Genomic DNA, 72,089 nt, shown 5'->3' with positions numbered 1-72,089 from the left:
AAATCAACTAATCTAGAAATTGAGTTTTATAAACCACTGAGAGAGCCAGATGTTTCTTCAAAGACCAATATTATATGAAAATATCAATCAGGATAGGTGGATAGCCTTACTAGCCAAAATTTGTCCCTAAAATCAGACTCCTAGATTAAATGAAGACAATGCCAATGCATATTTGTTTTTAAAAAAGAATTAATTTACATAATTTATACCTTTATATAGATCATTTTCATTTTATAAGTTTGTTAATTGAGTGAGCTTATGTGTATTAAGATCCTTTCTCTTTAAAAGCAGAACATAGTTTAGCATCTTTTTGTATGTTCCATATAAACAAAGAAAAATATCTTTTTTAATTACTAAATTTCTGTGAAAAAATGTTATGAAGATGTAGAGATATGCACACAAGCAGGTTATAATTGGTGGAAATTATGAATGCACTGGAGTTTTTTTTTTCCATCAGGAAAAAGAAAACACCACAGCTAATAAAAAAAAATCTGTAAGGGAATCATGTGTGTTTTAACTAGAACTTTACCAAATCTTCACGCATAATATATATAGTAAGAAGATAACATTTATGTTAATTTACTATAGGGGCTCTGCCAGAGTAAACTTACTCTCTAGTTACTTAATAACTGATGGATTGATTATAGACTTTGTACATTAACTCCTAATTCCTTATTTACAAAAGATAAAGTGATTCAATAATTATCAGTTATCGTCACAAAAACTTAGAGAATTAGGTGATGAAATGCCACCTCTTCTAATCAGTCCATAGCAAACCATTAGTCTTCCTATGAAACCTCAGGAAAAAGCCAAAACTTGGGTTCTAAAACAGATGTCAAATTTTCAGGAAATCTGGAATCCAACAATAAAAGAAATGTCGTCTAATGAACGTTAGCAATAGGATGAGGACTTTGAATTGTTTTTGTTTTAATTGAAAAATACAGTATTTTCAGGAAGATGACTACAAGGCTGTTATGAAGACTGTTGGATGGCCACTAGAATGTATTCAGAAATAGGAAGCTCAGGGAGGCAATTCCATTGAACATCTGCATAAGATAATAATGGATATGCATTTTCCATTTATAATACTAAAATTAGGACAAGTGCTTACATCTCCTCTTTCCCAAATACAAAATATTGCTGTATCATACATTCATTAATAAGATTACAAATTATGCTGCTACCAAATAACAGAGTGGGTCTTATTAATTGCGAAGTCCAAAACAGCCACACACAAAGCAATTTTTCAATGGTGCAAGGATGAGCCTCACCAGCAAAATGGTCTCCTCTACTCAAATTCACCCACTCTTCCCCCAAATAAATGCCTCCTCTGCTTGACCATTACCTGAAATTGGACAATTAAGAATCACTTTTACTTTTTTCTTGTCTCCTTTTAGAAAAAATGTAAGAAGTCACATAAGTCATTTACATCTCAAAAAATATTTGTAAAATGCCTGCTAAATGGGAGGCAACATTCAAGGTGCTGGGAATAAGAAAATCAGGAGTATCCCAGTTTTCAAGTTACTTACAGCCAAGTAGGGGGCCCATGTGCTGATGAGTCAATGTAATATGTGTTGAAGGTTGCTATGAAATAGCTCATGGAAGTAACAATGGGACTTTAGAAGAAGTTACACTTCAGTCTTCCTAAGTTAATGACTGCTTCAAAGAACGAGTAGAAACCTAAGGCACACATTGGTGGAAGAAGGGCCATGAAGACAGAAAATACAGAGATGGTGCTTTAGTTTTCTAGAACTCTCATAACAAAGTATTCCAAACCAGGTGGCTTAAAATAACACAGATTTATCATCTTATAGTTCTGGAGGTCTGAAGTCTGAAATGAAGGTGTTGGCAGGGCCATACTCTTTCTGAAACCTGTAGGGGAAAATCCTTCCTTGTCTCTTCTGGCTTCTTGTGCTTGCCAACAGTCCTTAACATTCCTTAAAGATGCACCATTCGATCTCTGCACCCACCTACAAATGGTGTTCTCCCTGGGTCTGTGTGTCTCTGTGTCCAAATTTCCCTCTTTTTATAAGGATATTAGTCACATTGGACTATGGCTCATCCTAATCCAGTTGGTCTCATCTTACTGAATAACATCTTCAAAGATCCTATTTCCAAATAAGGTCATATTTACAAGACCAGAGGGTTAGGGCTTGAGCATGTCTTATTGGAGGACAGAATTCAACTCATATCAGATGCAGAATATGAAGCAAAGCGATTCCAGGCATGTTCTAGGACACAGAGGTGAGAACAGAGCAGACCTGAGGAAGGCTAGTACGGCTGCTGTTTAGAGAACCTATGGGGAAGTGAGGAGAGGAAAGGGCTGCACATTCTCTTTACATCATTACTAGGATCCAGGTACTGTGCTCTAGATATATTTCATCATTTGACCCCCAGAACAACCCTGTGAGTTGGGTCATATTATTATTTCCATTTTATAGAGAAAAAAGATGAGGCATAATGAGGTTAAGTAACTTGCCCAAGGTGGCCAAGTATGTAAAGTTTCAGAGCCGGGCCTCAAACCCAGGCAGCCTATTAATATCTTTTAAGTGCAAGCTATGAGCAAAAGATGGTTACAGGAGCATAAAGATGTGGAAGGTCTTGGGAAAGAGTTCAGATTATCAGAATACTGTGTACTTAGCTTAGGTATGAAGTTGGTTCACTTACTAGTGCTTCCTCCTTTCTACTCACTAGGAAAGTATCAACCTCCAGGAAGACACTATCCAGAGTTGTGCAGAGACAGAATTCATTCCCTTCCTACCCAGGTGCTGGGAAGGATCACACTTCAGCCTCTGATCAAGACATTTGGCCATTTGGCTGCCCAACCTCAGAGGAATCACTGAGGTCTAACTGCCATGTCTCTCATTTCCAATTATCATCAGTCACCACCCAAGCATAAGCTTCCATGGACCCCAATTTGCTGCCACACTATCATCTCCATAATGTACTATACTGTGTCCTATCTGTTCCCCAAATGAAGCAATCTAGTATGGTCTTTTCTTTCCTTCCCCCATGCCCCCTTTGTTTATAGCTCTTCTGTGGCTTCTAACTACCGTTAGAATAAAAATCAAAATTGTCAGCACAGACTGCAAAGACCTGATTAATCTGACCTCAGTTACATATCCAGATTCATCTTTCCCTACTTTGCTTTTCCTCTCTGTATTCCAGCTACCAAGACCTTCTCTCAGCTTCTCAAATATTCTGTATTTTTTCAGCATGCAACCTTTTTGTTCACACTATTCTCTCTGCCTGGAATGCTTTCTCCTTTCCCCAGCCTTTTGCTGGTTATACTTATCTATAAAACTGGGTTCTTGGAAGTACATAACTCAGACTTAATCATACATTGCTGGTGGTGATTATTTAATTTTCTCTCCTGTACCATTCACTTATTTAATCTTTCAAATAAGATTTTTCAACCATCTACTCTGTCTTAGGCTCTGGAGGTATAGCATCAAACAAAAAAGACAAAAAATTCTCTGTCTTCATGGAACTTAAATTTCAGAAGAAGGAGACATGAAAAAAGTTAAGAAAAACATAAATTAACAATCACCCCTGCAGAGGAAATAATCAGAGAATGGGGGAAAGGTGGGCAAGTTACGTAGGGGAAGGGAATGGTGTGTTGAAATTTAAAATAGGATGGTCAGGGAAGGTCTTGCTTAAAATGTGACATTTGAGCAAAGTCATGAGAGGAATGAGGAAGTTCAGAAAAGGCCCAGACAGAGAAGCTCATAAACTTAAAAGTCTAGAGGCAACAGGATTCCTGGGGTTGTCTCGGGATCTTCTTACTGGAGGAACAGGCAGGAGGCTAGTCTGGGTGAGTAGAAAAGATGGAAGGAGCAGAAGTCAGAGAGACAAGGGAAGGAAAGTATATTAGTCAGGGGTTCTCTAGGGAAAAGAAGAGACAAGAGATAGCTATAAGTACTACGAGATTTTTTTTAATAAGAATTGTCTCACTTGCTGTGAGGATGGACAAGTCCAAATTCCATGGAGCAGCCCATAAACTGGGAACTCCAATGAAGATGTTTGATGAATTCCCTATGAAAAACTGGCTGGCTAAAGAAGAGAAGGAAATTCTCTCTTCTGACTGCTAAAATCATCACTTTTCCTTTTAAAGCCTTCAACTGATTGTGTGGGACATCTCCCATTGCTGAAGGCAGTCTCCTCAGTTGATTGTAGATGTAATCAGTCAAAGACGCGGTCATTTACAGATTAGTTAAATCCATGAAATATCATCACAGTAACAATCAAGCCAATACTTGCTTGACCAAACAAACCTTAGACCATAATCTGGTCAAGCTGACACATGAACTTAACCATCACAGAAGGGGAGACAGGAGACCCGATGGAGAGCGTGGAGACAAGGCTGGTTTCATAGGCGTGTGACCTGGGCCATCACACAGGGCCCTGCACTCAGAGGAAGCCCTGGCCTGGTGTGATGTTCTGCTCTTGCCATCCTGAAATTCCTAATAATTTTTTAACTTGGCCCCTCCTGGAATACCACTATTCCTTCTGCCTCATTTAGTCTAGTAAAGGTATTAACTTTTCCTCCAAGTTATATGAAAACAAACTGAAGATTTTAAGCAGAAGATTGGCATGATCTCCTTTATATTTTAGCAGGGTTGCTCTTGCTTTTTTTTTTGGTTGTTGTTGCTGTTCTGAGAAGAACGTCAGGGGGCAAGGCTGAGAGGAGTGGAGAAATCAGTGAGAAGCCTCTTGCAATATTTAGGATAAAAGATTTGTGGTAGCTTGGGCCAGAATTGAGACTGATTGGACCCTAGATTCAATACAATTTGCAATATGTGGGATATCAGGTATAAGCATCAGGTGTAAGCAAAGGAGATGAGTCAAAGATGGAGCCGATGTTTTTGTGACTATCCAGAGGTTGGAATTGTTATTAGTAGAGCCACAGAAGGCAGTTTTGGGGGGAAAGAGCAGAAGTTCCCTTTTGGGTGTGTTACCTTTGAGATGCCTATTAGACATTCCAGTGGATGGGTTGAGAAGGCCACTGTATTTCGGACTCCAAAGTTCAGGGCAGAGTTGTGGGTTTTGTTTTTTATACTCCATTTTATTCCCAGCACTTGTAGGAATAGTATGTGTGACAGACAGTTGCCACTCAATAAATATTTGGTGAATGAATGAATTAAGCAAAGTAGAAGTCACTAGGCAAGCAGACATACATTTTTTAATCCTGTATAAGGCATGAATCAAGACTAAACCAGAGACATTCCATAAAGCAGGAGTTTTCTCTAAAAGAGAAACATAAATGTAAAAATCAGGGTGAGGTAACAAGTGAAATTGCTTTGTTCCCCACACGTGCCCCACCCTCACCCCCACCCCGGAAGGTACTCTCTGCTTCTCTGATGAGCACATTGAGAACCAAAGAACTTAAATTTGTCTCCAAGTCAGAGAACTGACTAGGGGGCAGAGGTGGAATTAGAACTATCTCTGTGCCTACCCACAAAGGCAAGTTGTTCTCCCACCTCGGGTCATGTCTTAGCTATCTGAATTCTCTAATTTGAATATTCCTACAAAAACACTTTGGTTTTTGACATTGCGTGTGTATATTTTTTTCCTACTAACTGATCTATATGTTCGGCTTTCTCAATTCTGTGGTTATTGCCATTTTACTCATATTTGCAAGGAAACATTAGAAAATGCCTTCCCACTACATATTCCTTTATCACTGAATTAGGCCTGAAATCTTGTTCTTTTATTATCTAGGCAAATTCTTTTGTAGTTAGGATATAGCCAGGTTGCATGGCATTCCGAACCACTGCCCTGTCTTCTGGAATACAGCATCTTTCAGGATTCCTCTTTAATACCAGCTTCAACAAGGACTATTACAAATATCTTAGATGCTAACCAGATCCTCCCTCATTCTCCCTGTAATTTGTATAAATAAATGGAGGGTAAGAGGACAGAGGTGACAAGGAAGAGATGAATAAGATAGATTCTAAGCAGATTATATTTGCTCTTCCTGAACAAATGAAGAATGAACATTTTAAAATGTATTTTTAAACTCCATACTTAATATATATGTAATTTTTTAGTTGTGGTCCAATGTAAGCATTTGCCTTAGTGTGAAGTAATTGGAAGGAAAAAAGGAAGGAAGGATGGAAAGAAGAAAGGAAGGAAGGAATGAAGGATGGAAGGAAGGAAGAATGGAGGGAAGGAAGGAAAAGGAACAGGGAAGGAAAACAGCGACACTTTCATTATATAAATTAGTAACAAAGCAAACTGTGTTAAATGCATACGATGGAACATTACTCAGCTGTAAGACAGAATAAAGTCATGAAGCATGTGATAATGTGGACGAATCTTGAGGACATTATGTCGAGTGAAATAAGCCAGAAAAAAAGAACAAGTACTGTATGGTCTCACTCACATGAGCTAACATTAATGAGTAAACTTTGAGAGTTAAAGTTGAGAACACAGTTATCAGGAGGGTAGAGATTGGGCATTTCATGCTGAAGGAGTACAGCGTGTTCAGTGGGACTGATTGTAAAGATCCAGAAATGGACAACACGATGCTACCTGATAGTAGCACAATATTGTAAGTACATGGAACAAAGCTGAGTGTGAGTACGGTTGAAGGGGGAAGGTGGAGGGTATGTATGACACCAGAGGAAAAGATAGAGGAGAAAGACTGGGATGGTGTAACTTAGCAATGACAATGATGGTGATTAGATTTACAAGTATAAGAATGTATTCACATGAAGGAGAACAAATGAATGTCAATATTGCAAGGGGCTGGAAATGGGATAGTATAAGGGAAAAATATATAATCAATGCAAACTAGGGTCTATAATTAACAGTAACATTGTAATGTGCTTCCATTGAATACAGCAAAGGAAATACGCCAAAGCTACAATAAGCAAGGATATGGGGGAGAGGTATGGGATTCTTTGCAGAAAAGATGGAAATGTCCTCATATATTTTGTTGTGATAAAGTCATAGCTATGTAATTATATCAGGACCTATTGACTTTTTACTTAGGCTGGATTGTTTAAAAATGAACAGAGAAATACAAGTGTTAGAGAAAATATGGAGAGAAAGATGTAACTATTCACTGTTGGGAGGAAAGGAGAGAGGATTGCCCCTTTGACGCAGTGTGGCTAGGGATGGGGTTACCGTATGATCCTGCAACCCCACAGTTAGGCGTATAATTGAAAGTATTGAGAATGGGGACAAGAATGGACATTTGCACACTTTTGTTTATGGCACCAGTGATCTTGATTTGCAATGGATGGAAGTGGCCTGATGGTATAACAACTAAAGAATGGAAGGGGGAACTGTGAGGTATGCATACAACAGACTATTGAGTGGTGCAAGAAGAAATGAAGTTGTGAGGCATGCAACTAGGTGAATGAATCTGAAGAACAGTATGTTGAATGAAATAAGCCAGAAATAAAAAGACAAATATTATTATTCCTCACTAATATGAGCTACCTATAATGTGCAAACTCTGAGAATTGAATTCAAGAACATAAGCTATCAGGTTGTTCCAGCTTTCTAGCTGCTGGAATGCAATATATCAGGAATGGAATGGCTTTTTAAAAGGGGAATTTAATAAGTTGCTAGTTTGCAGTTCTAAGGCCAAGAAAATGTCACAATTCAAACAGGTCTATAGAAATGTCCAATCACAGGTATTCAGGGAAAGGTACCTTGACTCAAGAAGGCCGATGAAGTTCAGGTTTTCTCTCTCAAGTGAGAAGGCACATGGAGAACACAGTCAGGGTTTCTCTCTCATCTGGAAGGGTACGTGGCAAACACGGAGTCATCTGCTAGCTTTCTCTCCTGGCTTCCTGTTTCATGAAGCTCCCCGGGAGGCATTTTCCTTCTTCATCTCCAAAGGTCGCTGGCTGGTGGACTCTGCTTAGTGGTGCTATAGCATTCTCTGTTCTCTCTGAATCTCTTTCATTCTCCAAAGTATTTCCTCTTTTATAGGACTCCAGAAACTTATCAAGACCCACCCAAATGGGTGGAGATATGTCATCACCTAATCTAGTTTAATAACCACTCTTGACTAAATCATATCATTCAGGGAGATGATCTAATTACAGTTTCAAACATACAGTATTGAATATGGATTAGAAGAAATGGCTGCCTTTACAAAATAGGATTAGGATTAAAACATGGCTTTTCTAGGGGACATACATCATTTCAAACCAGCACAAGGGGAAGTCCTATTGTAAAGGTTCCTAGATTGTAAGCTCTTACAACAATGACATCTATTCTGGAGTTGTAACTATTATTTCTAAATTCTAAGATGCTGAGCACTTTGTGTATAAAGTGGTCATCCCCTGGAACTTTGGGTATTTGTGTCAATTCTGAGACTCAGAGCTAGAATTCTGCAGCTGTGAAAGTCATCATTACCCCATACAGCAACTGAAAAAGTGATCAGACTTCTATTAGAGATATGAATGAAGCTGATCCAGGTAGGACTAAAGTAAACAGACTAAAGTTTACACTTTACAGGATGATATTGACTACATTTTAGAACTTCATCTTCTATATGAGACCAAAGGAAGAGATGTTAATTTGATGTAAAATTTAAATTTTCGGTAACATATATATCTATTCTAACTTGAGTGGTCAGTTTATTCAAGTACCACAACTACATGGAGCATTGAATAAGGAATGAGATTTTGTTGGTTTGTACAAATTGGTGGGTTATTGCAATACATCCTAGAGTTATTTGAGCAGAAGATCAAAAAGTATTTGCAAAGTCCCCTTGAGGAACTGGGGGAAAATGTGGAAATATTAAGCTTCCCCACCTGGGGAATACCTGTTATTCTAACAAACATTGAGGACTGCCAATTTGATGGGTTAGAACTTCAATCTTGGGTCTCACCCCTATGAAACTTATTCCTGCAAAGGAGAAGTTAAGCCTGCTTATGATTATGCCTAAGAGTCACCCCAGAGTACCTCTTTTGTGGTCTCTCTTTCTAAGCCAACTCTGCAGGTGGGCTCACTGCCCACCCTTCCCTATATGGAACATGACTCCCAGACTATAAATCTCCCTGGCAACTCTGGACCTGACTTCAAGGGATAGGTCTGGCCTTGGCATCATGGGCATGAAAAAGCCTTCTCAACCAAAAAGGGGGAGAGAAATGAATAAAACAAAGTTTCAACGACTGAGAGATTTCAAGTAGAGCTGAGAGGTCATTCTGAAGGTTATTCTTATGCAGTATATGAATATCCCCTTTCAGTTTTTGTGTACTGAAGTAGCTAGAGGAAATACCTGAAACCATTGAACTGTAATCCAGTAGCTTTCATTCTTAAAGATGATTGAATAACTATAAAGTTTAAGGTGTGCCTATGTGATTGTGAAAACTTTGTAACTGTTATTTGCTTTATCCAGTGTCTGGACAAATGAGTAAGGAATAAAGAGGACAAAAAATAAACAAATAATAGGGGAAGGGGATATGTGTTGTTTTGGGTGTTCTTTTTTACTTTTACTTTTATTTCTTACTTTTATTTTTTTGGAGTAGTGAAAGTGTCCAAAAATATTGTGTGTGACCATGTGATTGTAAAAATCTTGTGTCTGCTGCTCCTTTTATCCAGGGAATGGACAGATGAGTAAAAAAATAAGTATAAAAAATAAATTACAGGGTGGATAAGGAATGAAATAAATTGGGTAGATTGAAATACCAGGGGTCAATGAGAGGGAAGGGTTTTTCTCTTTCTTTTTCTGGAGTGATGCAAATGTTCTAAAAATGATTATGGTGATGAATACACAACTAAATGATGATATTGTGAGCCATTGATTATACACACCATGTATGGGCTATATGTGTGTGAAGATTTGTCAAAAAAAGAATGAGCAATTTGGCCTTGGGCAATAAATTTCTCTGGCTGTTATTATTTTGGAATCTTTTATCAGTTTAAGTTGATTGTGATCATGGGAATGAATACACAGCTATGTGATGATATTGTGAGGCAGTGATTGTATACTATGGATGGATTGTATGTGTGACTATTTCTCAACAAAAATATATTTTTTAATTGATTGTGATGACAAATGCAGAGCTCTGTGATGATACTGTGAACCACTGATTGTACAAATTGGATGATTACATGGTATGTGAATATATCTTAATAAAATTGCATTTTAAAAAAGAAATTACCTAGCTTGCAAATAAGAAAAAGTAGAAGTGGGAGATTTGATCAGAAAGAGAAAATGTAGAAGGATCAGGTTAAGAAATAGAGGAAATAAAAGACAAGTCATAATGAAATACTGATAGCATCAGAAATATAACCAACTCTTTTTTTTGGTATATTTTAATTTGTCTCATAACTGCATCATTTTTGGTTTGGTTTGGTTTGGTTTATAGGAGACGTTTGTATGTTTTATTTTGAAAAGGTGGAATTTGTCCTGAATGTCAAAGCAATTTCAGGTCTTGAAAGGGAAGGCAGCTGAAGAAGTAGCACGTGAAATAGTCTCTATCATCCTCCAGCTCAAAAAAAAAAAACAGCCCCTCTTGGGTATTTGCATACCAGTCAGACCGGGGAGCTGCAGTGGGTGGTTCCGGCTGAGCGTCCGCTCTATTCTTGGATGTCTGTACCCAGGCAGGGGAAGAAGGCAGGTGCTCACTGCGGCTATGGACCTTATGGCCAATTCTTTCTAATGAGGTTCACTTGTAAAGATCGAATTTCCCAAACCTGTGTGAACCAGCACTCCACCTCTCTTTATTCACGGCAAAACTCACAATTGAGCTGTTGATTCGTTTAAGTTCTGAAATAATATCTTTCTTTTCTATTAAGAGGATTACTTTCTTTTGGGGCTAAGGAAAGAATTTTTTTCATTTTTCTCCCCCATCCCTTTTGTTGACAAAAGTGGGTTACAAGTGAATGTTATTTCCCCCCGTTTATCCAGGCACCTTTTTCCTTTGAGTAATACCATCATGTGCCCAACTTTCTGGCAGTGAGGCTCTCATACACTATCCAATCAAGTTAAGGATTAATTCATTCAATTACAAGCCAAGGGTCTTTGGCTCCTTTTCAAACATATTTTCTACTTGAATAAGTAGCTTGAAGAACCAAAAGATGGTGAGGTTGCCGATAATGAACCTTTCTTTCTGGTGATTGGAATTCACTCTTTAAGACGATTTTTTTTAACTGATCCAATTATTCATATATATTTTAGAAACTCAATTATTTTTATACTTTAGTGTAAGTTTCTTCAAACAAATCTGTTCATGGAAGCCTGTAACATAACAATGTTTTGTTTTTATTGACTGAAATTTCGAAAGATCAGCCATAATTACATGCAAGAGAAGAATTCCACAAAACAGCATCTTTGCAGAAAACTTTTTAACCTTAGTCTCTTAAATCTGAGACTATATAAGTAAAAACATATGTGACTAAGGCAAATGACACTTAAAATGAGTGAATGATCTAAATCAGTAAATTGGTCTATCATTTTGTCATATTAGAGTTTAACATATTGACAAGAGAATTGATACATTATATGACTAATTTATAAATAGTGTTAAAATGTGAATTTTCCCCAGACCCAGAGGGAGACTCATGGGAAGTATAAAACTACCTTCAAAAAAACAGAATGGGAATAATTGTGATATTTTGACCTTTATAAAATAAGAAGGTCAAGGGTTCATGAGCTATACACAATATATACACATCATGTTTAAGATGCATATGTGTGATATATATGTATATGTTTTTGTCTGATGTTTCTCTTTCAATATGCACACTTGAACTAAGAATATATTTTTAAGGATTATAGTTCATTTGCAAAAAGATATTGCTTCACATGCAATGAGATGAATGAAACTTGAAGACATTATGTTTAGCAAAATAAGCCAGAAACAAAAGAAGAAATATTGTATATTCTCACTAATATGAACTAACTCTGATGAGCAAACTCTGAGAATTAAATTCAGGAGCATAGGTTACCAGGAAATAGAAGTAGGCAGAGATTGGGTAATCGATGATTAAAGAGAACAGAATGTTCAATAAGGCTCATTGTAAAAGTTGGGAAATGGATAGCACAATACTGTGTGATGGTAGCACAATACTATAAGTGTAATTAACAAAGCAGAGTGTGAGTGTGGCTGAAAGAGGAAGGCTGGAGTCATGTGTGGCACCAGAAGGAAAGCTATTGGATAAAAACTGGGGCTCTATGTCTTAGTGAAACCCAGAGGAGACAATGATGGTGGTTAATTGTATACATATAAGACAGTTCTTGCTTAAGAGCTGGAACAAACATATGTCACTATCACAACGTATTAATAATAGGACAGTATAAGGGATAAAACACAATTAATGTAAACTAAGGTCTACAGTTAACAGTAACATTGTAATATTCTTTCATTAATTGTAATAATGGCACTATACCCAAGCTAAATGTCAGTAATAGGGGATATAAAGAGTACGGGATTTTCTTTCTAAAGAAGAAATGAGAATGTTCTCATACTGACTGCAGCAGTGAATGCATAACTATGTGATTATACCGAGAGCCACTGATTCTACTCTTAGGATGGGTTGGATGGTGTGTGAATAAAATTGTTTTCTTAAAAAAGAAACTGAATCAAAGAATTTACTTAAATATGTACATGAATGGAAGCACAAGCTTCAGAATTAAAACTAGCTCTTGAAAAAATAGGGGACTGAGAAAAACTTGGAGAAATCTGCTAAAACATAGGTTCCTGGACTTTGGGATTTCACAGACTAACACAATTTCTGCGATTTAAAAGGCAGGAAGCATATATGCTCATAAAAAGGGATAGGGTTTTTACATCAAAGAGATATACCTTCATGAAAAAACTCCCTATTTTACCCTTTTTAGTTTCCCCTTAGCATATGGGGTTTAAAAAACGGGGGGGGGGGGGGGAGGCACTTTTTTTTTTTTGCTGGACAAATAGCAACCCCTGAGCCAAATATTTAAAATGCAAATTATTGAGTACACCAAACAGGTCAGAAATCAAGCACATTTTGCCTTTTTTTTATAAATTACATAAACCAAGCCCCCTACAGATTAGGAGTAGGATAAAAGGAGGAGTTATAACAGAGAAGACAGGATTTAACAAACAAGTATGACTGACTGCTGAATCACAAATGTGGAATGGTAACCCATACCAAACCCTGAAATCTGTTCTGTAACTAGTTGTTAAACTGTACTTTGAAAATTACGGCATTTTTTGGTATATATATTTCACATTAAAAACGCCTTAAAAAATCTCACCTGATGAACCCTACAGGTGGCACTAATTCATATATTCTTAAAATTACTTCCCAGTACCCAGTTTTTATCATTGTGCAAATTCGTTAACTATGAAGCTCAAATAAGTGCCTGTTACCCTCAAAAGGCAGACTGGAAATCAATAGGATGGACATTCATCTCATCAATCCTCAGACAAAAAGTTGGGTAACACCAAAATGGAAACTTCTATCAATTTATCAGTTTTATAAAGTTTTTTCCCTAAATGAAACTTGACAGAAATTTGATATTCAGTTTTATAACTATAGAGGAACATAAGATCAGTGTCACAATAGCCACCTCTGTTAACATTAATGGGTATGCCATGTGTTTCAATGAAGATATTGGATTTCATTTAATGACTTTAAGTTAAGTCTTCAGAAGGAAAGCAAACACGTCCATGAATAGCGCCCCTATGGCCAGGGACAGGCTGAAGATGGTTTCTTTCAGGATGGAGGCTGGCAAGGAAACACATTAAGCACACACAGAGACAACGACAAGCCTGAAGTCCTTACTGGGTTAATTGTTCACCCTCCTAGATCCCTCCATCTGCTGGGCACAGAGGCACCCAACAAGCGTCAGGCTCTTAAATCCTTCACTCTTCACCAAGATGTTGGATATGTGAGTTGGCGAGCCAGGTATGTGGGGACTTCCTGAATAGCTCTACTTACCTGTTCTGCACAGCCTGTGCATTCCCTTCTCTTCATTTTAAATTGTGCGTATAGAAGGGATGATCTAGATTAATCCAGACTTAACATGGGTGCCCAATTTTTACCTCCCTGGCTGAGTCAGGAACATAATCAAGGTATGGAGGAAATCAGGAAACCAAGGCTTGGAGATGGCATGTTGGAACCTCCCTGGCTGATTCATTTATCCTCACATAGATTCCATTTCCTGCTGAATATACACATTACGTCTTAAGCTTTTTTCTTGTGTATGATAAAATTAGATGTCACGAACCATGTTTAGGTTAAATTCTGATTTAAATGTCTTAGTGACATCATCTCTGGTATTCTTCATTGCTTGGACAATTAAATGGATTTAGAAATGTATGCGTATATGATTCCAATCCTCCTACACTTTACCCAACTATCCTAAGTGTAAATAAACTGAGAAAAATGTCTCCTTAGCTTCCTTTATCCTTAAATGGCAATCTATAGCAAAAAAATGCTAACCCAGGAGGCTGATTTGATTGTTCTAGTCACCAAAACCCCTAGTGATTTTTTTAGCTATGGGAAGGAAGTAAAAAGACAGTAAATATATAACCTACTGCTTCCACCAAAGCACATTTTTCTGCAAGAAATGTACAGTATTCAATAATGGTAACTATATAAATGTTCTCTATGGTTCGTTGAATATGTTATCCCCACACCCGGCTCTAAGCTACTTTATTCATGCTAGGACACAGAGGTAACAATCGGGACATTCCCCTGCTATTTTTCAAACCTAAAACAGTCGCTTGGTGGTTAATGTGTTGACATATTTCTTGTTTGCTGTGCATCCAACCATTGAGTGCAAATTTCTTTCACCATAGAAACAAGAATCAAAAGTGCCAAATTCATAGTTACGAATTGAACCCAACCGTATAATATTTGCCTAATGGTTAGTTTCACCATTTCTTCTTCCTCAATGCCATCCACTGGCAACATCTTAAGGAGTGGTCCAGACCACAGACTACTTGGAAGATAACTGGAGGATTTTTTTTCCTTTGTTGTTTAACCATATGGTAATGTGGCCCATAAAAGTGAAACCAGACGCAGCCTCCTTCACTGTATTGCTATGTCCCTTTGGAAATTAACTCCAGTATGTTGGCCTCTACAAATTCCATAGGAAATTTCCTATAAGCGTGAAACCCCCAAAACCTGACATGAACCTGAGTCAAGCATGGAAAATCTTGGGAGTGGTAAGGGTAAGCTCATTTTTAAAAGTGCTCTATATCTGAGATTTGGTTTCCAATATCCAATTAGAAAATACCCAGATTGCTACCCAAGAACCAAGAAACACTTTTTTTTTTTGGCCTTAAGGAATTGATGTGCACTCTTTGCTGTCTTTCTGGAACCCGAGTGAACCAATGGCCACTATTCAAGTTTTGCAGGAGAAATCAAGGCATGGAGGTGGCATCTCATCTGTTGGTACATTCCTCTCCACCCCGATACAAAATTGTCACCAGGCACATATGAAACTACTAAATATTTCAGAACTGAATGGGGCCTCCTTGCCTAATAAATCATTGTCTAAACCCCTGTGGAGGTAAAGCAGGGAAGACAGGGAGAGGTTAGAAGTGATTTTTATGTCCCACTAGTCATTAGTGACAAAGCCAGAGAATCCAGTCACCATAAAGGCAAATCCTGTTTTCACACCGCTGCAGTGTCATCACCTCCCTCACAGCACTCGAGCCCCCTTTTCCTATCTCTATCACAAGCATGATAGAAAAAGGGATAGGATAAAATGATCGTTGCTGTTTCCACAATTTGCATACACTTGACTTGTTGTTGTTAGAGCTTATAATTATTTTCTTCCCAGCCTTCAGAATCAGTACTATCATTGTCTTTTGATGTGTTTCATTCAAAACACCTGTTCTTTTTAAATATATTAATTGCACCCACATTTTTACAGGGTGCACATTCATAGACATAGGAGATTTTCAGCTTAACCTCTTCCAAGATAATTTATCATTTACGGATCCAGCTTTTTTTTTACACAAGTAATGCACACAAAAAGTTGAGGGCCCAACTTATATTTTCTTTCTGAATAAACCCAGCAAAAGGCCCAATACATTTCCCGATTCTCTACTGAGGTAGTTATCAGCGGGAGAGGGAAGGCCGAGTAAAAGAAAACCAATAGTGTTCATCACTTCATTTTAATTGTTTAACTTTATTACTGTTGCACCATTTATACAATTACATATAATTTCAATGCATCCATTGTACATTTTTTTGTTGTTTTTTTTTTATTTGTATTTTCCATTTCCCAATGAGTGGTGTGTTGGTGTCTGTGACACAGAATGGAAGAGAAACTGGAACTGCAATGAACGCAGACTTTTTTTTTTTTTTTCATTTCCACTGACCAATAAACAGAACTACAGGTGCACCCAACCACGGACATGCATTAACTCGTCATGAGAAATCTAGGTAGGCTAAGTAGGGTGAGAGAATGTTTGTCATTCCCAAAAATATCTGGAGAGGAAGGATGGAGGATTGGCGTTGAGATACATGTGGACAAGCTAAGTGGGCTCTGTCTGAAAGTTGGCATTCATCCACAACATTAAAAAAATATCAAAATAAGAAAGGCTGTAAATTAAAAAGAAGACACAGAAAATACTGCTTTCATAAAGATCTGATTGCCTTGGCACAGGCCCTGTGGGCAGAATGAAACACATTGCTCCCAGTCCCCAATGCAGAAGAAAAGCTACTCAGATCTTAGCGATGGAGGGCATGGAACAGCAGTTCAGGTACAGAAGGTATACTGTACTTTCAGACATTGATCGTTAAAATCCAGGACTTATTGGTAAAGTTGACTGAAGGTATATTAGATATTTCCCCACAAAAATACTATTTGGATTCTCCCCTCCCCCTCCCTCCCTTGATGGGACAGCATCCTTTATTTTTCCCTTGGGCAATACATATCATTACTTCCAATTCGAAACGAGTTAGTATAGCAGAGAGAGAAAGAGAGAGCGAGAGAATGAGAGAGAGAAACAGGTTGTTTTATTAATGTGGTATTATTATTATTATTTTTTCCATAGGCTGTCCTTGTTACTCTTTCACTGCTACAGATTGATCCAAATTAGCTGCTGGGGCCTCAGCAGGTTTAACCTCATCCACTGGGGCTGCGGGGGCCTGAGCCTTAGGTGTAGAACTAGGTGCTTCTGTGGCTGCCGGGGTCTCCTTGGAAGATGGGGCAGCCTCAGTGCTGCTAGATTTTGAGTCTGAAGCTGGGGCCCCGTCACTTTTCGTTTCCTGGGTGGCCGGAGCTGCGGGAGCCTCAGTCTTTTTGGGTTCCCCTTCCTCCTTGCTCTTCTCATCCACCTTGGCTGGCGCCGTGGCTTCCGCCTTGGGGTCAGCACTGGCCTCGGAAGCTTTAGGCGCATCGCCGCCGGCTGCAGGGGCAGAGGCTGCGACCTGCTCTACCTCCGTATCCTTCGGGGCTTCCGGTTTGGCCTCCCCTGTCCCCTCCATCTTCTCGGGCTCTGCCTTCGGGGCTTCTTCCTTGGCCACAGCTGTGTCTTTGTCCCCTTCCTTTTCTTCGGTCTTGTTTGCAGGGGCCTGGGCGTCCTTCTCTGGCTTCTCCTCGCCCCCCTTCACCTCTGTGGTCTCTGCAGCCTCCGGGGTCTCGTTCTCCTTCGGGGTTCCCTCCTCTTCTGTCCCTGCTCCTTCAGCCTTCTTGTCTTTGTCCTTGGCTTTCTCGTCGTTCACGTTGTAACCCTTCTTCTTCTTGCTGAGCTTGCCTCCCATCTTGGAGTTCTGTAGCAAAAACACAAAACAAGACAAAACAAAAAAGGAGTTACTCGTCACGTAGGAAAACAAAGCGAGGCTGCAGTGTTGAAGTAAAGAGCTCTGTGACGGAACTCCTAATCGTAGCAAGTGAAGAATCAGTGATTAGGTCCTGAGCTGGTCAATGGTAAAGAGAGGTGGAGCAGTATTTGTTTCCTATCTGCATTCCCAGGACTAACTCGAACACCTAGCATTGAACAGCTACATACAAAATGGCAGCAGCAGACATTGTAGATCTATGGTATAGCTTAGCTGGTAAAAGTGACTTCAAATCTTACACTTTCCAGAGATTGCATGGCTGAAATAAAGCGCAAATAATAATTTTCGAAAATATAATCTCAAATACAAATACTTTGAACTGTTAGTCATGTATGCACCCATATAAGCAAACGCATCTTCAAAGACCAAAGTCAAGTAGGAATCAGTAAGCACGGAAAGCATATTGTTAGTTGTATATAACTTGCTTTCATTGTTTTAAAAGCTATTTGGGGTGTTTAAAAAAAAGTTCCAAAGTAATATAAAATTGTCCTTCGTTATCAATTTTCTAATTAGAATGCAAACTGTATACGCAGGGTCAATGGTCATTAACAGCCCTTTTCACTCAATGTGAAGTCTGACACTTTGCTTAATCTTAGATTTTATTTGAACTCTGAGTTTTTCTCCTCTGGTATAAAAGCAGAAGTCCAAGTCAGTCCAGAACTGTTGCCAGAGCTAAGTAGGCACTATTTTAGTTGTTATGGCATCGTGTATCAATGAGAATCCACTAACTTGTTCTTTTGAGGAAAATTGGTTGCTTGTCCTTGACAGAGCATGACTTTCAGGCATTAGTCCCACAAATAAGAAAAATCCAGGAGAGAGAGAGAGAGAGAGAGAGAGAGAGAGAGAGAAAGGAGCACCTTGCCCTGTACCCCAGCCATAAAGTCCAGATGACACTATGTGGTTCTGTCCCCAGTCAAGGCAGAATTGTATAGCATGCTTTGTTGTATGGCACTCAATGACCAGTCATCTTTTTTAAAAAATATATATGTATATATTTGGAACAGAAAATTTGCTGTGATTCATCGTATTCCTTGCAGTTATGATTCATATAGCGATATATCTACATTTATCCTATTTAAAAGTTAGGTGTTGGTAGGAGAACACTGTTTTTAGTTACTCAAAATTTGTCTTGCCACTCTAAATGCTAATTTCTTTTCTGGAATGACTTGAATAGTTGAGGGGAGAAAAAAGTAATAAACTGAAAAATGACTAAAATACTGTTCCTATTTTCAAGGAAGCTCCTTACTATGTTACCTAAAAAGGAATTTCTCTTTCATATCTTAAAAAAAATGGCTTCAGTGCATAATCCATTTTAGACATTCAATAGGCTGTATTTGACCAAATTTTTGGTGATTCCTCCCTCAGAAGTGGAAGCAACTATATATGTACAAATACAGGAAATATGGTTTTCTCCCATGAGTAGATAAAAAGCAATACATGAAAGTAAATAAATAAATTGGATGAGTATTTTAAATTGCAGTTTATAAGTGTTTGATTGAATTCTTAACTGGTCGTTATGCATAAATGGTCTGTACTGAATATCATTTCAGTTCTGATATTTCAAGATACATTTTATTCATCAACATGTTGCCAATAGGTACTCCTCCCAATTCTCCAATAGAAACCCAGACACCAGTTAAAAATTACAGAATACAAGAGAAAGTAAGTGTAGCATGTAATGTCAAGATGACATAGTAGTACTGCTGCCTGGCATACCCAGCCTGAAATTTGATAAATCCTTTCCCAAGAGGTTTAAAGCCATGCATGGTGCTTTACAAATCAAAAAATCTAAGTTAAGAAAACTGGTTTTCTGAAATACAGTTAAGACCACATTCTCTTCTTTGTTTCCCATCTGTGATTAGTGTCCAGGTAGGAAATGAACATAATAATCAAACTGGAAGCAAGAAACTGTGTCTCAATTCCTGTTTAGTCTTCAAACTCAAAGTTCACAAACATACCTGCCTTATACTAGTTTACCAGTGTTAGCTATGATGAGCTAACAGAGGGAAGCTTACAGAATCAGTTAGAACTCTGCCAACACAAGGAAGTCTGGTTATTTCCCAAAAAGATACAGGTAGAGATCTTGCTAGACTCAAAAAAAAATTATAATTACAATTTAAAATTTATTAACTGTTTATTAGGCACCAGGCATAATAATCCTAAACACATTACGTAAATTATGTAATCTTTGTAACAGTACTATGAAGTAGTATACCATTAGTATCCTCCTTTTACTGATAAAGAAATTACAATTAGCTGAGTTCATGAACAGGTACTATAAGCAAAAGTCCAACAAATTTATTTAAGGCAAAAAGGCACCATTTAGGAAATGAGAAGGAATTCTACTAAGAAGTAGAAACAGGGGCAGAATTCTTCTCCCAGAAATGTTACCCACCCTGAGTCACCAGGTTGAAGCAGCCTGAGGAGGGTTGAAACTCAAGGTTTAGACAGTAGAAGAAAGAAAGTCAGTAGTATTTCAGGTACTCTCTGGCCCTAGACTTTTTCATCTCCCTCTCTGCCAGCAGGTTCACATCTAGATCCCTAAGAAAGAAGAGAGTTGGGCAACTATTTTAATTAACTTTCCAATTTTGATTACTTCCCATATTGAACGAAAACATTCAGGAGACAAACTTAGAAGTTGCATCTACTAAATTAAAAGTATAAAATGAAAAAATAAATAAATAAAGCAACTACGAATTCCTCCTGTAAGTCACTGACACCTTTGCATCTTTTCACATTTAGGATAGGCAGCCATGGAGTGCAACAGCAAGAAAACAGAAAGAACACATAGCATGAAAATGTAGCCACTGCTGATTGCATTTCACTGAGTTCGATGTGGTTATACAGTAGCCAAATACGAAAGTTTATCACTTAGGACATCTGGAAACTCAGGGGGCTGGCTTCAAAATTATGAGAAAATTCTATATCACAAGGGCCAAAACAGATTCTTATGGCTTGAAACTGGCATGGAAAGTAACCAGCAATGTACAGCACTAAAGATGGGAACTTCAGAGTGTTAATCTAGAAAATGTCAGACAAATTATCTCACGGAGTTTTTGTAGCATGAAGTCTGATAGACTCCCAAGATGCGGAAACAAATCTCATTTCCACAGCACACATGGGCTAAGTCTTTGGCGCCCGTCGGTTAACCTCACTATACCTTCCTTCATTTTCTCTAAAATAAAAAATATCAATCTTTTTATGTGAGGCATCAGCACAACGTTTGACATTTTGTGGGTCTGCAATAAATGTTGTGTTCCTTTCCTTTTTGTTTGATTTCTCAATTCCTAGATGCTGCTGTCCTTAAAAACCCTAAAACAATAGTAGAACAATAGTAGTCCCCTACCCCACGAGTTCTAGCATCACACATTATATGCGCCACTATAAAAAGAATATTTTAAAAATAAAAACTTTTTTAGAATATCATCAAAAGCTCTCGAGCATGCTTCTGCTTACTCTATAGTTGGAAGAGAAGAAATTCATACAATGATCTGTGGTTATCCTTGTACAGTTGATATTAAAATTAGTCTGCTTCTTTGATCTGAATGTTTTATGTACTTAAGATTCTCAAGAGGTAATGAGTCTTTTTAAAAAACAATTAACAGAGCATTATACCAAGCAATCAAGTTCCAGATAGAGATAAAAATTATAGCTTAGTTATCAAATCTGCCTTCCTCTAACTGGGGCTAGTATTGGCATGATCAAAGAAGATATATTATTTCATCTTTTACTGGACTCTTACTACTTTCCTTCATTGCATAGTCCAGGGAGACTCCATTTTGGTCACCAGAATGGAGAAAGAATCCAAATTCTTTAGTTAAAACTCATTCACTGCTTCAAATTGTACATGAAAGGTTAAAAAAAAAAAAACGCTTGACCTATGCTATGCTTTACTCATGAGCTAAACATAGGATGCTGTAAAGAAGGTTAATATTGTCAAAAACCTTCTTTTTTCTTTTTTATTTTTTGCCACTTATCACACATGAACTTTTTTCCTTTATGAGATATCAAATAGTTTAATATTCTAGAAGAAGCATACTAAAGTTCTGCTTTTGAGAGAAGCGAGCAGAGACAGTGCCCTTCTCTAGCACTGTTAGTTGATCAAAGCAAACCTGAGTGGGACACGGGAGTAGAAGTGGGAGGCCACGGGGCATTAGAGGAAGGAGCCATGATGTTTTACCAACCACACCAGTCTACACCTCTCTCAGTAGTTCCGAAAAACAGCACACACCACCTCCTAGGATGACTTCAGAGGGATGCTGGCTGACACCACACACTCATCTGTGACACATGCAACTTTTCTTTGTCTACTGGCAGCAAATTAATTTGTCCTCGCAAACAAAAGTGAGTCTTATGAACTTTCATGACATTTCTAAAGCCCTGTTTCTCTAACTTCTTCATACTGAGAAAAGCACATAAAAGAGGAACTTCCTAGCTGGGAAGACAAGGTAAGGAGGAGATTTTGTGTCATCAAAAACAAATGGGGTGGGCCACGGTGGCTCAGCAGGCAAGAATGCTTGCCTGCCATGCCAGAGGACCCAGGTTCGATTCCCGGTGCCTGCCCATGTAAAAAAAAAAAAAAAAAATGCATTGGGGTGCAAAGGTAGGTCAGTGGTAGAATTCTCATCCGCCATCAAGGAGACCAGGGTTTGAGTCTCAGCCCATGCACCTCCCAAAAAACAAACAAACAAACAAAAAAATTCAATAAATAGTGCTGCAATAACAGGATACTCACATGGAAAAGGAATGAAATGTAGCCTCGGCCAGACAGCATACCAAAAAAAAAAAAAATGCATAAGGTAATAAAAGGCCTAAAAATATAGGTTTCAATTATTTCCTCCAAAACAAATATGAGAAGAATTCTGTTGAGGCTTGGGACTGACAAATATTTCCTTTCTCACAGAAGGAAATCCTGTATACAAGTTAATACTCAACTTTACAGGGGAAAAAAAGTGACCTTATATATTGCCATGATACAGCAAACATTAAAAAAAAAAAAAAAGAGAGAGAGACTCTTACTATTGAGAGCTTAAATTTTATATAAAATTTTCTTTGAGAGACTAAGGACAAGAAATAATTAGAAATATCTTGCTGAAATCAAGATACCCTTTAACAAGCAGAAATGATCTCGTTGCCAAAGTTCTTGTGATCTTTTGTCCTTTAGCACCAGGAAGGCTCTCTGGGAATAGGGAAGAGGATCTTGAAGCACTCAAATCATTTAAGCAATGTTTAGTTCCTACTCACAATCCCAGGGCACACACAGAGCCCAAATCACCTCTCTACGAACTGAATGACCATGGAATTGCATGGAACAGCCACCATTCCCCAAAACTGTAAGGGGATTTGGTTGCTGACATGATCAACTCAGCCAGACCTTTCCTAGCATGCATTTAAATGTTCTCTTACCTTAGAATAAACCAATCTCTCAACAGAACGCACAATTAAAAATTCAGTCTTTTCAGTTTGAGAAAATAAAGGTGGTGAGATGCAATATGATGCCATTTAGGTGGGAAATTAAATAAATTATAAAATATTTTCTTTAAGACTTGGGTCAAAAACAAGCCACCTGGCACTCAGTGTGAGGTTTGCTAAAATGGCAAGCGTGCTGGGTGCTGGTCCCAGCTGTCACAATTTGCTGAGACTGAGCAAGTAACTCCCCCCTCAAATTTCCTCATTTCCAAAAATGAAGGAATTGGACTAGATTATCTTTCTAAAAAAAAAAATCCATGCATGCTTTAAATAAGCAAATCACTACATGTAAGGGAAAATGTGGTATAACCAATAAAGGTTTATACTCCTACTAATTTTTTATCATAAAGACTTACATCATCTTACACCCTGAAGATTAAACTGATAACCGGCTGGCTTAATGTTCTATTTGGCTGTTTCTTGTATGAGATTTCAACATAGGTGAAGCTTGCTAAAAATTAGAAATAAAAATTCATAAAATAACACCCAAGTATTCATCAAAAAACGATGTTTGAAAAAATATGTTTTCAATTACATTTAGGAAACATTTTCAGGAGAGTGCATCAGCTCTGTAAATTATGAGTCGGAATGAAACTCCACACTTGAGATCTCAGATGAAGTCAAAACTGTCAGAAAAAATTAGCTTCACTCACCCAGAGCTGCCATACCATTATACGGTTTTAGAAGAGATCTCTTTACCCGCTTTTTAAAAATATCAAATCTTTTATTTTGAAATAATTTAAACTTATAGGCCAGTTGCAAAAATGCGAAATCCACACAGAGAACCCCACCAGGTACCCAGTACACCAGCCTTTTTTTTTTGCATGGCCAGGCACCAGGAATCAAACCTGGGTCTCTGGCATAGCAGAGACCTGTCCACCAGCTTTTAACATTTTGCCACATTTGCCATATTATTCTATCTATCCAGTCCCCTATCTGTTCAATTTCTAAGCAACATCTGAGAGTAGATCGTATGCATCATGCTCCTTGAACATTTAATATTCCATGTATATATCCTAAGAACAAGGCTATTCACTTATCCTTTACCTACTTTTGATGGATCATCTACCAACTCTTGGTGGTCCTACCCAGCAAGATTTGCCCACTGCTCAAAGTCTCCGAGCTAGGGTCCTTCCTAAAATAACCACACATTGACCATCGTTTCTTTTTACACAATGCTAAGCTAAGCATTACCAGGCGAAAAATGTTCTTAAACTATCATTTCAAATACAAGTTAAGTCAATCTAAAGATAGCCAATCATGATTCTCTCAAATTCCCATGCCATTTAGCTTAGTGTTGTATAGAAATATTGAGAAAAGCTAAGAAGGGACAGTTCTTGGGCCCAAATTTCTAGAATGACCTACCTAACACTCTTAAAAAAAAAAAAAAAAGTCATACCCTTCTAGCTTAAGTTGATTTAAAATATATAAGCTCATATTTAGTTATCTAAAACTAAAAACCCATTTCCTGCATGTCAAATCCACTTATTAAATATAAATAAGCTCATCCAAGTGAAGAAATTCTTTTCTTGCCACCATCATCTCCACCGTCTCATCCAGAATTGGTTGATATTGTGAACAGTGTTTGTAAATCCTGCAAGAGCACATGGCTCAATGTAAATGGGTGACTTGTCTTTTCTCTCAAGCAAGATTGTGCTGTTTCACAGCACACTGAAACCAATAGATTAGCAAGGTATGTCAAACCTACAGAGTTTATTTCATCTGTCAGAAATCTGCTTTTACTCACTTGCCACTGGAGAGTAAAATCAACTAAGTTGTAGGCAAGACTCACTTCTGCCTCAGTAGATGCTAAAATTCTCAAATTCTTGGTCACAGAATCCTTTCTCCCCAAGAATTGACAAGAGATATTTAATACGCAGGTAAATTTTATTTATACTTAGGTTATTAATCTTCTCAGGGAAAAAAAGATTAAGCATCCTCAATTGTATGAAGAAACTGGATTAAATTCCTCAGAAAGATAAATATTGAGATTGCCCAGTACCACAAAAAAACAGGCTCAATTTTGCCAAAGTTGAGGGATTTAACTATTGATTCAATCTCTTTTTCTTACCTCAACGACAAATCTGGAGGTGTTAATACGTGAACATATTTATCCCCCAATCAGTTAGACCATCTATTTTGAAAGGAGTTGTTTTGTTTTGTTTTTTAATTGAACCCAGAAATAGAGAATTTCTTCTAAGGAAAAAAAAATTTAATTCATTAATAAAGGCCCATTTCATTTCATGAGTTCTCTAATGTGTTCAGAACCTCATTAAATAGTCTTTCTTAACTAAAAAATCTGTCCTGAATTGCTTCTTTCCAAAGCAAAGGTATAATTCATTTCTACAGTCACTGGAATGGAAAAGCTATACAAACAAGCCTGGAACCTATCACCATTTTTACAAAACGACTGGAATGCAACGTTTTAGAAGATTTTGTTTAGACTTTATAAACGGGGGTGGGGGGTGGGAATTCTAGGTCAACTTCTAGTTCTTAAGGCCAACAGCTATGTTTTGGGAATATCAGCTCAAGGTCGAACTGACTTTAAACCCATTAAGGTCAAAGATTCATTACCACCACATTAAAAAAAGAGAGAGAAAAGGATAAAGTGACAGAGAGAGATTCACGCTTGGAGTAACATTTGCTGCACCCCCTCTGTAGTGTTGCTGGTCTCCTGAAAATCTGCTCCTCTGCTGGACCTAATCTTTTTCTGCATTTTTAACTTATGGAAATTAAAGCCAGATGTTCTATCCCTGAAACTTCTGTAGCAGGGCGTCTTCAGAGGCAACATGGGAGTGAAAGTATTTGGCAGCATGGGATTTGCAAATTCCATTCAGTGCCACAGGTAAAGCAATGGGATTATGCATCTGGGAAACTCAACGGGGTTACTGCTCTCATTCCCCAGTGCTGAGAAAGGAGTCCGAGTGACAGTCACCAATTGCTCAGGTGAGTGAAGCCACTAGGCTGATCGCATCTTCAGTTATGCTCGTCATGTCCTCAAGAAGGTGATACTGTCCCTTTCAGTGACTGAGGTTCTGAGATCCTCTTGGTGGTACCAGTTGAAAACACATGCCTCAGCCCCACTGCCTTAGCATTCCTTTGCTTTCAATCAAGCAAGTGCCAGTTTTCTATGACCCAGGAAGACACTGCCCCACACACCAAGCTGGTGCCCAACAGACATTTTCCACATTATAGAAGCTGTCCTTATGGTTCTCCAGAGAAATATGAGGTTTCTTAAGTAATCACTTACTATTTCTTATTTATTTAGTACTTTAAATGAAACACTTATTAAATAGGCCAGGGAGGTATAGGTGAAGGAAGGGAAAAAGGGAGAAATGTCAAATCAAAAGGAGTTCTGAGTAGGGGAAACAGCGCTGTCATTACTGACTTCAAGAGTTCAGTCCTTCGGGGCAGGTCTAAATCATGGCATGCCAGCAGGCTTCCAAGAAGAGCTCCTCTAGAGATTGGGTCATCCAAATAGTTTTCAAGAGCCCTTCTGCATTTTGATGGCAAGTAAAATTATTGTTAATTGAATGTGAATCTATATTCTAGCCTACTTACTGAACCTTAAGATGTTTTGATATGCAGATGATCATCATTTCTAATTGTGGAATATTCATTTTAGCAGCACTTTGTTGGTTATAGCCATTACTTAATGTTGCCCAAGTCTTCAGAGAAAAAATGCAAACCTTAACTATAGTATTGCCCTTATTCAGAAAAATGCAATCCTGCATGACAGTATCCAGGAATTCCTACCACAAAACTGTGGTGTTTATATGCATTGTATTCTCCCTACAATTACTATATACACTATGGCACCTTCCAGTTTCATTTCTCGTTAGTATGTTTTTATGTTTATCTTGCATGCCCCATGCAGCCCAGTAAAGTACTGGGTTCTAAAATAAAACAAGACAATTACTGATACCAATTTTTTTCATAGATCTGAAAGTTCCTATATCTCTACTTTTCATACTATTCCTATTTATGTATTCTTTCTCTGTACTAATAATATATATAGGCACCTTTGAGATAGGATAGTTTGAATCACACAAAAAATCCTGTCCATTGCCAAGTGTCTATCTTCAAATGAAATTAAGGATTAATTAATAATTAATCAACTTCCATTTCATCTAGAATCAGCACAATAGAATGCTTAAGAAGGACACTAAACACGTGACAGGGAGAAGATGATACTTCAGCATTGCCATTTACTGCAAAATGTGCAAAATATTTGGAAAAGATATGCACACTCACATGCACACACAAACACACATAAACACCCTCTAAAACATAAGTCTACAGCAAAACCCAACATGAACATGCAACATTATGTGTCAGAGACTGGAGTGTTATTTCTGGTTTGATAGCCACATCATCACATGATCAAGAGAAGACGTAACCTTCTTCAGATACCGTTTCCACATTTTAACCAAAAGAAAACATATCTGCCTTATAAGGATGCCAGGAACAAGTCAACATTCCTTAACAAAGTTAAACACTGGTTATGGAATATGAGCTGTGTATCCTTGGGCAAGTATTTGCCACTCTGGGGTACCTCCTGGGGTTTCTGAAAGATTAAATGAGATAATATGCAAACCAGATATATGGCCTAAATCAAAACTCCTGAGTTCTGTCCCTTTTAATCCCTTCTCTTGCATTTTGTCTCTTTTCAATAAAGAGAAACGACAAGTGGCCTAGCTTATCTTAACACAGTGAATAAAAAAACTGATAATTTTGGAGCCTCCATTGTATGTGCCAGGAACTTTACATGTGATCTCACTGAATATACACATCATAGGTATTACTGAGAAATAGGGAGAGAGAATCTTGTGCCTAGTCCTCTAGCAAGTAAAGTGTTGAGAAGAGATTCCAGCCCAGGTGCAAAATCAAGTCCAATCCAGCAATCATACTATCATGTTTGTTTCTCATTTTAAGAAAAAAATTTTCATAATCTGGGCAAAGCGCCTTCACTCTCACCATTTCTGTTTATAAAATATCTTCTTATTGGCACACCTAATTTTCTGGTATTTGAGGAGGCAATTAATCATTTCAATACAAGGATGTGTGGTACTACTCTATCCATTTACCAACAGGAATACAGGAAACTAAAATTGTTTCTTTTTACATCTACTGGAATTGTAATACCTCAAAACATTTGAGAGGTAATATTTTGACCAAAATAAGGGACATGAAATCACTACAGATTTGGAAAGTATCTTTTATCTGTAAGGTCTGGTAGTTAGGACACAATAAAACAATTAATAGCTCACATTTTAGTTTTGTTTTGCTTTTTAACGGAAAAATCTAAGTGATTTAAGTGGATTTTTGTTTGTGTTTCTCAGCTGAAGGAAGTTCTTATCAGACTGGGTTTAAGTGAACTACACTTTTTCACCTTTATTTTCAAGAGGGATGATGGGATGCACAGTTGGGAGAAGTTAGAAAGTTCTGCAGTTGTCCAGCAGCTCATGCATTTCTAAGTCTCTAGACAAACTGTAAGGTCCCTAAGCCTAAAGCAGGGGGGAGCAAAGATACCTTAGTCCTTTTCAATCGTTTCCTAACTTAAGCTTTCAGTCTATCAAGTGGTTAAGGAAGTTTCCTCTATAATGCAGTAGCCAAATAGATACATTAAATAGAAAATTTGGAGAGGCAGCTATGACAGGGAGCCCCCTTCCAGTATTCTAATACTGTTCTCTTCACTCCCAAATTTCTACTTTTCCCTGCTTAGCCCTAGAACTGTAGCTCTAGATCTCAAATCTTCATTTTCCTCAGCTGTACTATCTCATGCTTCCTCGTATCAACATTCTAAACTTGCAGAGTCTTTTGTACAGTCCTACTGAAATATTCTTATGACATTCTACTTCTCATTGCTGTTTACAGTAAAGATGTCTTAAGAACTTAAGAGAATCCTAGTTGTATTCATTTATCAATCAATTAGCTAATACATACTTAGTAAACTGACGCACTTGATCCCTCTTATATTCTCTTAATTAATTCAACTAAACCTACCATTTACTAATTTTTGAAAAAAAGTAGGTTGCATCAAGTAGTCAATTGAGCACCTACTCAATTAGCAATCAGCCAAGATTACAAAATAATAATTCAAAAATCAAACCCACACACTGAACGTGGTTTCCAAAAACTTGGAGGAAATTCTTGTTTTAGCCAATTTAGGGCTGAAAAGGTTAAACAAAGTACAAAGAAGCATAACTGTACACAAAAATTGTTTTCTATAGGAGTAAAAAGAGGAAAGAAACCTAAAACGTTTGATTGTGCCCAACAATTTCAAATATTCAAAAAATGACTGGTCCTTTTATTTTAAACGGGTAAATCTATCACTCTAAATAATGGTAGGAGGAAATGGACTAAAAGATAATGTTCCATATGTGTATTTCTGGTATTCCCACCAGCATATACTCAGCCACAGGTTTTGTCAATGCCTGGTGATAATTTTCACTGTTGAAGTTAATCTTCAATGTCTAAATTGTTCTATTCAGCAATTCTAATATTACAACATTTAGGGAATGGGAATGCTCTTTGGGGAGAGGAAAGAGTTGTCAACCCATGGTAAATTTCTAAGACAGACTGGTTAAATATCATTAATAAAAATTTGGAGAAAATATTTTCAAGAAATCTATTCTCATTATAACAAAAATTTTTGCGTTGCATTTTATTGCAAAATCTATAAGAATATTTGGAAAAGGTAGGCACACTGACATGCGTACACACACACACACACACACACACACACACACCCTCTAAGATACAATTTTCCAAAGTGGTGATTAAGAGAAGTTGGACCTACAAGGCCAAAAAGCCAAGAAGTTATTTCCTCCCTGTGGAAATAATCAGACAACCCCCATATGAAATAGAATTAATCGCAAGTGGCCTTTCCATTATTTTCTTCATGTAGGACTAGGCTAGCCCTACAGAAGCCTCCTCAAAGTGTCTTTGAGGATCTCGTATCATAAAAGATCAACATGCAGAGTGGCCTCAAAGACTTCAGGTTTTCAGAAGTCATTCTAGAAAAACAGACTTGGCCATAATGGAAAAATATTTTTGAAGTGTACGCTCTACAGTTGTACCACCTGGAACATGCTGAATCTTGTCTGCAGTGTACACTAAGTGTACAAGCACGAGAGGGAACAAAAGTAAGTAAAAAGCCTACTCTGATCTAACAGAAGGGATAAGCATATGGACACAATTAAAATGTAAATGAGAAGTTAGGTGTCTTAAGAGGACAAGAAATGATGGAGCTTCTCCAGAAAAAAAAAAAAAAGCCTTTGATGAGGGTCAAGGGATTGGGAAAGGTTTTATAGAAAAGGTGGAATTTGAGACAATAGAAACAACAAAAGTACTTGTGTGTGTATATAGTACTTGGTCTGCCTAAGATTATTTTAATATTTGATCTTTATACATTAAGTGCCTCAACAACACTACAAGGAAGGAATCATTACTATCACCCCTTTACCATGAGGAAACTAAGGCACATAGGAGGTTAATAACTTACCCAAGACCATATAACAAGTAGTTTGAGGAGATGTGATTGGAACCAAAGCATTCTAGTGAGTTAGGTTCTTACCCATCATGCTAAACTGCCTCAAAGGATGGAGAACTTTCTACCAAAGATGGACAGACGTAAAGTGTTTATGGGAGAGGAAACAAGCAGTAGGATCTAGTTAAGACTGTAAAATTTAAAAAAAAAACAAAAAACTATTCATATTTAGAAAACAAGTGAAGATACTTACTGGAATGGGGCTGGTGGAACGTAAATACATACTGGTTGCCTAATAGGGAAAATGTCTCTATTTAGAAACTAGAGAGCAGAAAAGCAGTTCTTGAAAAAGATAGAAAAGGAATAATTTGTCCCAGAAATCAAAAGAAGAGTTTTAAGGAAGGAGCTTGGAAGAGTCATATGCTACTGCAAAAAGGTTAAGAAAGTTAAGAACGGAGAATTAATCTGAGACTAAACTGTCACTGCTGGTCCTGGAATGACGTAGGCAGGAGTGAATGCACGGGTCCTTTTGGAAGGGCTCAAGGGGGTATAAGGATCCAGCAGAGACAGGTATCCACAAGGGACATCACACTGTTGGTAGAGTGATGGTAAAAGCCAATGCAGGTAAAAGCCAATGCAGAAACTTCTTGGGGAACAGGGGACACTCACTCTCCAATTAGGAGGGGCAGGGAGAGGAGGGAGGTGAATTCCAAATCCAGTAGCTGCTCCCTGACTGTGCACTGCTCTTTTTTAAATGAATATGGTCAAATCTGAATTATTCCAGAGCAAAGGCATCGTTCAGTATTTTCGGTCTTTATTTATCCAGTCATTTATCTTCTCAGTTCTTTCAGGTTACAACACCGCAGATTTCTTAAGTACTAGGAGGAAAACGGCAGACATTTCACCAACTAAAGCGCTAAAAGACTAACAAGGTAACCAACCACTAACCCTGGAGAGGTCTCATTGTGAAATAATCTGATGTGCCAAAGTAAAGTAAATAGGCTTCATGCATTAAGAAATGCTTTATGAATTTCTTAGACAAGGGAATGTAGAGTTGTTAGACATAATTCTCAATTTAAATATAAAAAGGACCTTAACTCATTAAAAGAAACTCATTTTCCTTATTCTTGCCTTTGTATGAAATCTGCTCGTGGTCTTTAAACAAACTCAACATCCTTAGTCATTTATCTGCACCATCATCATCCCTTAACCCTTTTATAACCTGTTGGATTGTGTTGGAAGTTCTAGCAATAGAGTAGATCTGACCTCACCTGAATATTGACTTAAAGCCTCCCTTCAGATATTTAATCAACTTGTATCTGATGACTTCAGGACAAAGATTTTGGTTTATGGTTATTAATGCACAATAGGTACTTCATAAGTATTAGACTCGCTACTCACTGAAACAATTTTCAAAGTTATTAACTTCTCAGATGAAAGAGTCAACACAAATCATGGCTTCAAGATGAGTTATGTAAACTCAGCTTTCACTTAGCAGTAGAAAAACACAAATACACTCAGTTGTAACTGAAATTTCCACTCCATTAATGAGACAGGCCAAGTTCCAAGTGGCATCATCCATGATGGCAAACTCTTTGCCACTAGGACCCATCATTCAAGACCAGAATATATATATTGCCACAATAATATTGACAAGATTTATTTCTTTTAAGTTACAATATGCATATTGTAGATACCAATTATTGAAAATATCTTTGCATTGATTTCTACAATTTTTAACGATAAAACCCTGACTCAATGCTGTTATAAAAGTGTCAGATGATGTTTCTCTTTGAATGTATAGACTGATTGAATGTAGACATCATGAAGGATTTTTTTTTTCCCTTTTAAAAGTATCCTGCCACATGCAGCAAACACTACCAGAAAACATGAATTATTCATTCTCGTCAGAAGTCTAATGCTTTTAGAGTTCACTGTATCTTCAAATTGTTATTTATTTGCACTTAATGGGTGGTCCTTTCAAAAGCCCTGGTTGTTGCAGCATCCTAACTTATGACTTATATGAATCATCTGCTCTTTTAGTCAATAATGCTACTAAGTGAACCAAGACCAGCTCAGGAAATGGAAGCTGCTGAGATCATTTTGGGAAGCATTCCTCTCTGCCACAGACTCAGGGAAATAATATGTCTTATCACCGCAACTAATTTTGAACCCTCAAAACAGAATTCAAAATAACCCACCAGGAAAAATCGTAAGGCAGTGAAGATATTTTTGCTGCTTATTAATGGACTTGCCAGACTACGATGGGCTTGAATCCAGAGAAACTCACTCCAAAATGTAGCTCACCTGGCAAAGGCAGGCTTATGCCATGCTTAGAGAAGAGGAGAGGGCTCACCTACAACAGGAATAACTGCAGTTTTATTCCTGGTCATTTCTACCTCCAACATAAACAGCTGGTTTGAACTTTTTAGACCACCTAAAATTGATATGCGTTGACATTATTATGCATCCTTTCTTTGGCATCAACAGCAAATGCTGTATTTCTAGTCCTAAACCTATTTCATATTTTAATCATTGTCAGTGAAAACCATTCTGCAATTCATTAAACATGTCCTTAATGAGAAGACAGACTTTATCTTTGATCCCCAGAGCTGATCTACCATTAACAACTCAATCCATATCATTTCCATGAATGATTTCTAAATAGAAGTAACTAGAATTCCACACCAATTGGCCCCTTCCTCACAATGTGTGACTTGGAACAAAATTACTCAGCCTCACTTATTTGCCTAAATTTCTGCATCACGTGTCAAATATGCATAGATAAGCATCATCTCAGGAACTAAAAACAAGCATGGCAGAAAACTTAGCTGAGTCTAACCCATAAGTGAGTGTGGAAAGAAAAGGTGAAGTCAGCCTCAGCAAATCTACTGCAGAGACTGTCAATGCCTACACCAGGCTTTGGGTCACCCCTTGTTACCCCAGCAACTCACTGCGTGGAAAGGGAAACACAGCACTGCTGTTACTTGACTTTGTAAGCCCCTGCTTACATAATAGGCAGCTTCAATTGTTGTCCGAGCTCTTGCAGCCCGCCCTGTGAGACGGTACTGTTTTCAGAAGCATCCATTTTATGTAATTAGAGTTCACATTTCAGAACACAGTTTTTTTTTTCTCTTTTAGTTTAAATGGAACTCTGATGGCTTGCCAACCAGTTTTGAGTTCTGAACGAATCTATAATATACTCAGTGAGAGAAAGCATATGGGCAGTGGGTCAGTAGGGGATGCTCAGTTATGCGGACCTGGGCAGGGAAGCCAGCCTGAGCAAACTCAACCTCACCTTTAAAAGAAAAACTGGGGAAGCTGGGAGGGTGTTAACAGGATTAAATGGAATACTTGCATGAAAGTACATGGTTCAGCTCATGAAGCACAGGTGGTGTTCAGGGAAATTTTCATTCATCTTCCCTTACCTAAAATTATTTCTCAACCCTGCTAATACGTATCAGGGAGTAGTCTTCAGTTTAAAGACTAAGTAACACAGCCATGGAACAAATTACTGTATTTGAAATTGGCAAGCAAATGGAAATTGGCTCATTTACAATAAAAATAATAATCACTTTGTTTAACATTTAAATCCTAAGATTAAAACTTACACTATCCACTATATAATCGGTAGATATTAAGAGCAAGTTAATGTCACCAAATGGGTAAAATCTTACAATAATAAAACAGACGCCTCATGTTGGGAAGAAATTAATGCCAACCAGGAACCCCAAGTGTCTGAGAAGTGAGCCGAGCACACACAGGAAAATGCTCCCTGTGAAAATTAAATGGCAGAAAATGCCTCAAAATGTGTTTTAAAGCAAGAAGTTAGAGTCGCAGCAAAGGACCGCACACCTTGTTCTGTTTTGCCCATTTCATCATTTTGGCGTTCAGTAAAAGTTTCAAAGTTGAAATATCAGTAAACCTTTTCCCTAGGAATAATTTTTCACCCACAGCTCTAAAATAATAGAATCAAACACAAATAAATTAAAGGAAAGAATGACCATGCCTGGTTTTTAGCATAAAATTCAGATAAGAAGTCAAACACCATTGCCTTTTCATTATCTGCTTAGAGAAAGGAAGGTGAGAAAACTAGATTGCCCAAATCTAGGACCAGTTTTCTTGGAATTAGAGAGCCACGAGGGAATGTGGCATTGTATTCCAAGATACACCAGCTGCTTTGGTACTCAGCCTGTTGACCAAAAGCTAAATATAATCCCAACAGGTCAAACTTAGAATTGGGCACCAATTTAAAGTCCCTTTCAGGGTGTTCAAGCCATGAAATAACTCACCAGATTCATTGCCTTTAGCAAAGGAGCAACATCGTTTTACATAATTTTTTGACCTTGAATCCATAAACAACCTGTTTAACTTGAGCTTGAGTCTTACCACATTACCAGCTGCTTATGGGAAACAAGCCACTTTTAGCTCCCTAGGACTTCATTGTTTTATTGTAATATAAATGACAAGAATTGTATTCCTTAGGTCAACAATTTATAGTCTTCAGACAGTGCACAGAAATAATGTATACATTTAATTATATGGTATTGAACACTCAAATCCATTTATTCATCTATTTCAGAAATGCCAAAAATGTTCAGGCACTGCTGGATAGATAGATGCAGGGTGCCCAATGGAAGCATTGGGGTCTCTGACCTCCCATAGACCTTTCCAATCTAGATCATGAGGAAAATGTGCCTTGTAAATGGTTCAAAGGTAAGAGAGCAAAGGCAAGCCTGGGGGCTGGATTCTGACAATGTGACCAACTATTTTAATAAATAAATTACAATAGAAAGTCAACTTATTTGCAAGACTTCGAGTAGAAAACACATAGACAAGAAGGAGCCCAAATCCTTCCTAATGAGGCTTTCTGAGTTCTCCTTGGGAGGTCCTTCAAATTTTGGATGTCCGAGATGCAGGCTAAGACGGGAGCTACATAAAAGTGGTATACTGAAAAGCAATAGTGGAAAGCCATTCATACTGATACCAGACAAATAAGAAGAGCAAATTAAGTGAAACCTCAGATATCAATGATAGACACCCTAAGAGTCTCTCAATCAGGCACACATTCCTTCTGATTAGTACACCAAGTGTCTTATCCTATACACTCATCTCATATCTCCTACATGTGGGGGCTGGAGTTCCCTAACTATAAACCCCCTCTCGCTTGTAGGACGTTGCTAAACGGAATATACCAGTGACAGCGTGAGTCTTAAGCAATACAGAAGTTGCAACAGCTATGCAAGACGAGAGTCGAACTGACTCAATAAGAAAGTCAAAGGCAAACATTGTCCATTTAAAGCAGAAGGTGGAAGTGATAGAGATCTGTTTCCACATGAGAAAGTTTATCTGATTTCTACAAGCTGGCAAAACTTGGCTTCTGTGAAGAAGATTCTGAGTGTTCTATTCCTCATACCGAACATCAACCACATAACGCCAGGACTTCCTACCTTAACATCATCAAGGATGGTGGGTTTCACATTACCACATATCCTGATTGACACGAGGCATCCAGTGTGGGGCAAGAGATTTCAAAATGCACAGCCGCCTCAGATTCCATTGAACTCTTAGATGTTAAGGAGAGTGTAGGAAGAGCTGTGACTTGTGAGTCTGTTTCAATGGGAAAAACTTAATGATTTGTTACAGCATTAGTAGGTAGATTATTTTACTTGTTAAAAATGACTGAAAAAGCTAAAATAGATTAATTTGGAGCAAAAGGGAGGAGAATCTTTGTGACAACAGCATTCCCCAGGTACCCATTCCTCCTACCTCTGGATCTACAGGGTTTCATCTATAAAGTGAAGGGATTGAGCTTTTTCATCTCTAAAAATCTCATGTGTCTAAAACACTAAATCAAAAATATCACTAAAGAAAAATTTGCACGGCTAAAGCTGTTTCTATGTTTTGAACAAAGCATCCAGAAAAATAAACACTGCTATTCAGAATAATTTGTTATGTAACCTGCAGTAAAATTAAAGCTATATCTTCAGTCACTTAGAAAACTAAAAAGGAGCAGAGGGTAAAATGAAATTATCAAAGACCATCCATAGGAGAGGAAACATTTACCAAAATAAAGATCAATATTAGGAGATTGTTACTTCCTCTGGTGTCTACTGAAATAGCTTGTCAATGTAGATGGTGCTTTAAAATTTCTCTCTCCATTTTTATCACTTGAATGTATCCCTTATCATCTCATTTAAACTTAAATGTCTTAGAGAACCAGTGCCAAGCAAATTTTGTAGATTGCAAAATTTCATTATTCTACATCACAGTGATTCATACTTTGTGATGCTGTAGACATAGGTTCTGCAATTCCTGTCAGATTAAAATCTGAGAAACAAATGACTTCATTACTTAATGATCCACTGCAAATTAAATGTTCTATTAATTTACACTGCTTTACTTATTCACACACACTGTTCAGTTTATGATGCAGTTTTGAAACTAATAGGATGCATCTCCTAAAAATACTACACTAAAATCTGAGCCATCCTCTAAATCAAGTAAAACTGTCTTTTTACTTGGATTTAATGAATCCAATAACAGGTGGTCATAATAGATCCAAAAGGCTCCTCCAAACCCAGTAAAGTCATCCCAGTTTCCCCAACCACTCCAACATGGCAAGACCTTTTGCACCAGGAGAAATATTTTATTTTCTGTATTCAAAAGAAAATCAAAGATCAAATAGATAAACAGCACTCGAGAGCACAGCAAAGGAAAGGCAAATGTGTTGAATGTGCTCCTCTGTATGTAATGGATTTGGCCTCCAAAAAGACAAATTTGGGGAGGGAACCTCTAAATCATAGGCATTTCCCCTAATAAGAAATGGTGGGCTGGGGACCATGCCCAATAATAGCTCATGTGCTAAAGAGGTGACAGGTAGGGATTAGCCACAGCTGTAGTCTTAGGGTGGGGTCTGGCCACACCAGAAAGAACAACCATGTGATTAGAAGGTTAGGGATTTGAGTCACTTCGTCATGTCAACCTGCCCTCTCTGACCCTTGGGAGGGGAAGAGGCTGGAGAAGGATTTCAACCTAGTAGACACTGATTCTACCAATGAAGCCTATGAAATAAAACCCCATATAAACTTGGGACACTCAAAACTCGAGTGAACGTCCAAGATTGGTAAGATATATTGATACACCACCGTCCAGGAGGGTGACACACACTAACTCCATGGGGAGAGAACACAGAAACTTATATCTGAGTCCACCCCCCCACCCCAGACCTTTCTCTATGGATCTTTTCTTTTGGCTTCTTACTTGTATTCTTTTACTATACCAGGCCTTGGTGTTGTGCTTTCGGTGAGCTCTGGGAGTTTGTTTTAACAAATTATCTAGCCCAAGAGGATGGTGGGAAACCCCAAGTTGTAGTCAGTTGGTCAGAAGTATGGGTGCCTGGGCCCTTATGGAGTCTGGCCCAGCTCTGGGTAGTTAGTGTCCGAAGCGAATTGCATTGTAGCTGGTGACTGAACTTAGTACATCTTCGCTGCTGGGTTTTGGAGTTCTTGAAGTTGAACATATCCTGTTATCACTGCAATGCTTGCAGCCTGACTAGTAGAGAAAGGGCCCTTTTAAACAAATACAATATCTAAAATACAATTATTTTAGCACAGATTTGTTTTTTCAATAGAAATAAATTTTCACCCACTGTTAGGAATAATAGAGAACCTACTAATGATTAATTATTCTCATTTCTCGTGATCTGCACTCATTTGCATACAAGGTACTAAAATTCACCTAGTTTGTTCTTTCTTATGAGAAAAAATATTTTTGCCTCAACCATCCAGTCTAGTCAAAATTACCAAAAACTCTCAACTGGCATGGAAATGAGGATTTGCAATCTGAACATATTATAAAATTATCAGCATGCAACTTCCACTTATAATGTTTAAGATATATGTATCATCTGATATCTGTTTCTCCTGCATAATACAAATAAAAAAAGGTCAGATAGTAATTAATACTATGGAACATTTGATTCACAAAGCCCTATGAATGTGCTACCTAAGCAAAATTCTCAGTTTGGTAATCAAAGATCTTGGTAACTAAGGAAGGAGTCTTAAAAGATATGGATTATTTTTGAGGGATTGGCAGACCTTGATAATTTAAAATTACATCAAAACTACATAGGAAAAAAATATGATTAAGGAAAATTGCATACTTTGCATTAGTTCTCCTAAAACAGTCATTACATTCATAAAAGATCATCATAGAAGACAAGTCACTTTTATAAATGAAATTATCTGAACATTTTTAATTCTGGAAATTAAAAAGAATACCAACACTTGACTATTTTCACAAATTAGTTGAATGGCTTTGCTTGCATGATTAAAACCAGAAATTCCAGAATTTAGCTCTATTTTTCTTCAAGAGCAGAGGCTGGCAAACTGGGCCACCTGCCTGCTTTTGAAAATAAAGTTTTGTTGGAATGCAGCCATGCCTATTTATTTGCATATTGCCTATGGATGCTTTCCTGCTACAACAGCAGAGTTGAGTTGCTGGGATAGAAATTGTATATGACTGGCAAAAGCTTAAAATATTTACTCTTTGGTCCCTTAAGAAAAAAGTCACAGACCACCTAGAGTCTCAGAGAAACCTACTTAATCAGTGGCTCAGTTCTTACTATAAATGAGAGTGTGACTCAAGTCTAAAGGAAGTGGCAAGGATTAAACAGGCTCTTTTTAGTTGCAACACTATTATCAATAACAAAGAATATCACACAGGAATGTTTTGAGATTGGGAAACAAAATAGCCTTTTTATTTATTTTTACTCTAATCACATGTTCTGTGTATTTTGACTGACTGAGAGTAATCAGGCTTGTGGTTATCAACTTGTGGTCATCAGTGCAGAACTTACCAGGTCAAAAACTCTAACTTAATCTGTACGGAGCCCTGGTGCTGCTACAGCTCAAAATTCACAAAGATCTAGCACAAAAAGACATGCTTGAGTTCCAAACAACAGCTCCATCCTTTTCTGCTGCATAGCATAAAGTGATTCACCAAACCACTGTTTCAACTTTTTTCCTAAGTATAAAATGAGCATTAGAATACCTCTATGCAAGAGAGGAGTTATAAAAATTAAAGATAATAAAGACATTGCTGCTCCTGAACAGATAATGTGGACTTGGACTTGGGCATCCTTCAGACATTCTAACTTCTGAAGTTCATCTTTGTGATGTTTCTGTAGTATCTAATAATAGCCCAATAGTAAAAGTGAAGATAAAGTAAACATGGCTGTTCCTTTTTTTTTTTTTTTTTCAATAGCTTAGCCTAAGCCAGAGCTTTCCTTTAATCCTACCTGCTGGATCTGTCTTTCTGATCTTCCAACCCAACCTCAGCTCCTCTCCTCTGTCTAGGACTTCCTTAAAAGGTTCATGGAGACATCACTTTGGCCTTTATCAAGGTTTCCTTGCTCTTCCTGAAATGGATCATCCACTTGCAGATTCAAGTGCCTTCTATGATGTTGAAGATTCCTTGGTCTAGTCGCTTTAACCTAGTGACTGTATCTCCTGAGCACACAGTGGTCTACCATCAACCCAACATGGATGTGCCTTTGATACCTCCAACTTCACATTTCCCCACACGAGCTTATTATCACCTTCCCACCTATCTAAACTTGCTCCGTTTCCCATGTTCTCATTCAAGAGATCACAACTACCATCTATGCCACTGCCCAGCCAAAAATGTAAGGGCCCTTCTGGACCAACCTACACCACCATGCCCACTAATTTTATACCTAATCATTTATGTTCTTCCACTTAAAATCTGTTTATAATTCTACTGCCATTGTTTTAGCACGTAAAATGTCAGCAAAAGTCTAACATGAGGAAACTTTTGTTCTTCTCCATTTCCTCCTTCTACTATCAAAAATGGCTCAGGCTCCAGCACTCATTTTGGACTATGAAGACAGAACTCAACACCAAGTATGGAAGAGCTGAATGACAGGATCCTAGAACCTTGATCATATCACCGAACTTCCTCCACCAGCCCTAGAACCCTTCTCTGGGCTTTTATGGAAGATATTAAACCTTTCTCTAATTTAAGCCACCATAATTTTGCATTTTCTTGTCTCAAAATCACCACTCAAATACCAAAAATCCATGTTAATATATCTCAGTACATTTGGTGATAAGTAATTTGTATGACTACCTGCCTTCCCCAATTCTCAAACATAAATCACATAAATTTCTCCATTATTAGTGTTCAGAGCATAGTATCACTTGAAAATACCAAATCTTCTATATGAATTCTCCACATAAAATATGAACTGATATTGTAAAAAATAAATGGTAATAAAAAATTAGGTTGATTTTGGTAGTTACTGTAAAATCAATACAGATGATTTTACCAAGAATAGACAAGTTAATCAAAGAACACATATTTAAGGTCAATTGGAACATACATCAAAATACACATTATATAGTATGTGAACAAAACAACACTAACAACAGCGTGTCTCAGTAATAAATAAAAACAAAAAGAAACACTAAAAATGCATTAGGATGAGAGGCTGGCTTAGGAATGGTCAAGAATAAGACAGGCCAAGTGGTGATAGGTTGAAAAATTAACAAAGCATGAAGGTACAAAGCAAGCAAAGACAAAAAATGCTATAATATGGGGTGAAAAAAGCCACATAGAAAATATGCCAGTGCCAAACTTGAAGTGTTTTCTTCACTTTTTTTTTTTTTTTTTTTGGCATGGACAGGCACTGGGAATCAAACCCAGGTCTCCAGCAAGGCAAGCAAGCATTCTGTCACTGAGCCACCATCACACTGCCCCACACAGGGAGGTTTTTAAAAGGTAGAAGCTATGAGTGCAAGAGGTTTTAAGTAGACTTATATGTTTAGAAAATGCCTTTCATTAATTGAATAGGATTTTTAAAAATCTCATGGAAGTAGTCTCTGAATCTGGCTTTTCAAATTCCAAGTCAGTGCATCACATCCATAGAGACTTTGCTGGCCCCAGCTCAGAGGGGAACTACCATGATGGAGGCCCTTGCAACCAAAGAAGATAAAACCTGGCTTGGTTCAAATCTTCATCTGGGTGAAAGCAGTAGAAAAAGCAAGGCTTCAGCAAGACAGACAGTTATTGGGCCACACACAAGCCAGATCAGCCAAGAGGTAAAGCAGTACAGCTACAGAGATGGCTCCTGCATGAGACACTGCAGGCACAGGGGAAGGGTGTCTGAGCTCTCAAGTGTTCTGGAAAGGTTAAAATTTGAGCCCTCAAAAAACAAAATAGTGTCAAAAAAACACAAAAGGAAGAGCTTCACATTTTTATTAGTAAGCTTTAAGTGTCTTCATAATAGCTGCATCAACTAGTTTCTACAACTCAATACATACAGATCTGCAGCTACATAAACTACACTTCATTTGAGATGAGAGTATGTTACAATGTTTAATATGACATGAAGTGGGGTTTCCATCATTAAGAAGGTGGAAAGGTAATCAAACAGCACCAGAACAGGTATACCAATATGTAAAGGATTTAAAAGCTATAAAAAGTACAATTATAACATGGTGTGTATCTATGTCAAGGCTTTATGGGGTTAAGAGAAGGCTCACCCAGCACCATCTTGCTTCCTATGGGCACATGGAAGCATGTTTGTTCCAGAACAGAACACAGCACTCACTGCAGGCTGGAAGTTACCCACATCCTACAGTGGAACACAATGCCTCCCATCTTTGAGTGTGGAAGACAACTGGTGTCTGAACTTGGTTTTATCAATCTTCAAGTTTATGCAATGAGAACACTCAACAGTAGATAAATGTTGACCTGGTATTGATTATTAAATATCATCATACCCTAGACTCATGTCCAACTCAATCTGAAGCCAATACTTTCTAATGGTTCCTCTGAAGTGACCTCGCCACTTAAATTAACACACACGGTCAACTAGAGAATTAATACCATGTCATGTATGACATTAGGAAATAAAATTTAGCTACAAAATCTTTACCTATCATGCACAGCAAGAACATATGCTGAAAAAAAAATACTACTATAAAGTAAGACACAATTCTTTTAATCCTGTATAGATTATTGTAATCCTATGTATATTAAGCAAATAATCAAAAAGTATTGGCAAAGTCCCCCGAGGGATGGGAGAAAGAATATGCAACTATTAAACTTTACCATCAGGGAATCCCCTGATACTGTGTTAAACCGTAGGAACACCCAAATCAATAGGCCATGCCCTCGATCATGAGGCTTACTCTTGTGAAGCTCACGTAGGTAGCGGAGAAGCTTAGGCTACCTATGGGCATGCCTAAGAGTTACTTCTGGAGGACCTCTTTTGTTGCTCAGATGTGTGGCCTCAGTCTCTCTAAGCTCAACTCTGCAAGTGAAATCATTGCCCTTCCCTCTATGTGGGACATAACATCCAAGAGTGAATAACAGCCTGGTGAGGTGGGAGATGACTCTCAGAGATTAATCCAGACCCGGCAACATGAAATCAACAATTACATCCTGACCAAAAGGAGGAAAAGAAGTGTAATTAATAAAATATCAGTGGCAGAGAGGGTTCAAATAGAGTTGAGAGGCTACTCTGGAAGTTGCTCTTACGCAAACTTCGGGTAGACCTTGCTACCTATCATAACCTGCCAACCCCCAAACAGGAACAGTCCAGCCAATCTTAAAGAACACCTAGGGCAATATGGAAGATTCCACAAGGGTTCCATGCACTAAAGTAACTTTCCAGAAACCTACAATCTCCAGATGGGTGTCTGGTCCAGATAAGTCCTGAAACCTAGCCTAGCCTTTCCAGAACATCGGATAGTTCCATCTCCCTACCCCATATTAGTGATAGACCCTTCCAATATGGAAAATTTGGAATTGCCATAGCCCAAACACCCCTAGAGAGAGGGATGTAAGGATCAAGGGTGATGGTGTAGCTATACAGAGAAGATAGGATTTGACAGATGAATATGAATGTTGAATCATTGGATTGATGTCTCTTTTGGTCTCCAGTATTCTGTAACAGCTAGAAGTAAAAGCCTGAAATTGTGGAATTGTAACCTATATTAGGCTCTGAAATATGTTTTCACAACTATTGCATGCTGTGCTTTGAAATTTATAGCTTTTTTGTATATATGTTATTTTTCACAAAAAAAAGAAGGGAAAAAAAGTCAATTGTGATGATTCAAAAATATTTAAGCCCTATAGCCTCTTATATTCTGGAGCAGCTAGAAGGAAAAATATGAGAGGATTGTATGCTAGCCCATGACAAACTCTAGGGTCTGTCCTGTAACTACGTGTTAAAGAGTGTTTTGAAAACTATTGCTTTTTTATTTCTTTGCTTTGTACGTATGTTACCTTATACAATAAAAAAAAGTTAAAAATAAAAAAAGTATGACACAATTGTTTGCACATCAAATGAACAGATCAAGCTCACAAGACAGGCTGCTATGTAACACAAACTTATGGTCACTTTCTCCAGATAACAGATATTAGATCTGAACCAGTTCTTCTGAAGACAAGTTTCCAAGAAGTGGTCTAAATTTAAGTATGTGCCAAAGGCATTGCTGCATCTATCGCTGAAGTGAGAATTCTGACAACGTGATTATAAGCAACCATCTAAAATACATCTACAAAACTACTGACTAGAATGAACCATCTGTCCACTACCTCATATTTGGAATAGTCAAGTGTCTGGACTGAAATAATCACAAGTAGCTGAGAACAAGCCAGAGGAAGCCTGGTGACTGTGGGGTCACTGGCCTGTCCATGCCCAAGAAAACTTTATCGTGCCCAGATACAGAGATTCACAATTTTTCTGAATACCAATGTCCTTTTTCATGGAAGACTCAGGTGTTGCTAAAAAAGAGACCACAAAAAGTGCTAAATACTTTCTAAATCCTCTGCAATACCTTTATTACTTGATTCTCATAGCACTAAGGGTACTGATTCTTTTAAGTTAAATCTGGGACATGAATTTATATATGAAGTACCAGAGCATTCATATAGAAGTACTTCATTTCTGCCACTGTCTCATTCTGAAAGAGACACAATTTTTAAAATCCTACTAAATGGTTATTTCATCAAAGGATGTAGCTTAAATGTCAGCCCAAAAACCACATTAAGTTGATCCCCAAACACTACCCCTCTTTTTTAAGAAACAGAGTTCATGACAGATTTACAAATGCAGGTCAGTCTCAAAAGCCAGAAACTATACAGGACATACATGAACTCGGCAGTCTGCTATTCCACTGAATTCTTTAGTTAACTGAATGAACACAAATCAAGCAAATGAAAACACCCCAGTGACAAAGTTGTTGAGACATATGAAATCGAAATCTACATTCTTTGTAGATCTCATGTAGCACTTCCTCACATTGTGGACACCTGAGTCTAGCCCCTCAGATCCAGTACTTAGTAATGCTGGATATGGTATGTTCAGTACTTTAATCTAGTTAGGAATCCAGCAATACAACCTAATGGATGGAAGATGGGGGATTCTCAATGGCTTCAGCTAAAGAGTCCAGATCCCCCATGGAAACGAGGATAGAAAAATACAATTGTCCAAAAGACCTTCTACAGCTCTTCCCATAAGCAGTCCGAGGTGATCTCTGAAAATGGTTCACTATTCACTTGACCCAGAAAACCCTACAAAACCATGCAAATCAAGAGGATTGAATCTTCGTGTTCACTTTAAGAACACCTGAGAAACCACTCAGGCCATCAGGGTATGTATATTAGAAAAGTCACCAAGTATCTGAAAGATGTCACTTTACAGAAGCGATGAGTGCCGTTCCGTCGTTACAATGGTGGTGGTGGTAGGTGTGCCCAGGGCTGGACGCAGGGTCGGTGCCCAAAAACAGTGCTGGATGTTGTTGCACATGCTTAAAAATGCAGAGACTAATGCTGGACTTGAGGGTCTCTGGGCGTTGAGCACACGCAGGTGAGCAAAGCCCCTAAGATGCCTCTAAGATGCACTGCAGGACTTGCAGAGCTCAGGGTCGGATTAACCCACATATGAGCTCCCCTTGCCACATTGAGATGATCCTTACTTGAAATGAACAAATTGTTCTTAAACCAGAAGAGGAGGTTGCACTGAGGTAAAAGACATCCGAGAAGAAACTGAAGAAACAAAAACGTACAGATTGGGAATAAATTTATCTTAAAATAAATGTATAGTTGGGGAGGGTAGTTCAGTGGTAGAACTCTCGCCTGCCACACGGGAGGCCCAGGTTCAATTCCTGGTCCATGTGCTTCCCAACAAACAAACAAGCAAAACAAAAAAATCTAACAAACGGTACTGCAATAACAGGATAGTCACATGGAAAAATAATGAACAGTGACCCCACCATACAGCATACAAAAAAATAAATAAATAAAATAAATGCAAACCAAAGTTAGAGCAGAATGTTGGCTGTCTTGTTAAATATATAAACATTTGCCCTATCATTGTCTTGGTTCATAAACATGCTGTTTAAAAAAAAAGACCTTCTTCAGAAAGTCTGTAAAGCAAATTGGGGGAATGTACAGTTAGGGAATAAGTCCCCTCTTTCAGATTTCTCCAAGTTACAATCATCCTTACTAGCCTGTATCAAGTCAGAGCTGTTGAGCTGACCCAAATCAGAGGCATGCCTAAATAAGACAGGCTCACAAAACAGTAAGACCATATGGTAAGACACGGTGCACAGAGAAGAGAAATTCACAAATGAAATAATTAATTATGCTTCTGTTGTAAACGCTATAAAGAAGGCAAAGGTCTAGATTACAACACAGAAAAGGCAGTGACCACCACCATTTATTCAGGAGTTATGAGCCTGGCAAAGCCTCACAATACATGAGGAAGACATGAGAGGAGTCAAACTAGATACAAAATTACTGAAGCTCAGGTTACAGGAATTTGCCCCAGACAGATGGCAGTAAGTGGTGAAACAAGCATTCAAGCCCCAAAAGGTCCACCATGATGTCCTTTGGCCACCTACCATAGGAACCTGCTGGAGACAGTATGCTACAGGTGTTCCAGAACATTCCCTCTCCCTTTAGACATATGACCCACTCTAATGCCCAGATTTTAAGAAATGCACAGACTATGGGGATGGCAGTGCTTGTAAAAACATCATTTTACAAGTATGTGTTCACTTATTGGGAGCTATTCTACCCACTCCCCTCCCAAAGAACTCCTTTAAGAAGGAAAAATTTGCTTACCTTTATGTTTTAGCTGAATGTTTTTTATTTCTAGACTTCCTCTCCACAAGGATATATTACAAATAATAGAGACCTTTTTTGTTGTTTAGAGTAATGATGAAAAGTGTGACAGACTTTTAAAAGCACATTAACTAAGCATAATGACATAAATGCACTTTCAATCATTTTTATTAAAATGTGAGTCATTGAAAAAATGTAAGAGAAAAAGGAAACTATATATTCAATGTAGTTTATAATAATCCCCAAAACTATTAATGGTGCATTAGAAGAATTCCCTCTTGCTCTAGGGAGCAAGCATATCAGGATAGGACTATCTGTGATTTTACTCTTTTCTTGGCCAGTCCAGAAAACATAGAATGTAAGTGAAGAAGAGAAAGGGGTATTATCTTATAGAGATGACCATTTACCCTTAAAATGCAGCACTCCTCAAATTTTATGGGGAGACCCCAGTGCAGTTCAGAATTTTAGTTAAGAACCCCCTCGATTTGATAAAATACAGAAAAAATAAAAGCTTAAGTTGGAGCCGCGGAAAAAACCGGAAAGCACGAGCTGGCTCCATCATCCACTGGAGTTGTGCAGCCTTGTCCCCAAACCCTCCAACTCGGGCTCACAGCCTCTGTTTGGTTTCTGTGAAGGAGTCCAGAGGCTTGACTGGACAGGATGGGGGGAGGGAACATCTGGGATGCCCATGGCACACAAAGGCTGGCCAGAAGAGCGACCGTGGTGCACAGGGGCTCCACTCCAATGCCAGAACCCAGCTAACGTTAAAGCTCCAGAGCCTCCTCCCTTTTCCCACAAAGGCAGCTACTCACAGCCCTCCCTGCAAGAAGCTAGAGAAAAGCTATGCCAACTAGAAGCAACAGATTAACATTTTTAAATTAAATTTTATCAAATTAAGATAAAGTTAAGAGCATGGAACATGGACCCAGAAGGCCAAGGTCACACTGGCTAAGTGACCTGGGTTTCTGTGCCACTGTGTCCCCATGCGTACAATGGAATAATAAGAGCACCTAACTCGTTGGGTTGTTGTATTTTATTTTAGTATTATTATTTTTTTGTATGCTGTATGGCTAGGTGACATTTCATTCTTTTTTTCCACGTGAGTATCCCGCTATTGCAGCACCATTTGTTGAATTTTTGCTTTTTTGGTTTTTTATTTGTTTTTTGCTTGTTAACTTGTTTTTAGGGGAAGTGCATGGGCTGGGAATCAAACCCAGGTTTCCAGCATGGCAGGCAAGAATTCTACCACTGAACCACCCTCGCACCACGTGTTATTATATTTTAAAAAGCCAAGCTTTGTAAAGTCTTAGAACTCAGTCTGGCACATGGGAAGAACTATGCCAGTCTGGGCTTCATAAAATAAAAGGTTTTATTTGCAATAGCACAATTACAAAGGATTATAAAATGCTTTAAAATAACACTTAAAAACTAAAATCTGTTGAGTGTCGACTTCTCTAGCCTATTAGTTTTCTGTTACTGACTTAGAACTGAAAGTGCAACAGTAGAGGCTTTTTATTTAGTAGAATCAGAGGAAATTACATTTCCATCAATAACCCACTTCAGGACTACAGACTAAGACAGAGAAAGCCACCACCACCAAACTTCTGGGCGCCATTCCCAAAGTCCAAAAGTCCAAGAGATTCTGCAATAATGGTTACCAGTATACCAGTAACGAGGCTTTGGAATAAGTGCACATTCACAGATTATAGGTAGAATACAGGCTCTCAGGTAAGATTTTTGCTTCACTAATTTAGGCTGTGTTTTCAATAGTAAAAAAGACATGTTTAGATGAGAATTATGTCACAAATATCTAATTTCTTAACTGGTTCCTAACTGGAATCAGCTTGAGTTTACAAGGCTCCAGAAAGAAGATAAGAGAAGCTGTAATCAAGACCGATGGCCCAGACCTATGGAAACTTGGCCTTCAGGAGAATGATGCCCAGCTCCCAGCATGTGTGTGGGGTTGGTGGTTATCACCAACCATGCCACCGTCTGCGACATGTGCTAGCATTGACTTATTTTATTCAGATCCTGAGTTTGGTGACCTCAAAAAGGATTTACCAGGGAAAAAAACACAATGAATGAAGGAACTTCTCATATATGCCGTACCTTCTCTCAAAAAGCGCTAAAGGCAGTATATAATATTTAATCAAGTGCTTATTTTTCAGGATAAGGATAAGAAGCTGTGGAGTTTTATTTCCCCACTCCTCTGTATATTCCACTGAATGAACCCAGCTAAACTGGCTTCTCACATGGCTGAAATGAGTAAGCACTAAACCAATCTCCTTTCTATGCATTTATCAGACAGTTGGGTGGTCCTCTAATGAGGGGAATGATACTCAAAGTTTACTGAAGACAACCAAAGATGAATAGAAAATAGTTTACTCAAAAATTAAAAATTTCATATAATCTGAAAACTCACTGACATCACATCAGAACTTGAATTCAGTTCACAGTGAATTATCTTTAAATAGTCATATCTATGCCACAAAACCATATTCATCAAAAAAATATGAACAGTTCATGATGCTTGGAAAATAAAATGATAAGCTGGAGGTGCCAAGAGGCAGGAGGAAGAGATGACAGATGAAGACAAAAAGGGGTCTCATATTCAGATTCAAAATGACTGCGGTTGAAACTATCATTTCTCCAACTGGCACTCATGGTTTCCATACAGCAGTAAGGTGTCTCCACACTGTTCAGGAGATTGACATTAGACTCCATTAATTTAACTACATGTTTCAGCAAATAAACATAAATTATTTCTAAGATAAATGTCAGTAGGTATTAGTTGAAAGGGAGAGAAGGGAGGCTCAAGCTTCTTCAGTTTCTTTGAAGTTTTATTTTGGTTTCAATAAAAACTCAGATAGTCAGATATGCAAACTGAGTTGGTTGAGAAAAGTGACCCTTTTTCCTGTATAAAATTCCGAGATGCTGAGAGCATCAAACAAATCTGGAGGGAGCTGAAGGAGAAAGTCCAGCATTGTTCTGAAAAAGGAGAGCAATTTAAGTAGAGAAAAAAATAGCAAAGCGTATTGCTAGGAGAAACAGATAAAATTCACAAAAATACTTCAAGTCACAAACAAAATAAAGAGTCAAACTTAGATCCATCAAAAATAGAATATGACCAAGAGCTGGAAAAACACAATAATCCCTCAAATAAGCATTTATATAATTTAAACAGCCTCTTAACACACACATTATGTTTTGTACTGGGTTTGGTACCATTGAGTACAAGTACGTTGACATGAGAAAACAATATCAGAGGATATCCACCTAGCAAAGGCCAGATTACAGAACCAATTTAAAACCCTCATTTCCAGAGACCTACATCTGTAATGCATGCAAGTTTGACCACAGATTTAAGCAGTTTTACTTCTTCAAAATGAAAAATATCCAAGTCTGTTCTAGTCAGTGCTTGAATTCTGAGAAGCACTTCAGATGAGCTGAGAGCTTAAAAAGAGGGTACTGTGGGTCCCAAATCAGATAGCCATGTAGGTCTTCATTATAACACCTTCATGAAGAATTTCGGGTTGCTCACTGCAACATGGGTTGGAAGATTCCATTGGCAAGCTTTCAAGACATACAGAAAAATCTCAGCTTTTGAGTGATTGAAGGAAATTGCATAGTAGCTCTTTTGATATGCAGAATTGTGATTTACTAAGAGCATGACTGCCTACTAACAATTTTTTCTTAAGATTTGGATCAAATCAAACAGCACTAGCAACTAGAAGGAAAAATCTGAGTTGATGATATGGTAGCTTATAATAAACTCTGGGATCTGTCCCATAGCTACTTGTTGAAGAGTGCTTTGAAAACTACTGCTTTTTTTTTTTTCCTTTGCTTTGTATATACATTATATCATACAATTTTAAAAAAAGTATTATTACTCACTGCATTTGAACCACTCAACTTTTAGATGTCAAGGTCTATGAGGAATTTATATAAATCATTAATTCTATTATTAAATTTTTTCACTTTTCTTAAATGGGATAAGAACTAGTCTTAGGACATGTTCTTAGGACGTATTTAGTAGCCATCCAACTACATAGGAAAGAATATCACCAGAGTGTGAATGCCTTAATTCCTATTCATAAACTAGGAAATTAGCTCTCAGAATAATTTGCCTCAAGATCCTCATGAATGTAAATACTGGATTAAATTCATCTAACAATAAATTCCTGCTTTTCTCCCATGAAGTAGAAAAGTTTCAAAGATTATTGCATTGATTCACATTAAGCAATTACTCTGGCCAAAACTGTGTGAAATTCTCGGAAAACACAAGTCAGGCAGGTCAAGTTCTGACTTCCAAAGAATTATCCTGCAAGGTTGAGAAACAGCCATTCCAGAGGATGGGTGGTACAAAGCCAATAGAGGGTGAAGGCTAGAGGAATGCTAAGAAATGGATTACTAACTTTGTCGTTAAAGAAAAATCATCATCAAGAGACCCAGCTACTCCCTACTTGCTAGTCAGAAGCAAAGAGAAACCAGCACTTTGGACAAAAGTGGGATCTGCAACTGACTAGAAGTATAAGGAAATATAGCTCCTGTGATACGTATTAATGGAAAAAATGACGTGGTTTCAACTTCAGCACTGCAAACTTACCCAATCCACAAAGAAACTCTGGAGTTTACATTTACCAAAGCAGGTTTATCAAAATAAAATATTTTGTTTGCATAGAGCCACCCTCTCTTACTGCATTTCACATGCAATTAACTTCAAAGAGTCATTTACAGGCATCACCAACAAGGCTTTCTAGAGAATACATCTATCTCTGTAGCAAAGGACAAAATCTCATTCAGTACTTGGGACTCAGGGAGTAACTTCCCTAGAATAAAGATGTTAATGATCTTGCATAATAGTGTGAGCTTTTCCTAGAATCTGGAAGATGGGAGCAATGGCAGTTCTTCCTCTGTGTCCCAAGCAAGCTTTCTATCTTAATGCAGTTAGGCTGTGCAAGGGAGCACCTACTGGGGACATGGGCTCAGGGGTCCAACAGTTACAGTAAGGCTGCCACCCCAGGTTTAGAGCATATTTTCACTGCATTTTAAGAACCAGCTCTCCTTGGAAGGCATTTCCTTCAATTTCTATTTCCAAAGTACCAGGATTTTGTTGGAAACTTAAGATATGCAAATGTCTTTTCAATCTAGGGATTAAGACTTTTGAATTTAATGAAATCAATTCTAAATTCTCTCATACCCTCCAAAGTGTTATTTAAACAATTGTAACCCATACCAAACTCTGAAATCTGTCCTACAACTAATTGCTATGATCTGCTTTGAAATTTATTGCTTTTCTCTATATATGTTATTTTTCACAAAAAAGTCAATTGTGACTGTATATATAAATACACACACATATATATAACCTAGTGAATCACTTAGAAATGCACATCAAAAGGTTTATTAGTCATCTAGTTGCACATGTGTGTCATAAATTCCTGCTCGACCATCAATACCATATCATTCCAGCTAATTACATATTCCCAGTACATAATCCACACCATGAGCCAAGACTTCCAAACAAAGCATGAAGTTTCATATGTGAGAGATCAGGAAGCTGTGTGATGAGTTAGGGACTCTAAATGTGGCCTAAGATTTCAAAATTAACTACAAAAAACCAATCATTGCCCTTTCTATTCTACTACCCAATTTAAATCAAACTGACTTGAACCGATGGGTCAGTTGATCCATGGCTATGGATTCCCTTCTCCTGATGACAAGCTGTAAGTCTTATCTATGAAAGGACCAGTCACCATACTGGAGGGATGACGGAGTCATAACTTGCTCCTGGCAAATTCATAAACTGAACTTATTTCACATGACACAACTTGAAGACAAAGTATCAATTTAATAGCAAAAGCAGCAGTTGTTTATGATATAAATCATGTTTATACAGTCTGAGACAGTATGAGAAGGCTATACCCCATTTGGCTCACACATATAGACAATTACAGCAACTATTTTAATTAAAATCATACTTTTCATCTGCAAAAATAAAGCCTGTAAAAGCAAAAATTTTATGCATAAGGTATCAATATCCAGAAATGTTTTAGAATGAGTAAACTACATTGCTCAAATTGGGCTTGCTCACTGAAATCCTGCCTAATTATTCCTTAACTATGGATTACTTTTAGACATCAACTCCATGTCATATTGAAAAGCTACATTTTTTATTTTGCAAGACTTCCATCTGTAAGAATTAGCTTCAGAAAACCAGACACTCACCTGATGAGAGAGCTTAGGATTGCCATGAAAATATTATCTCCAATAATCTTTGTTCCAACTAAGGCCAATGACATTCAGGTATGACACAATAAAAGGTGAATGCTGACCAGCAAGGTGCATGAGAAGATGGGGACAAACAAATCACATATATATTTAATTTTGCATCTGCCACCCACCCCCACAAAAAAAATAAAAAAAAAATAACTGTGTAAGTACTTGGCTCAAGTTCATTACATGCTAGTTCCTGGATGTGCAAGTAAAGCAAAACACAACATTCTGGTGTGCCTTATTTGTATAGTGCCTAGGGTGATGTCAAATGGCCACGACATTCATTCAGTCCTGGACTGCAGGCTAGGAACTGACTTCCAAAGTTGAGCTAAGTAAGACCCTGGCCTAAAGGAACTCACAGTCCTAAGTAAGTGATCATAGCACAGCATCAGGTCTAAAGCCACGTTTACTCCATCAGTTTTAGAGCTGCCTAATGTGTAAAGATTTAAACTCAGAAGCTCATCGAGTGGCCTAAAATTCCCAACTTCACCAGTTCTAAATGCATTGGATACCACTGCTCAATAACGATTGATCTGGAGCAGAGGGGGTTTGTTCAGTGATTTGGAATAACGGAAAAGGAATGTAGCCACAATTAGCCCCAGCATTCATTGGTTGTAGTGTTATTTTCAAAAAAGGTTTCCCACAAATAATATACAACTCAATTCTTCACTTAAGATTCTTCCTTGGGAGGGAGGTTGGAGATGAGCCTTTCATACAATTACATGCAATATCTCAGGGCTTTAGAAAACGACTACCAAGATTATTGCCTGGAAACAGAATAATTACACTAATTGGAGTTCATTAGATAGTCATCTTCATAGTAAGTAGAACTGATGAGTCAAGATGAAATTTAGTGTCCATATAGGGAAGTCATTTCAGCTGCCAAAGGTTATTTTTGTGGGTCAGCAAAACCAACACCTCTGCCTCCTGGGCCTTTTAAATAATCCCAACAGTTTTTATAAATGCATGGACAAACATGCCAAGTGCTAGAAGAGGTGTGAAGGATACTGAGAAGAGGAGTCTCTGAGAAAGCAGAATTTAAGATGAGACCTGCTCTAGGAGTACCTTGGAAGGAGGAAAAGGAATACTCCAAGAAGTCAGTGTGGCTGAAAAACCTTGCAAATCAGCAAAGGATTTTGAATTGTATTCCAAGTGTTACAGAAAGTTATGGTATAAAATCCTAAGCAGGAGTGCCTTGCTTTGGGTTTAGGAAGGTATTGGTACAATAATCCAGGAAAGAGTAAGAAGTTTAGACCAGGTTCAGGGATTAAAGAGAAATGGACACACAAGAGAGACAACTGCAGGGTAGAATAGAAAGAGATTTGTTACCCAGGCAGGGTAGAAGATGGAACTTGAATGAAAATTCTGTTTTCAGGCTTGAATGGAAGAGGTGCTATTGGTCAGGAAAATGAACATTAAAAGAGGACCACAGGCATTGGTTTGAAAATAGAAGTCATATCACTTAAAGAGCTAAAACGTAAAATTCTATTAAAACTCACACCTCATGGTCTATGCAGAAAATAACTCACCTGTGGAATTTTCATAAACGATATTAAACAGTATCAAATCTCAATTATACTAGGGCCAGTGATTTATCTGCTATAGTAAAATTGAAGTGTAACTCAATTTCACTCTGGATTAATGAGGTAATAATTTCACTGCCCCAGTTAACACATGACATGACCAGAAATCTACAAGAGAAGGAATGATTGCATTATTTGAGAGAGCACTTCTTTGTCTCTTGTTACTAAACAAACAAATGAATAAATAAATAAATAAATAAGGTCCTCAAAAACCCCTTAGGCACTACTACTTGTTTTATTGTTTGGAAAGTCCCTCAAATTCATAAGCTTTGGCTTTGTGATGATCAAGAATATCAGAAGATTCCTGAAACCTCCCAGTTTCCCCTCTTTGGTGTCTCACTGAGTCCTAAAACTTCCATCAGAATTCCAACCACTCTATCTGCCCTGGCCTTTTGTTAAGACCCATATCCTTTAATGTCTTCAACCCCAGTTCTCCATCCAACAAAATCTGTCCCCTAAGAAGAGATTGTCTGCTGAATTCCTACAAATGGCACAGATGCTCAGATAGGATTTTAAATTGGCCAACTCATCTGTTCAACTTTTCCATCTAGAACAAGGATTCCACCATTGGCACTGTGGGGAGGAGACTTAAAAATGCCCTTTCCACAGAATGACTCCATTTTAATTTAGAAAACTTGAGGCTGGCTATGTACACTACAAATGCCCTAAGCAAATCTTTCTTTCTTCTGTTATTCACTTTCTCATAAAATCTGTGTATATGGATATCCAAATAGGAAATGGGTGTCTTCAGGAAGAGGGAAACCATCATAATATACAGCACTAGCATGAAAAATGGGTCTCATCATGCTTTAACGCCTACCAATTGGTGGTGGCCGGCTGGCACTGAGTGGGGGATTCCAAGTCCCCTCTGTGTAGCCAGGGTGTCAGTAGTTCAAAAGTATCTGCAAACTCCCAGTGCCATCCCCAGCACAGTGGACCAGGTAAGCCTGATTTGGAATCTCCTGCCAGGCTCCTCCTTTTCTAGCTCTGTGAATCCTGGGAAATGAACTGCTCTGCATCTCATGTGGAAAATGAGGGACTTAATGCTTGCCTCGCATGGATTTGTGAGGATTAAACCAGGGGCTCAAGATTTATTGATTCTCACCAAAACCATTCCCACCAATCCTAAAGAACACCTAGTGTGTTATATAAGATTCTACAAAGGTTCCATGCACTAGGTTAACTTTCCAGAAACCTACACCCTCCAGATGGGTCCCTGGACCAGCTGAGTCCTGAAATGCAGAGGGGCCAACCTCTCCAGAACATCAACCAGTTCCACCCACCTATCCCATATTATCGACAGCCTCTTCCAACATAAAAAAGTTGGAATGGGCACAGTCCAAATACCTCTAACGAGTAGGTAGATCAAAAGTGATGGTGGAGTTATACAGAGAAGGTCAGGTTTAACAAATAAGTATGACTACTGAATCATTATATTGATATTTCTTTTAGTCCCCAGTATCTTAGAGCAGCTAGAAGTAAAAATTGCACTAAAATTGTGGAACTGTAATCCATAACAAACTTTGAAACCTGGTCTACAACTAATTGTTGTGATCTGCTCTGAAATGTATTGCTTTTTGTATATATGTTATTTTTCACAAAGAAAAAAGCATGTAAATAAACAAATTCTGGATGGCATTAAATACTAAACATTAAAAAAAAAAAGGAGGTGCTGATTCTCCCAACTCCCTTCCCATGAGGGCGGGGCCTAGTGAAGCAAGGGAGCCAAAAATGTTCTTCAGGTAAACATGTTTCCTATTGGGGAGCAGGACCAAGGCATGGGTGCCCCCACTTCTGTTACTGCATGTGCATTCCCACCCTCCTGTCCCCTTACCCTTCTCCCCTGCTCTGTCCTCCTTCCTCCTGCTGTAGACGCTAAGAGGAAGGGGCTCAGAAACGAGGCCTGCACCGATGTCCTTTTGCTTTCTTTAGGACACTTACCAGAAATCCCACCCGCAAAAGGGGAAACCGGACCTTCCCAAGAACAGAGAAGGAATCACCTTCCCTTCTCCCCACCCAGAAAATCACCCGGCTGAAAATTCCATGAAGTGCAGCCAGTTCCTCCTTTTAAAAAGGGTTTTATGAACCTCAGAGGTTAACAAGAAATGCTCCTGCTCATCAACACAGGCCCCTGACTGGGAACCGGACTGTTTAATTAGCTAGTAAGGTAGTTAAATACGTTATGAGAAACAGATTAAAGTGGAAATGCTTCCCCCGCCAATTCAACTCCACACTGGAACCCAGGTGCCTATCAGTGCTCTAAAAACATTTGTTCTATCAGTTAGAGATTTTCTCTACCAGGTAAACTATGCAAACAATTGCTGACGTGTCAGGGCCTGCTGGCTTGCCACGCTGTGCGCTACTAATATTAACAACTCCAGGAGGGTTTTGTTTTTTAAAGATACATCTCACCTTCTTCCAACAGGAATCACTCCCAACTCAAAACTGGCTTGAATTTCTTTCACTCCCCTTAGAAACTGTAGTCACTTTTTTTTTTTTTTTTTTTTTGCGGTATTACATCATTCTGGACTTCTCTGCCTTATATCTAACATTCTTGGCTAGCCCACTACAGAAAAGACAAAGGAGCAACCACTGCACAGCACATCTAGCCAGCCAGTGGACATCAATACAGGAAGGAAACCCACAAGTAGGAGCTCTGGTTCTAAAGGAAGCAAGCTAAAGGGACTTCATCGGTCTTAATTTGCTAATTCCTCCCTCTAACCACCACTTTCTTCTCTGTTTATTATTGTAACGTTTGCCCTGGAAACAAGGATATAATGAAATAATGTGTTGCTATTGAAAGCATTAGAGTTTAAAATCAACAAAGTAATTTATTAAACAGGATCTGCTAATTTACATGGGGGTGGGGAAGAGATGACCCGTTGACATTTCAATTCAGTTTTTTTGTTGTTGTTAAATTCACATGGTAAATTCTCTGCATTCAGAGCTAGTAGTAAGTCGATCATAATATCTTACAGATTCCAACAGAACTCTTACCCATTAAGAATTTTATTCCATGCTAGTGATCAATGAAAGGGAGGGGTAAGGGGTATGGCATGTATGAATTTTTTTCTGCTTTCTTTTTATTTCTTTTTCTGAATTGATGCAAATGTTCTAAGAAATGATCACGATGCTGAATATACAACTACAAGATGAAAAAAAGTTAATATTGCATGTTGATTGGCTTTATTTAAAAAAACTTTTAAAAAAGAATGTATGTGCTTGTACGTTGTTTTATCAATAAAATTTTAAAAAGGAAAAAAAGAACTTTATTCCATTTAAAGCTACAACTCTTACTTTCATGAAGTCATCCCATTTATGTAGTTACTTCTTTCTGCATTAAGATAAATTGAATCCTCCTATGACCATCTCTCCCCACCTACCCACCCAGTAGGAACTTGGTATAGATTAAAACAGTGCCAAGTTCTCTGGACAGTGCAAACAAACAAACAAAAACAGAATAGAAAGGGTAGAAGTGAATGGAGTGAGCTATTAATGTTTTGTTTTTTGTGCTTGTCTCTTATACCAAGAAAGAATTAGCCTACCTTCCAAGGAGCCTTTTCATTCATCAGTCATTGGGTTAGCTAAAGGAAAAGAAAACAGTAGCATTCCTATGTGAGTTACAAAGAAACATATTATCTAGGAAGCCATTATCAACCTTGTATCAACAACCTTCTAGAGAACTTCAGTGGAAACAGTTGTTACCCCTTGTCTGTAAAGCAAATAGTGAAAATTCTGGAACCAGGTTTCCAAAGCCCAGTTGGGTAAGCCCTGAGACATCAGAGCTGAGGTCTCACAAAAGATCGTTGGGGCTCCCAAGAACACCAGGGCCCCGAATTAAACATCATTCACTGAGGCTAGCTGATCACTACTATTTCTTAAGGAGAATTCTTTTTCCTTCGGAAAATGAGTCTTTCAGTCTAGAGTCATAAGACTCTAGAACGCCTTATGCAGTCATATGAATGTTTTCAGTAAACATCCAAGTGGTCCTGTAGTCTGGTAGAAGTGCAGGATAAAGAAAGGAAGAAAAATTAACTGTGTATCTCTTTACACACCTCCCTACCTTTACATCACAGATTTCTCTAGTTTTCCCCTTTTGCAATCATCTTAAATATGCCAAAGGCAAAGAGAGACACTGTTATCCCCCGATGAAATAGCCAAGAATATTTGTTCTGTCAATGACAGAAAATATCCCTAGAGCCTCTGCAGTTTTCAACGCAAGCACAGAGAAGTTTAGGAAAGTATACTATGAAGATCCCACAATTTTAAGGAGAACTTTCTTCTACATATACTTAAGAAGTAGGGACATGCTCAGTTAGTAGATGGCTGCTGTTTTCCCTCTTAATACACTCACTAGTTTCCCAGTTAGGCCTCGTTACTATTTAACTTCACTACTGTGTGAGTCCCCTGTGACATCCTTGTGTGGAACTGCCTGACCAAGCGTAAGTGATTTGGGTCTTCTCAAAATTACTTTGCAGAGCAATTCAGGAAACCTGTAATCTCGAAATCTCAATTAGGAAAAGCTGTTTTCTAACATATATTTCTTCATAAATTTAAAGAAATGTTTATTTGGGTTTGTTCAAGGAATATGTTCATTTCTGAATCTGCATAAATATAACTACTAGAAGCATTTACAAAAACTGGGTAGTCACTTATTGCAGGTTTCTCTGGAGAATTATAAATTCATCAAAGCTTATTTTCCACTTCTAAAAACTTCCCAATAGACCATTTTAAATGTGAAAACAAAAGTGTCCCATTGAAAATTTAATTTATCACAGTTTGTCCAAAAACAAATTCACATTAATGGCTTACATTGCTAAAATCAGCTTCAAACATACAAAAGTAAGCTTTATAAAGTATGTCTGAGCAATTTTTTAAGTATTTGAACTCCATATTTTAAGGACTATTGCAGAACCTTACAGATCTTTGAAATCCCTAAATAGACCCAAATACCTACAGGATAATTCTAAGGAAAAATGATTAAGCCTCATGTTTTCATGCAGCTCTCAACCCAGTAAGCCAGATAACACTAGTAATTGGCATAAAAGCTCATCTCCATTCATCGCCACCCAGCAATGTGCACAGGGGAGCTTCCAAGAGATTTCAGAGTTCCAGAGAGGTTCTATGGCAGGATGCTGGTCTATTTCACTTACTCTGCATCTCGCTTTGCAGCCCCCAAATTAGTCAAAACCAACTGGCTTTCTTTTCAAATGTGTCCCTACCCCACCCCCAGCCCCCATCTGCAGCTCTCCAACCCTGCACGCATCACTGTCCATCTTCAGGAATTAATCAAAGCTATTAAATCCAACTAAAATTTAGTTTCATGAGAAAAGTTCTTTTTAATGCATACCATATATTCTTTGGTATTTGAAGGAAATATAATACAGAATGTAAGAAGCAGAGATGAGCTGAGGGGAGAAGATGGCAGGTGGATGAAACACTAAGTTCCCAAGGGAGAGGGTGAGAGAGCATCAAGGAGCACACACAGAATCAACCGCTGGGTTTTCCAAAATAATGGTAAGATGATAAAAAAATGGTAGGGATTTTTTTATTATTATTATTACAGATAGTAAGAGTTTGACTCAGGCATTCTCTTTTCTAATTTTCTCTGAAGTGGATGGGGGTGGAGGTTCATCAGGGCTGAGGCTTTATTGGGAAATAACCTGGGTTTCCACTCAGCCACTAACCAGCTCATGTGACAGTAAACCAGCCACTACCGTTTCTAGGAGCCTTTTCAGTTCCAAAATTACTTGTTTTCAGTCATGAGCTTTCAAACCTTCTGTCCTGATGACACAAAGGACTGGGTTAGGCTGGAATTTTAGTTAGGCTGGAATTTTAAGGCAGCCACACACTTTTACAGTAAGTCATGCACTTTCAGTTAACGAATCTTGCGTGGTGTGGACCGCAACAGGTTAACCAATTTAGGACTTGGTTTATTTCCAATCAGGCAACCCCAACAACACAGCTGGAAGAGGACTTGGGACTTGAGGGGGGGGGGCAGTGGTGTATGGGAATCCTATATTTTATGCATGATTGTTCCGAAAACCTACAACTTCTCTAATAAAAAAAAACTAAATTTAAAAGAAATTATGGATACAGCATTTGGGACCTATCTATGCAGTAAAAGGAAGACAGTGAAGAGGAAACAAAATCCCCATCTATCTAAAGTTCTTAAAAATAACAATCATACTTGGAAAAAGTATGACTTTAGGACACTAGTCCACATTCACAACACCAAGAATTCCCTCTGACCCATATGTACTTACTGCTTACATATTTAAATTCTATGCTGTATCTCTTCCACAATACATAAGTTTCCATTAAAAAACTCAGTACAAGTCTCTCAAATTAACTATTGGATGTGTTAATATATAGAAGGTTATTTGTTTAATCCTCTAGGGTCCACATTACACAAGATAAAATGGCCAAGGTTTATGGGAAGTCTAGTGTAGGGTGGAATAATGCAATAGGGATAGAAGCCATCTGACATGAATTTGAATCCTGTCACTTTCTAATAGCTCTGGGATCTTAGGTACATTATTTAACCCTCTAATTTCCATTGCTTCACAGATAAAACACATCTTGCAATGTGTTTGAGGAAATGGAATTTCAGGGCATGTGCCATACAACTTTCAGCTCCCACCCAAACAAAACAAAAAATGCTCTGATCTTCTCACATTCTAAATCTAGGAAGTTTTCAAAAAGTTACAACTACCATATCCAAAAAGTTCTTTTCTCACAAAAAGACACTGACGGATAAATAAGGTAGAATATTTATCCTTCCTGAATACACACAAATCAAAAATGTATTAAGTGCAATTAAAGAAAAAAAAATAGAATTGATCCAAAATGCAAATGACTTTACTTTTGCTCAACAGCAAAAACAAAAGTATCCAGATGGTTAAAAACAAGGTACTCGGGCATATATCTCTGAATTAAATGCCTGAAACATTACGACTGACTTGAGGACTGATCTACACCAAATATCTGAAGTTCTCAACAACTTCCTTTCTGTTTTCAAAAGGCCACAGTGGCTAAGCTCTCCATGGAAATACTTGCTCCCAAAGGTCAACAAAGTGACAGCACCTTTACATTCCTGCATAATATAAATTCAGTTTTATTCCTCTGTGTGTGGGGGGGGGGCACACAAAATGTGAAAAAGGAAAAAAAAAAGGATATACCAAGCTAAGAGAATGTGTGTGTGTCTAATTAGAATCAGTAGATACCATGTCATATCTTAGACTTTTTAAAAATCCAAGTTTGGTTTATCATCTGAGTTCTAATAACTAAGACCCGTCTTTCAAAGGCTAATGAATGTGTCTGGATTCTAGACCCAAGAAGCTAAATAGGAAATTCCAGGAGTCTGAATGAATTATGTCTTATGCCCAAGGTCATGTGGTTAATCAAGTTCAGTCAGGATCTCAACATATCAAAACAGTGAGTCTTTCTCTGAAGGTCTCTGAAGCTCTAAGGACTTTGACTTTTTTTTTTTTTTTTTCATTTAAAAAAATACCCATTCAGTAAGGAGGATGGAGTCAATTGATCTTCTAGCTGCTTTGGGCTTTTGAAACTCATACCAGGTCCTGCCAACATTATTCAAAATATCATAATTACACCAGGAGGGTCTTTCAAAACCACAAACTTAGTGTCAACCAACTACTGTTCAAGGCACCACCACTGCCTGGCCTGACTTCCCTAATGACCTCTTTGAAGTATATAAATAGCTACAGGGGTAAAGAATAAAGTAAAGAAAACCAGTATCTTCTTCACTTTATGGCAAGTATACATTTAAAAAATGCACTTGATAGATCGGGCATTGTCCCAAGTGTTTCGCAATTTCTCTTAGTCCTTACAATGATCTTATGTTTTGATGCCCATTTTATAGATGAGAACTAGGGCACAGAGAAGCTAAGCAATTCGCAAAAGCTCTCACTGCTGGTAAGTGGCTGAGAGGGTTTTAACCCAGTGAATCTGGCTCCCAAGTCCAACTCCATCACACCTAGCCCTTCAAATCATGCTTTCTAAATCCCATGATCCCTGCATACAACTAATGGCTGAAGAGCGTATTTCAAGGAGAAGTACCTAAAACTAACCAAGGAAGCCTCCTTCCTGTGTCATCCAAAATGGGGGAAAAGTCAATTGAAAAACAAGTTCATGAAACGCTGAAGTGATAAGAGGGAAATATTGTGTAAATGCTTTGCCTTCCCCCACTGAACACCATTTTTCTATATTATCTGAAGTGTTTCCTTATGCCCTGAGCTCCTGTTGTGCTTGCAGATGGTTTCTATTTCTAAATCTCTAAAGCTTTCAGGAATTTATTCCTAGACTCCAAAGCCTGGTGCAATGGCAACTTCGCAGCACTGAAAATCTTGGCTATGTAAATAAATAACCTGTTTTCCCTGTTTTTGTTTAAAATTCTACTGGCTTTGGTAAGCCTGATTGTTATTTAATTACTTAGGGTACAGACAGAAAAAAAAACACACACACTGAGACTCTGCATCCCACTGTATCCCATTTCTGACTCCCAAAGGGGGAAAAAGGGGAATGTTGTTTAATCACACAGCTTCTTTGGCTTGTGTCTTGTCAAAATTAAATTTAACTATGTCCTGGTAAGAATTTGACTCTATGATAGTTGTTTACTCTTTGTAAGGTTTGCCAGACAATTTTTCGCACATGACACTTCCCTAGATTTGTCTTAGCAGTTGTAGAGAGAATGATGCTTAACAAAAAACTTCCTTTGGCAGGCCGAGAACTGCTGTGGTTTTAAGGCCACCCTCTTTTTCCTAAAAAGAACTTATACATCATCTCTTGAGTTGCATAAGCAGCCCTGGAAAATTCAATGAGATTGACTATCCTGACTACACGCAATTCACTTTTGGACAGAATCCCCATACAGTGCTTCAGAATTTCAGATACACACACACATACATACACAAGAAGAAAATTAGGAATTACGAAATTTGGGCAGCTTTTGAGAGTAAGATATCCTATTTCAGAATGAATTCATCTGAGAACTCCAGTACCTTACTAATGAACATGGAACAGAATAACAGCTCAGCATACAGAAAACAGTAAGGTCAATCCCACTTTGGTTGGAAAAGCAGCCTGAGAGGTAGAGCGATCCTGAAAATCCAGCCTTCATACTCAAGCACTTTTTAGGCCTAACGTATGATCCTTAATGTAACCAGAAAATAGGAATTATTATCCCAAGTTTACAGTTGATTAGCGTGAGATTCAGAAAGGTTTGAAGAAAAATAATTTGCCCAGAGTAGCCTCACCAGTGTCTGGAGATTTTCCAATGCAGCTTTTCTTCCCACTATCCCCCAGAGAACTTCTCCAATCATCACCACCACCCTCCCACCACCCACACACATATTTTATTTATTTAAAAGCTTCTATCTTCAATGTACAGTAATTCCCTGATGTCTGTCCATCATAATTAAGCCAAAGAGTAACGCTCATGTTGTATTAGGTCCCTGAAAGTCTTAAGAGACATCGTAAATGGAAAAGGATAAGGTGAATTTAAAAGAAAGAACTTTCATACCCATTTCCAAATTCATTCAGTTCATCTGTCTACTCAAGATTTTTCCTTAGCAGTTACCCGATTTCCAATTTACCAGTTAAGACAATCATTAAGATGATGGCGACCTTAAAATAAAGTGTAAAATGAGTAGGTTTAACCTTCAGATAAGGATGAAATAAGGCAAATATCAAAGCATTTCTTTCAACAGAAAGTGATGGCAAAAGAAAAATAGTTTACAAGGTTTCAGGGGATAGCTTGAAAACAAAACTTTAAAAGAGATCGCAAAAATAAGACAGACAATTTTATGAAGCATTTATGGAGTAAGCATTGCTTATTCCAGCTTTTAAATGTAGTCAATGTGAGTTTTTAAGTCTAAAGCTTAACATCTTAATTTAAGAATAAGTTCGTGTGTTCAATGTAACCCTTTTATGTAAGGGGTGCACTGGGAAAAATTGAAAATGAATTTACTGATAGGTTAGCCAGGCTTTGCCTCTTAAATGCATTTTTAGAAAGACAAAAATTGATTATTTTCCAAAGAACAAGTTGGAAGCACTATAAAATACTCTATACCAACTGACTAAGTTTCATGGCATTAATGAGATTTTATTTTATACATATATCACTTTGTTTAAACAATGGTTTTGGATTCTGCAATTGTTTACAAAATTACTGTGAATTTCAGGCTTCCATTTTAGAATGATTCAATACCCCTCCCTCACCCTACCCCACCTTTCCCTCCCTCATTTCACACACCACTTATCTGGATCACAGAATGAATATGGCTTAAAATTCATATTTGAATTATGAAATTCACATTTTTCTTATTAAAGGGGGGGGGGGGGGGGACTGAAGACAGAGACCACATCAATCCAGAAAGAATACAAAGATGTCTCCAAGGTCAGCAAACCCAAGCTTCCTAGAACCCTTCCTAGAACTCTGGGCAAATTATTTTTCTTCAAACCTTTCTGAATCTCACTCTAATCAACTGTAAACTTGGGATAATAATTCCTATTTTCTGGTTACATTAAGGATCATACGTTATGCCTAAAAGGTGCTTGAGTATGAAGGCTGGATTTTCAGGATCCCTCTGATTTAATTTAGAATGTTCTGGAAGGAAAAATGTTCTTTTCTTCTTGCCACAATTAAAGCACCAGTTCCAGTCAAAAGATAGAAATGCCACTGAGCAGATAGCCGTCCTTGCTTTTTGTCAAAACACCCAATTAGCTCCCTTTCTCCACCTGCTAAGTCTTGGCAAAAAGCTAGCCGGCTAAAGGAATTAGGTCCCTGATAACATTTTTAAATTCAATTTAAGAATTAAATTGGGGGGTACAGTGGATTGAATTCGATGTGTATTTCAACTGACTCTCCAACTCCCAAATAATAAAATCCAATGAGAGGGGAAAAAAAGTACATGTAGCTCTGTGAACCATAATAAAGCACTAAACACTAAGAAATAGAAAAGGTATCATTCCTGCCACCTAGAAATGAGCCAGGGAGCCACCTTGCCAAATTTAGGTGCTGATACATTAAACTTGGTCAATAGCAAATGTTCATTTAAAGGAACAAAAGAGATTATTCCTTTTGCTGCCACGTGTTGTTCCACCAGGGTGCATAAAATCCTTTTAAAAATAACCTCCCATTGCCTAAATACTTAGCTATTTTATATGCACAATGTCTTCCTTGGGAAGGTAAAAACAAAGTAACCCAAAAAAGAAATCTGAAGGGTCACCTAGAGGATACATCATTGAAAGGAAGAAAGGATCAGCAAGGGAAGGGATACATAATATGGCATGGCGCCTGTGATACTTGGGAGGGGGAGGGGGAGAAGCATCAAGAACTTAATTAGCCATCTTCACCCCAGCTACCCCAGCTGCGTTCTTCCTTCCCAAGTCAGTGGATTTCCATCTGCACAGAGTCCACCTTTCCAGACTCTTAATGAAATAATAAGGAAGGAATCCAAAGAAAAGGAGAACACAGAAAGCTGAGGATGCTGACAAGGTAACCATTTTCTCTGTTCTGGTTCCTGTAGGCCATCTTGTTGGCATGAACGCCAAGAGGTCTTAATTTTTCTTAAGTAGTGTCACCACGGACAACACCCACTGTCGGCTCTGAGATCAGGGCCCCTAATCAAACGGCCAGCAACAAAGATCTGTCAGCAAACCGTTAATTGGGGCAAATTAAGAGACCCACCATCCCCGCAATGCAATATGTTGGGGGGGGGAGGGGAGAACAATGGACCATACTAGAAAGGAAAATAGCAGTCTGTAGTTAAAAAAAAAATGTTTTTTTAATCTACACTTTGCCTTCATCACAAAAGCTAATCTTATTTTTAGTCAATTGAAATGACTAAGAAAGCATAAGATAAGGGCCTGGAAAAGAGGACACGCGTGTGTGCACACGCATACACACACGAAAAACTGTCATCTGCGTCCAAGGGTTTCCTGCAACATTTAGGGCAAACGCCTTTGTTCCTCGGCTTGGGAAGGGAGGTGGGTGGGTGGGTGGGTGATGGAAAGATCAGATGGGGCTGCTCGGGCCCTCCACGCCCTGCTCTCTGGCGCATGCGCGAGGCCAAGACAAAGGAATAGGTAATTACAATCCCGATTCATTCATTTTCCCCGCAGTACCCGGGATCGGTTAGCCCGGGCTCTAATCCCGGGGAGGGGGCTGGTCCACACCTCTAGCGCACCTCGATCCTAGCGTTTGATTTTAACCCGCCACACGTGCGGCAGTGTAGACCCAGCGCGTCAACGCTGTACACGGCACCCGTGTGCGCTGTGCTAATTTCATCCGAGCGAAAATCACACGGGCAAAGGCTGCCCACCGAGTTCGCTTCAAAGCGGAAACGTCTCTGGGGAAGCAGATAAGGAGCTCAGCCAAGCGTTCGATGAATATTCATGAAAAGAATGCGGGTTGTAGCCGGCATTGTGTGTGCTGTCGGATCCAGGGATTCCGCAATTTTTACTTAGCTGTTGTTGGGGGGGGGGGGGGTAGGGAGGGGAGGGCAGCGTCGGGTTTCAGCGTTAGCGCTTTAGGCAAAAGGTATTAAAAACCCCAAACCTTCGCCTGGGACGGGATCGAGCCCCATTAGGAGCCGCGCGCTGTCAGGTTCAAGCTCACACACCCCCGGCGGGGGCCAACGGGTGGAGGCGCCCAGCGCTTTCCCCTAAGCAAAGGCTCGGAAAAAACAAAATGCTCCAAAGGTAGCCCCCGGGCCAGAGGGAAGGCAATCCTGCCGCGTCCGAGGCTGGGGCTCCGATCTGCCCCCATGTGCTTCTGGATGGATGCACGTTGTCGTGGGAACCTGGTGTTCCTTGGCCACCCCGGACCAAGATTCAGGAGTCCCACAGGTCAAGGAAATCTACTTGCCAAACCCAAAAGCAACCCCCCTTCCCGCCTGGTCAGACCAGATTCCCCCGCGCCGCCACCTCCGTCTTCTTTCTCCCCTCTCCTCCCGCCCCACCCCACCCCCACCCTCCATCTTTGCTGCTGCGCCCCTCGCGCCGAGCGCTTCCTTCCCCGCGGTGAATCTTTCGGATGACAGATACCGACGCTCCCTTCAACCCCACAGAAAGTCCGTCTCCTCGGGACTCAAGGCGCTTCAAGGGTTTCGCATTCTACAATTTCTTCCTGGAGCAGCAGCCCACCCTCCCCGGGAGCCCTCCCCCCTCCCAAACTCCGCTTAGCGGCTCCGCCACCGCCCCACCCTCCCCACCCCGCGAGAGGCCGAAGCCGCCCACCTCGGGGCCCGGGATCACCCCAGATCCCCAAAGTGCGACTGGGCCCTCAACAGGGACTACACGCCCATCGCCGTCTAGCCCGGCCCCGCACCCCGGGGCTGCGGCGGGGAGGGCGGAGGGGGGCCACCGGGAAAGGGGCGGAGGCGGTGGGGCGACAGAGGCCTGGGGATCGCGGTGGCGGGGTGGGGGTGGGGGGCCTTGGGGGCGCGCCTCCTTACCGGTTCTGGGTGTCTGTGCCGCCCCTGGGTGAGCGCGGTGCCGCCAAGGGGCCCCGGTCGCTGGCGTCGCCCGGCCCGCTGCCTGGCTTCTGGCGGAGGCTCTATCCCCGGCTCGACGGCGGAGCCCGGAGCGAGGAGCGAGTTGGAGCGCTGCCGCCGCCGCCGTCGCCGCTGCCGCTACTGCCGCCGCCGCCGCCGCTGCAGCCTCTGCATTTCTCGCGCCGCGCTCCCCCTCCCCTTCCTGCCCAGCGCCCTCCCCCGGCGCGTCCGCGCCCGCCCAGCCTCCCTCCCCTCCCGAACCCCGCCCGCCTCGCCTCGCCTCTCCTCCCCTCCCCTCCTCTCCATCCTGATACCCTCCCCCACCCCCTCCCCCTTCAACCCAGCCTCCCACATCCCCACGCACTTTCTCTCCCCTTCCCTCCATCCCACCCCCCAACTACCCTCCATCTCTACTCCCCTCCCCTCCCCTCTCTTCCATCTTCCATCCGCGTCCCACCCCCGTTTCCTCTCCTTCCCTCTCTTCCCCCACCACTCCCAAGCTGTCTGTGGGCACCTCTCTGTCTCATTTATTTTAAGGGTTGGCTAAGAAGTGATCCAGATCTCTCTCAGGCTTAAGGGGCCGTCTCAAGGTGGAATGAATGACGCCCCCCTGCACCAGCTACCCTTCTCTGCACCCCAATCCCGCCAGCTCCCGACGTCCGGGAGGCGGCTTCTCCCACCGCAGCCGCAGCCGCAGCCGCCGCCGGCTGAGATCCGCTACCCTGGAAAGCGGTGGGATTGGGGGTGACCTGGTGGCTCCCCTCAGCCCAACAGGACCGATGCCCGCGGGGTTTAGGGTGACCCCCCCCAACGGCAAGCCCGTCGGCGCGGCGCCTAGGCGGACGAGAAGCGCGCGCTGGGAGGCTCCCACGCCCGCGCGGCTGCGCCGGGAGAGGGTTTGGGAAAGGGCGACGGCTCGGGTCCCGCTGGCGACGCCCCGGTGAGGATGCTCTCGGGACTTGGGAGAGGACCCGGGGGAGAAAAGAGCCGGAGGAAAGAGACCGTCGTATTTTTTGATGTACTTGCCTTAGGGGAGACACCAGTGCTGGGAAGGCAGTTAGATAAGCCCAAACGAGGTGCTGCTCCGAAACACACAGTTCAAAGCCGCGCGGCTAGCCGCAGCGTGTCTGGGTGTCCTAACCGGCCCGCATGCCGGGTAACACCCGGACACAAATTAACCAGCCGGGTTGGCAAGTACCTAGCTTACCTGCTGTCGAGAGGCAAATGCAAAAAATAACATGATATGACATCGCTTACAATAGTACCTCTTTCTTCAAACAAAAGCCAGTTTTACCGTCTCGCAAGCCCATCTGAACCTTTGGAACTTTTATTTGCAGCATTTTGGCGCCCTCTGGCGATGTTCGGATTACTTTCATGCGCTTCTACTGCCCGGCAAGGAAACCGACTGAGCTGTTGGTTCTGCTTTAGGGTGGATCTGCCCTTGGAACCTGGGCGTGGATTCCCGGGTTAGGGTTGTCCACCCAAACGGGGCGATAAAATGCAACCATATTTAGGGAGACAGACGCCAAAGGCAACGGTAGCCCTATTCAGCTGAGGCAAGGTAAGTCCACTTTCATTTAAGGAAAATATACTTATCAGAAATTATGCTTAAATTCAGCACGCCAACAATATCAGCCCACTACCGCATTTGTAGTGGAAATTCCCGATTGAGTGTATTTGCAGTTTATATGCGGCCACCCTCAATTAGGTGAATACATACAAGCTGGAAATGTTTGCATTTTAACCAGAAAGTGGTAAGAAAGAATGGGGGCATTCCCCCCCCCTTTCCCCCTCGATTAAATGAAATAATGAAGAGTAATACGGTACAATACCAGGAAGGAAATTAGGAATAGGACTACCTCCAAAGCATTTTATTTCCCTCATTCCAGCACACCATTTATGAGACCAGATGCATAGTTTCCCAACCTTGGGGCCTTATAATTCTTTGTTGTGAGGGGCCCTTGTGCATTGTAGTATGTTTTCCAGCATTGCTGACCTCTACCCACTGGATGCCTCTAGCATCTCCCCGGTTGTAACAACTAAAAAAGGTCTACAGACATTGCCGAATGTCCCCTGGGAGGTAAAAATCACTCCCAATTGGGAAACTTTGGGCTATAAGATTGTAAATCTTTGTTAACAAGTCACTAGGGTTTTATCCCTTCAGATTAGATGAATGTTTCCAATTTTATGCCCAAGACATTTGCAAATAGGTTTGTCAGTGGAGCTGAATAGTTTTTTAATTTAGCATCCAGGTTTTTATCCCTGTGATCTTCCAGGCATGTAAAGTATCTTAAAAATAGCAAATATATGTTCCTCCTGTGTTTGGATGATAAGCCTGCAATTATCTTTTTTTATTTTCAAAAAATTTTCTGTAAAAAGGCCACATAAAAAAAAATTATGTTTGGTGACTTCAGTGCTCCTGGCTAAATTTTCATGATGTTGAGAAAACAAGCCTTCCAAAGGTGTGATTGGAATACAGAACACAAGTTACCATAGAAACCAGAGGCAAAAGGTTACACCAGTGAGAACTGCAGGTCTTCTCAATTTTATTTCCTATCGGATTTAGTTGTCTAGTTACAAGTTTTAAAATAATACTAATTCTACTTTAATGAAATGATGTAACTTACTGTTAGAATTACTAATCTGGAGGGTGGAACTTTCTCCAGAACATATAGACATACATCAGTTGGTAACCAAAGTGCCCATTGCAGCTATATTATTATATAAAATCCAATTTGTGGACATTTTTAGTGTCATTTTTAATTGTTCATCATAACAGCTAACATTTTTGGTGCATATGCTCTTGAAAACATGCACACACTTAGGGAAGTAATGAAAAGCATTTAAAGCTCTGCAATTTAGAAAACTGTTAATGTTAAGTATTGTGGGCATCACGTAGCTGTTTAGATTATAGACTAACAGACTTGGGCATGTATGTTAAGGATGCAATGTATGACAAAATTTAATTTGGCTTTCCAGATTATACTCATGGAGGGAAAAAAAACCCAGCTTTATTATCCAAGTAGAATTTAATATACTTTTTAATAAACAAAGCTGGACTTCATAGGCTATAAAATGAACTCCATTGCCATTTATAATTGCCTCAGTAAAATATTGCCTGGATTTTGAAAATACTTTTATATATATCGCAAAGGATAAATTAATCAGTGATAACTCACATTACCAAAGGATTTATTTACCGTAGAATTGCTTGTCATAGAATGGACTCATTGTCATTTAAATAACTCGTCTCAAGACCATCAATGTATGTTCATCAATTCATATCTATTGCATAAGTTGAGACAGCTACAATAGGTTATTAAATAGACCTCATCTCACCTCCATCCCTTTCCCACTGCTTCCCTCTGCCTATATCACCACCAAGGCCTGGCATTTTCCTTCATTTCTCCATCCTTTCCTCATAAGCAGTAGAAAGAGGATTAAGATGCCAAATAAAAAACATAGACTAACATGAGTGAAAAAAAAGCAAAGCGTGGTGACAATAGAGTCACCCCAGCATTACCCCAACCATCTTTGCTGGACATCTTTTTGGATAGCTCCTGCTCAAGGCCACTGAATTAACCCAAAGTCCCCAGAGCCCCATTTATGGAGTTTAAAAGTAAATTTAGCTCAACTTAAGTTTTGGGTGATGACCCAGCTTGCTGCAATTTGCTCACCAATTTTTGTCTACAGGTTACAAGCTAAAGCCCAGACCATCGAGATTACATTATGCATGTGTCCACCTTTTTACCCCTTGAATGTATTTTTTACTTTTAATCAAAGGCATATTTTGAAAATGGATATATTTGCTTCAGCTTTTTCCCCTTTCCTCCA

The 72,089-nt window shown here is 39.1% G+C and overlaps 1 protein-coding gene across 2 annotated transcripts; it reads right to left on the bottom strand.

Annotated features, from left to right (window-relative positions):
- Positions 1-16,076: 16,076 nt before the first annotated feature.
- Positions 16,077-69,379, bottom strand: BASP1 (brain abundant membrane attached signal protein 1). Of its 2 annotated transcripts, none has more exons than XM_077115120.1 (2): positions 69,282-69,379; positions 16,077-17,685 (listed from the first exon to the last, which is right to left on the bottom strand). In XM_077115120.1, exon 2 carries the CDS (start codon positions 17,674-17,676, stop codon positions 16,978-16,980), a length of 699 nt encoding a protein of 232 aa, XP_076971235.1. In that variant the 5' UTR covers positions 17,677-17,685; positions 69,282-69,379; the 3' UTR covers positions 16,077-16,977. The 2 variants fall into 2 exon arrangements, with proteins under 2 accessions (XP_076971235.1, XP_076971234.1); XM_077115119.1 differs by lacking the exon at positions 69,282-69,379 and adding an exon at positions 68,217-68,404.
- Between the last annotated feature and the right edge of the window lie 2,710 nt (positions 69,380-72,089).

Source organism: Tamandua tetradactyla, chromosome 9 (genome assembly GCF_023851605.1).
Source record: "Tamandua tetradactyla isolate mTamTet1 chromosome 9, mTamTet1.pri, whole genome shotgun sequence".
Taxonomy (NCBI): Eukaryota; Metazoa; Chordata; class Mammalia; order Pilosa; family Myrmecophagidae; genus Tamandua; species Tamandua tetradactyla.
This window is presented reverse-complemented; position numbering and strand designations above follow the sequence as displayed.

Coding starts and splice junctions, on each gene's coding strand:
- BASP1 (XM_077115120.1), bottom strand. CDS start 17,676: ATGGGAGGCAAGCTCAGCAAGAAGAAGAAGGGTTACAACGTGAACGAC.